General features: G+C 37.8%; 1 pseudogene; it reads right to left on the bottom strand.

The window, feature by feature from the left end:
* Nucleotides 1-20,689: 20,689 nt before the first annotated feature.
* Nucleotides 20,690-40,918, bottom strand: LOC136148740 (interleukin-1 receptor-associated kinase 4-like; annotated as a pseudogene).
* Between the last annotated feature and the right edge of the window lie 31,171 nt (nucleotides 40,919-72,089).

The following is a 72,089-nucleotide window of genomic DNA, read 5'->3' as shown; positions in this document are numbered from 1 at the left end:
AAGATGGGCTTCCTGTGTGGCACTAGTGGTAAAGAGCCCGCCTGCCAATCCAGGAGACTTGAGAGACGTGGGTTCCATCTCTGGGTCGGGAACATCTCCTGGAGTAGGAAATGGCAACCCATTCCAGTATTCTTGTCTGGGAAATCCCATGGACCGAGAAACCTGGCAGGCTATGGTTTGTAGGGTTGCAAGGAGTCACACCACGCTGAAGCAGCTTAGCTCACATGCACAATATGTTAAGATGACACATTTCAAAAATAACATGTAATGTCTAATTGAAATTTTGACAAAACCCACTGAAATGTTGTGAAGTGATTGGCCTCCAACTAATAAAATAATATTTAAAAAAAATAAAAACAAAACAAAACAAAACAAAAAGATTGTCAACTGAGTGAAATAAATCAAGATAGAGAAAGCCAAAAAAAAAAAAAAATAGAAACTAATTTATTTCTCCTTCTACCAACTAAAAGTTACACTGAAATTCTGTAACAGATTCATCAAATTTTCATAATGATATTAATATATGTGATTAAGTGAAGTGAAGTCGCTCAGTCATGTCCAGCTCTTGGCAACCCATGGATTATAGCCCACCAGGCTTCTCCGTCCATGGGATTTTCCAGGCAAGAATACTGGAGTGGGTTGCCATTTCCTTCTCCAGGGGATCTTCCCAACCCAGGGATCAAACCCAGGTCTCCTGCATTGCAGGCAGACACTTTAAGCTTCTGAGCTACCAAGGAAGCCCAATATATGTGATAGCATCTCTGTACACCATGAATCAATTGCATTTTCATTTATGGACAATATCACTTCTATTGATATGTCTTCAGTGATGCTGAAAAGCCTGATGATACTTTAGTTTTTTTCTATACTAAGTCACATGCTATTTTTTCCCTTAGTGCTTCTAAAACACATCCATTCTTCTTTCTATTTTTTTTTTTTTTAAGTTCATCAAGTTTATTAGAACATGCTTTGGAGTTTATTCAGAGTCAATATTTCCAGGCACATAGTCTTTTTTTCTAAATATGTAGTTTAAAAATAGTATTGTTTTATCTGCAGAATTTTTAAAAAAATGATAGCTTTTAATATATATACTGTTTTCTTGCTTTGATTTTTTTCTTCTGGTTCTTATTATCCTATTTTCTGTATGTTTAATTTCCCTTTATTCTAAGTGTAATAGCTTGCCTATTTTCCCCTTAAACTGGTTTCTTTTCTTCCATTTTATGGTTACTTTGTATCTTATCTTTTACTATTTGTCTGAAGGCATTATTTTGTTGTTGCTGTTGTTTTGTGTTCTTTCAACAATAGCATTTGTTTCTGACATAATTTCTATCATATTATTTCTAATTCTTTCTTGACTTCTGGAACCTCAATAATCAGTCTAGTTCCACTGTGTGTTGCTTTTTCATGTTTTGTATTATTTTGTTAATATCTTTAAATATGTGCAAACACGGAGTTTGGTTTTCCAGTTCTAGGATTGGGATGTGAAGGGATCTAGTGAAGGGGACATTATTTCATCACAGTGCTACATATTTCAAAAGATTATGCTTTACCTTTGAAAATATGAATCTTAATTCCTTCTATTTCTTTGACCTTATTTAGGGGTTGGTTAATATTTTCAAAACTGCTTTTTTTTTCTTTTTAATTTATAATATTCTATATTTTTCTCTTCATTTTATTTGGTACTTTCTTTTTTATTAATCTTAGCTGTGTTATTTCTGAGAATAAAGGGAGAATCCAATGTGAGAGCATATTTTTAACAAAGGAATTCTCATTAAATATAATGTCTAATAAGTTGGGTTATGACTTATCTGTCATATTTATTTTTTCTTATATTTAACAAATCCCCTAGTATGTCAGTCATTCAAACCAGGGGCTCTGGTGTAGGACAAGTCAATCTACAGACAGTAAAGCAGAACAGTTATTATTTTTATTATCTCTTAAAGTCCCTTAACTTAATGATTTTTCAAACTTTATCTATATTGTTTCATATCCATGAATTTGAACATTCTGTTACACCTCCCTGCTTACTGTTAATTGCCTTTTTATTTTACATACTTTCACAGTTTTTCCCAACATGTGTTTTTCATCATTGATATGAGAGTTTGGAGATATTTAATTCACTTTTATTTGTCTGCCCTTTCTTACTACTACTTCCAAATACTAAATCTTTGGAAAATGTACTGACTTTCATTTTAAGACTATTTTTATTTTTCACTTTGTATTTGTTTTTTCCTGACTAGGTATTTTCCTGAGATGAATTCCACAGAGATGGTTCGTGGATGGGATGTTGTCTAATTTTACACATATTCCAATATATCTTTCTACAGTCTTCCAATATGAAGATTCACTGCCCTCATGTCTGCTTTTTAGGTCATAATCCGTCACTGCAAAGCCTACATGTCTATTCCCTTGTGATCAGTTTGTTTTTTTTTAAAGATACTCATCTGATTGCCTTTCTTTATGAAGTTATGTTTTCCCATTTTAAAACCGGTGTGATATCTTTTTATGAAAACAGCTCAAATTCAAGAAAGTATGTTGAGATTTATCTAATTTTTTTGGTGTTTTTGACTAATCTTGATTTTCCTTTAATCTCTGTATAATGTTCCGTTTGTCTAATTTTATTTTCCCCTGAAAATAGGGTCCTATTTAATCTCACAAAGTTTTCTATTTATTTTTTTCTATTTTTTCTCTCTGTTGAATATTTATCATTTGAATCATTAATATGGGCAAGTATTATACCCATTTAATCTTCTCACCTATTACACACACACACACACACACACACACACACACACACACACACACACACACACACGTCTTTGCATTTTCATAAGGACATTCCATCACATAGCCAATCAGTTGTATCTGAAGTGGAGCACATGCACTCCAGAAATTGTGTAGGACAATCTTTAGGATAATAAAACTGCTCTAAATCTGCCAAGTCAGAGATCATGTTTGTGCTAAGTGGTAGGTTGCACAGTGTAGAAGGCTGAACACTGGCACCCTCGATCGCTTACTCATTTGCAATGTATTGATGGCTATTTGGGATTTTAATTGTACTATTTTGGACTCTTATTTCCTTTCATTGATTACTTGATTTGTGTCATCCTCCGCCATAAACCTCTAACCACAGTAAACATTGTCATTTTAGCTCTTTGTGATTGAATTCAGTTTTAGGATGTGTGGTTAATGATGAAACTGTCCCAGGGTTGGGAGAAGAAAATATTAGCACTGTCCTCTGTGAGCTAGAAATGATCAAAGTAGAATTTCTGACACCTGCTTGAAAGTAGTCTCAGAACTATTCATCACTAAACTAGCTTTTTATTAGCCAGAAAATATGCATCAAATTTACCAAAAATCACACACGGGAAACAAAATAAACTTGACTCTAGAAAATGCCACATGACTGTTTCAGGAAGCAGATTCTGCTCTGCACTTCTAACTCGCTATCTGTTCACTCTGTTGTTGAAGATCTTTTAAAGAAATAATTTATTGGAGCATAGTTGCTTTACAGTGTTGTGTTAGTTTTTACTATACAGCAAAATCAAATGCTCCTATCCTCACTCTCTGTCAAATATTTGTATAGAGGAGACTTTGTGAAGAGAGAGGCAACAGGGCATCACCATGCTTTCCTGAGACAGTTTTCCTGTTAATACCATCAGCTCTGTCCCCACTGTCTTCTGGAAAGACAGTCTCTGCCCACCCGAAATCTCCCCACAACTTTCCACCAGGGGGAACAAATATCCAGAAGTTGAGACCAAAGCAAAGCCTCCTACAAGATAACTCGTTTTCTGACGTTGGTGTCCCCAAAAGAGACATCCACCATTATCAAACCCCATCTTTGGCAGAAAGAACCAGCACTCATGAGCTCACTCATTTTATGAATTTGAGCCAAGTTCCTGCAAATATCTGCTGAACACAAGAGTCCAAATCAAAACTCACCCACGTTAAGAGAAGAGAGAACAGGTCTTGAGATTCTGAGACATGGTGGCCCTCTTCCACCTGGTACCTCGACAGGGAGTGAACTGTTCCATCCCTTCCCCTGATAGGGACTCACGGGAAAGGGGACCGTGCATCCTACCTTCTGACTCCATCACCACCCTTTCCTGACCGTGGTTAATTCAGATGCTACCCTATTAGCTTTGATATAGTATGGCCAGAATGTCAAATTTCCTTGGAAATTTGCTTTCTTGAAAACTGATGTAAACAGTTGTTGGAACTGAATCATCCTATTCTTCCTCTAATCTGTCTCTATTCATACGAGAGGTTTTTTTTTTAATGTCTATGTTGAAACAAAGGAACAATATATATAAAGAAAACCATATAAAGAAATGATATGAAAAACAAACTGCGTCCTTAATACACTGTAATTAATTTATTTTTATATACTCAAAAAGTTCTTTGTTCAAAGGTTCTTTGCTCCTATATTCCCAGGTGCATATTATAATCTTTTTCATTGGTCTAATCAACAAGGCAATACTAAGCTAAACACATACGATTTTCAATACACCCCATTTGGGTTTATGTGTGCTCAGAGAGAGGAGGGTATGGCAACCCACTGACTGCACTGTTCTTGCCTGGAGAATCCCATGGACAGACGGGCCTGGCAGGTTACAGTCCATGGAGTGGCAAGGAGTCAGACACAAGTGAAGTGACCGAGCACAGCCCTCGTGCTCAGAGCTCTGAATTTACTCCACTGCTACTTATATTCTACTTGGAAAAACTTTCATATACAAAGTTTCAACGTAAATTAAAAGATGGTAAAGTATTGCTGTCATTCCTCCAACTTATACATTTTGATTCAGTATTCAGTTTTGTATGATCATTGAAATCAGTATTTTTGGTACCTTCCATCCAAATGTCTTTTTTTATTTTGAGATGACTGCAATTTTATAACTTTTCTTTCTTTCCTATGTTCTCAGTGGAAGGACTCTTTCAATCTTTCTTTATTACCATAGTAAAGCTTTTTGCTTCTGTTTTTATTGGTGACATACCACAAGGGATCGGATCAGATCATCAAAGCAGACGTATAGATCAGACATCTCTGCCACTTCCAAGCTTTACTGATGATTTCAGTGATATAACCTCAGGCATAGTCAAGGCAGGAAGACAGCCTTTCAACAAGCCCCTGGGTCTTTCTTCCTCCTAATTCTCCCATCATGTGTGTTTTATACAGACTATCAGAGGTTTCTCAGTGAGGTTTTCAGTCATTTCTATGACAGGAAGAGCAATTTGTGCGATGAGACATCTTCACATTATGTTCAGATGCTTATAAGGATGATGGAATACTTTTCAGGACTCAAAACATTTTTTGAGAACATTTTTCATGACTCAAAAACCTGCAGATTTAATTTTTTAATAGGCAACTGTAAATATCAGAGACATGGTGATGAAACGTTCTATAGATATAAACATCTGTTATGTTTTCAAATATTTTCCTGGAATGTTTACAAAGCGGATTGGACGAGTTCCCATATCTTTATTCTTTTCCAGGGATCTCTCTCCAGTAGAAAAAGTAACTGAATTGCAGACCATTTATTTCCCAAGAGATTCTGATTAAAACATTAAAGTTAAGAATGTTAACTCTGAATAATATTTAATATATTTCATGGAAGTCCTTGACACTCTGTGTCTAAGACCTCATACTTGAATTCTCATTGATTTATAATAAGCTAATGATTCAATAGGGCTTCCCAGGTGGCTCAGTGTTAAAGAATCACCTGCAATGCAGGAGACACAGGAGACCTGGGTTCCATCCCCAAGTTGGGAAGATCCCTTGGAGAAGGAAATGAGAACGCACTCCAGTAGTCTTGCCTGAGAAATCTCATGGATGGCAGAACCTGGTGGGCTGCAATCCCAGGATTGCAAAAGAGTTGGACATGACTTAGCAACTAAACAACAATGATTGACATGACTCATGAAAATACTCAGCTTTATTTTATCAGCACAGCCTCAGCATTAAGTCAGAGCATGGTACATCAGAGTTACAGTATATTTTTTTGAATCAATAAATGAATGAATAAGGGATAAGGGAATAGCTAGTTGATGTTAAATTCCACAAAAGGAACAAAATGGGGAAGGTAGCTAGAAAGTTCCACCAAGAGAAAATCTAATTGTTAAAGATAATGATCCTTGATCTGTTTAAAATAAACTGGCTGATTATTTAGAATTTGAAAGATTAGATTTAAAAGTAATAGCTCAGTTTAGTCCAGTTCAGTCACTCAGTCCTTTCCGACTCTGCAACCCCATGGACAGCAGAATGCAAGGTCTGTCTGTTCATCACCAAATCCCGGAATTTATTCAAACTCATGTCCATTGAGCCCATGATGCCATTCAACCATCTCATCTTCTGTTGTTCCCTTCTCCTGCCACCTTCACTGTTTCCCAGCATCTGGGTCTTTTCAAAGAAACAGTTCTTTGCATCAGATGGCCAAAGTATTGGAGTTTCAGCTTCAACATCAGTCTTTCCAATGAATATTCCGGACCGATTTCCTTTAGGATGGACTGGTTGGATCTCCTTGCAGTCCAAGGGACTCTCAAAAGTCTTCTCCAATACCACAGTTCAAAGGCATCAATTCTTCAGCACTCAGCTTTCTTTATAGTCCAACTCTCACATCCATACATGACTACTGGAAAAACCATAGCTTTGACTAGATGGATATTTGTCAGAAAAATAATGTCTCTGCTCTTTAATAAGCTCTCTAAGTTTGTCATACTTTTTCTTCTAACGAGAGAATGTCTTAATGCCATGGCAAAGTAATGTCTCTGCTTTTTAATATGCTGTCTAGGTTGGTCATAACTTTCCTTCCAAGGAGTAAGCGTCTTTCAATTTCATGGCTGCCATCACCATCTGCAGTGATTTTGGAGCCCAGAAAATAGTTTGTCACAGTTTCCACTGTTTCTCCATCTATTTGCCATAAAGTGATGGAACAAAATCTTAGTTTCCTGAATTTTAAGTTTTAAGCCAACTTTTTCATTCCCCTACTTCAGCTTCATCAAAAGTCTCTTTAGTTCTTCTTTGCTTTCTGCCATAAGGGTGGTGTCATATGCATATCTGAGGTTATTGATATTTCTCCCAGAAATCTTGATTGCAGCTTGTGCTTCATCCAGCCCAGCATTTCTTATGATGTACTCTGCATATAAGTTAAAAAAGCAGGGTGACAATATAAAGCCTAGACATACTCCTTTCCTGATTTGGAACCAGTCTGTTGTTCCATGTCCAGTTCTAACTGTTGCTTCTTGAACTGCATGTCAACAATTGAAGCTTTTGAACTGTGGTGTTAGATAAGACTGTTGAGAGTCCCTTGGATTGCAAGGAGATCCAAACAGTCCATCCTAAAGGAGATCAGTCCTGGATATTCATTAGAAGGACTGATGTTTAAGCTGAAACTCCAATCCTTGGGCCACTTGATGTGAAGAGCTGACTCATTTGAAAAGACCCTGATGCTGGGAACGATTGAAGGCAGCAGAAGAAGGGGATGACAGAGGATGAAATGGTTGGATGGCATAAACTATGATAACTATGAAACTATGTGGTCCATGTGATTAGATTGGTTAGTTTTCTGTGACTGTGATTGTCAGTCTGTCTGCCCCCTGATGGAGAAGTATAAGAAGCTTATGGAAATCCATGGCTGATTCATGTCAATGTATGACAAAAACCACTACAATATTGTAAAGTAATTAGCCTCCAACTAATAAAAATAAATGAAAAAAAAAAAAAAGCTTATGGAAGTTTCATGATGGGAGAGACTGACTGAGGGAGAATCTGAGTCTTGTTCTGACGGGCAGGGCAATGCTTAGTAAATTTCTAATCCAATTTTATGTTGAGGGGCTGGTCTCTGTTCCCTCCCTGTTATCTTACTATGGTGGAGGTAATGAAGACAATGGCTGTTAGGGTGGTGTCATCTGCATATCTGAGGTTATTGATATTTCTGCTGGCAATCTTGATTCCAACTTGTGCTTCATCCAGCCTGGCATTTTGCATGATGTACTCTGCATATAATTTAAATAAACAGGGTGACAATATACAGCTTTGACATACTCCTTTTCCAGTTTTGAACCAGTCTGCTCTTCCAAGTCCAGTTCTAACTGCTGCTGTTTGACCTGCATACAGATTTCTCAGGAGACATGTAAGGTATTCTGGTATTCTTATCTCTTTAATAATTTCCCACAGTTTGTAGTGATCCACACAGTTAAACGCTTTAGTGTAGTCAATGAAGAATAACCAGTGGAAATATTCAGAAAACAATATTTTCTCTGCTTAAAGTAGGTCACTCTGATATGCTGTGTAAACATAAGAGTGATAGTATAGATCAGAGAGAAGAAAATATGCTGATCAAAAGGAACAAACCATTGTAACAGCTTTAGCATCCTGTGACGGCAGGAAGAGGAAAAACAAAGGTAGGCTACTTCTGATGAAGTTTAGTTTTATATTTCAATTGAAAAGGCAATAGGAGCAATCAGAAAAGTTGATACCAATTGATTTTAGCATCTCTATTCTTTGTTTTTCTCACATGATGTGAGCCCTGCATTTCATCGTCTCTAAGTACTTGCCATTTTAAAATAGGCCTTCCTTGATAATCAAAAGTTACATATAACTGAAGTCTTCATGTTAGTTTCCTGGTACTGTAACGAATCATCACACATGTGTTGGCTTAAGCAATGTGTGTGTGCGCGAGCATGTGTATGTGTGTGTACACGTGCATGTGTGTGCATGTGCATGTGTGTGCACATGTGTGTGTGCGAATGTGTGTGCATATGTATGTGTGTGCCTGTGTATGTGTGTGTGCACTGCATGTGTGTGCACGTGTGTGTGCACGTGCATGTGTGTGTGTGTGTGTGTGTGTGTGTGTGCGCTCAGTTCCTAAGTCATGTCCAACACTTTGCCACCCCATGGACTGTAGTCCTCCAGGCACCTCTTATCGTAAGATTTCCCAGGCAAGAATACTGGAATGGGTTGCCATTTCCTCCTCTAGAGGATCTTCCTGACACAAGGATTGAATACACATGTATTAGTGTAATTTTCTGAGGTCAGGAGTCCTAAAATCATCTCATCTGCTGGGTGGTGTGTTCCTTCTAGAGGCTCTGGGGTCAAATCATTTCCTTTGTCTTTCCCAGCTTCAAGAAGATCTGAATTCCTGGTCAGTGGACTCTTTCTGCCTCATTATTAGCTATGTAGAGTCCTTTTAATATACAAAATTACTTTCTTGTCTACTTTTAAGGACCCTATGAGTACACTGGGCACACCTGAATAATCCAGGATAATTTCCCTAAATTAAGTCTAGCTGATTAGCAACCTAAATCCAATCAGTGGCATTAATTCCCTTTGCTGTGCAATGTAACACATCCACAGATCCTGGGATTAGGCTTTGGACTTCTGTGGGAGTCACTATAGCACCTACCACAAACTTGACAACAGAAATTTTTTCAAACCAGGTTTTCAATCTATTCATTTTATAAGATTAGACACATTAACTACTTTGATTTTTAGTTTCTTATAGCAATAACAAACTTAATCATAATAGTTTTGTATGGTGAAAAATAAAAGGAAGAATATTTGTAAAGTAACTTGCAAATTGCCAGGTACTCAAGACTCAGTATTCATTAAGTACACAAAGAACTGTAGATGCTGTAACAATAAGGGATAGTAGCAGAAGTGTTTTCATGTGTATATATATTCAGTGTCTTTTGTCTTCACATAATAGAAATAGACATATGAGATCTTGAAAAAATACCTACAAAAGAAGGCTATGTCCTTAATTCTTAAAAAATAAATTCATTGCATATAGTCTAGAGATAGTACATGCATTAGAGATGTCCTGTATGACCACTGCACTATCTACTCAAGGAATAACACTTATTTCTCAGTGAAGGCTGGATATACTCTCAAGATTTGGGGTAGAAGTAAATATTTTTCAAAAAGGTAGAATTTTTAGTATATATATATATGTATATATATATGTGCTCAATTAATATATATATATATATATATATATATGTGCTCAATTACTTATTTTTAGACTTTTTAAAAATTTTGCTTATTTATTTTTGTCTGTACTGGATCTTCATTGCTGCACGCAGGCTTTCTCTAGTTGCAGAGAGTGGGGACTACTCTCCAGTTGCAGCACGTGGGCTTCTCATTCTGATGACCTCTTGTTGGGGAGCATGGGCTCTGGGAGTGCAGGCGTCAGCAGTGTGGACGTCTTCTTGGGGAGCGCGGGCGTCAGCCGGGTGGCCCACAGGCTCAGTAGCTGTAGCTTGCCAGCTCCAGAGCACAGGCTCAGCTAGTTGCCCTGGAGCATGTGGAATTTTCTTGGACCAGAGATCAAACTGTGTTCCCTGCATAAGCAAGGAGAATTCTTAACCATCGGAAAACCAGGAAAGCCCAAAAGAAGATATTAAAGATTTTTTTTTCAATTAATAACCACATTTCAATCTTCCTATGATGTGGCTATGAGTTGAAAATTATAGTTTTAAACACTGAAGAGGGCTAAGAATTTTGGGAGGGAGCATGCTAATTTCAGTATTCTAGATTGAACAGAAAACGTGGGCGTTAAGAAAGTGACTTGAAAGAGTGCACTTAGCAGATGCTGATTAAGATGCCATTTTCTGCAAAGGAAGTGTAATGCGTGGGAGAGGAAGACAAAGACACCTGTCAGAATGGACCCTGATGGCATCTGCGGTCTGTGTGTGGGATGAACTTGGCTTAGGAATCTCTGCAGTTCAACACCAGCAGATTAATGCAATTTTAGAAGCTTGAGCTGTAATTTTGTAAGATATTTTCAGACTAAGGGAGAGACTTTTAAATGAGTTGACAGGATTAAGGTCCTGGAACAGTAGAAAAATTTAAGCAGCAGAGATTTCAAAGTGCCTCAAGAAGAACCAGACACATTTTGCTGAGCCAAACAATGACATTCTGGAGAGAATCAAATGAAGTCATAATTCATTCTGGGAATTTCACTGCAATAACTGTTAGCAAAAAACCTGAGAGGACTGTGCAGGAAAAAGGAAACCTGAATCCCTGTCATGGATGGAAAAAACTTTAATATAGAATAAAACAAGAGAAAGTTAGAGGAAAAATGCAGAGAGAAAATGGAAAGTTTTCAGAAGACAGTTTAAGAACTGTCAATATTCATAGAATAAAAGTTTCTAAATATTTGTTAAACAGGCAAAATAATTCATAAGTATAATAAAATTGATGTACATTGACTTCTCAATACATATGTATCAATCACTGTACTATGTACCATGTGTGTGTGTGTGTGTGTGTGTGTGTGTGTGTGTTTATGTGCTGTCTTCAGTCATGTCTGACTGTAGCCCTCCAGGATCCTCTGTCCATGGGATTTCCCAGGCAAGAATACTGGAGAGGGTTGCCATTTCCTCCTCCAGGGATCTTCCTTACAGAAGGATCAAACCCATGTCTCCTGTGGCTCCTACACTGGAAGGTGGATTCTTTACCACTGAGTCACATGGGAAGCCCACTATGTACCTTAGATATAGGAATTTATCAGAAACTGGTATTTCTGTTTTAAAACTAAGGAAATGAAGACGGAGAGTTGCAGAGTAATGTCCCCACAAAGGCACAGCTAAAGTTAGCAAAGCCAAGCTTTGAAAACTAGCAGAGTGGCTTGAAATTCATGTTTTCACCCTTCTGAAATAATTGCCTCTATTCTTAAAAACTGAATGCCTTGGCACAGGACTATTCCTCATAAATACATAAAGTTGTAGAAGGCTTGTGATATGACAGCTTTGCTAGACACTCAAACATCTCATCTAATTTTACCTCTACTCAATGAATCAAGTGTTATCATCTTCATCTCTAATATCAGAAACTTATATGTGGACCAGATTTTGGACAGAGAAACTGGTAACTGATCACCTAAGACTCAGGAAGCTTAGTAGAGGTGGGGATTGGTATGCCATAAACCCAAAATGCATGTACAAATGCAAAGCATGGCCTTTGATGAAGGAAACATCAAAATACAAACATGGAGGAAAAGAAAAAATCTAGTTAGGATTACAGGTACAGTAGTGTTTTCTCAGGGGAAAAGACATTTTGTTGAGACTTGAAAGATGAGTAAAAGACAGCTGACAGGAGAAGGGAGTAGAGAAGAGCTTGTTGATTTGGAGCAGGTCAGAGTAAAACACTTGGCTAGATCATCATGAACATGAGGAGAAAGATGAAAAGTTGTGTAGGAATTAAATAATTGTTGTTGCTGTTTAGTTGCTCAGTTGTGTCTGACTCTTTGCAACCCATGGACTGCAGCCTGCCAGGTTTCTCTGCCCGTGGGATTTTCTAGGAAATAATGCTGGAGTGGGTTGCCATTTCCTTCTCCAGGGCATCTTTCCAACCCACGGATCGAAGCCACCCCTTCTAGATTGCAGGCAGATTCTTTACAATTGAGCCAACAGGGAATCTTGTCAATTAAATAATTGGGATTTGACAAATTAAGAAATTTGGATTTTATTTTTAAAGTAGTTGTGAACAAACAGATGTGTTGCAGATTGGACTTGCAATGGAAGTTCAATCTTCCTACTAGAGGAAGAGACTTTGGCAGGAGAAAACGGAACCCAGATCTAAGGTTAAGCAAAGTTGGTAAGACAAGCATGAACACATGTGAAGGCAAGGGGGAGACAGGATTGACTGTGAGCAGATTGCAATAAAGGACCAAACTTCAAGAATGAGTTTCACCATTTTGGTTCACACAATTGCACTGAGTTAGTCTTGGACAAACACTGAACATAGAAACCTTAGGTTCACAGGAGAGGTAACAGTCAAATAAACAATTAATATACTAGCAAAAAATGAGGTCATTTACATAGACAAAGAACAGTGCAAAGTAAAGACAGACCTTGATTGAGCACTGATTCAGTCTAATGATTAGATGTCAGGTGACAAGTAAGAAGAGGCATATGGAGGGGGGAAAAAAAAAAAAAAACCAGAGATGCAGGAAGAATATGAGAATGCAATATCACCGAAGTAAGAGAAATATAATTTTATGATGGAGGCAAGAGTAAACATCTCCAATCATTAGGAAGTTCTAGGCAGGGAAAGAATCATAAATATTTATTGCATCCATTAACTGGTATCTCAGAGGTGGCCACACCGCAGTGTGCCAATCTAAAATTAATCCCAACAAGAGTGAAAGGGACATTTAGAATCTCTGCTTGAGGGATTCAGGCTTCTCCAGAAACAAGAGCTCCAGCTATGTCTCTCTCCTCTATCCTTTGAACCTCGGTGTCTTTGTAAGACCTAGGGTTTCTGTGAATATTCCTGGACATTCAGCCCTGGAGGTTAATATGCAGAGGCTAATTAGAGTTCAAAGAAGTTAATAGTGATGTTTAAGGCAGATGAACTCACTGCATGATTGAAATTGCATTGAAATCTAAGATTTCTAATGCAAAGCTTGAGATTCTAACAAATCCTCTGTAGTCTTTTCCAATAGACCAAAATAACTGATAAGTAAATAAAGAAATATTTATCTAATAACAGCACATTATTTCCACCTCTTAGAATCTATAGACAGGCTATTTCTGGATGGACTTGTGATTTTGAAAAGGTGCACTTTAAATATATGCAAAATATGAAAGATAGAGTATAGGGCCAAAATTATAAAAGAGATCAAGTTAAGTAAAATATTAATTTTTGTCAACTGAAATGCATTTTGGTTCAAGGATTTTGATCACATAACATTTTAGACATGGTTTGAAAAACAAAAATAAAACCTGAGCACTATATATCACTAAAACCCAATTTAATACCAGAAAAATAAATGACCCAATTAAAAAATGAGCCAAAGAACTAAACAGACATTTCTCCAGAGAAGACACACAGATGGCTAACAAACACATGAAAAGATGCTCAGCATCATTCATGATCAGAGAAATGCAAATCAAAACCACAATGAGGTACCATCTCACACCAGCAGAATGGCTGCTACCAAAAGTCTACAAACAATAAATGCTGCGGAAGGTGCAGAGAAAAGGGAACCATCTTACACTGATAGTGGGAATGCAAACTAGTACAGCCACTATGGAGAACAGTGTGGAGATTCCTTAAAAACTGGAAATAGAACTGCCATACGACCCAGCAATCCCACTGCTGGGCATACATGCTGAGGAAAACAGAATTGCAAGAGACGCATGTACCCCAATGTTCATCGCAGCACTGTTTGCAACAGCTAGGACATGGAAGCAACCTAGATGTCCATCGGCAGATGAATGGTTAAGAAAGCTGTGGTACATATACACAATGGAATATTACTCAGCTATTAAAAAGAATGCATTTGAATCAGTTCTAATGAGGTGGATGAAACTGGAGCCTATTATACAGAGTGAAGTAAGTCAGAAATAAAAACACCAATACAGTATATTAATACATATATATGGAATTTAGAAAGATGTTAATGATGACCCTATATGTGAGACAGCGAAAGAGACACAGAGATAAAGAACAAACTTTTGGACTCTGTGGGAGAAGGCGAGGGTGAGATGATTTGAGAGAATAGCATCAAAACATGTATGTAACCATATGTGAAACAGATTACCAGTCCAGGTTGGATGCATGAGACAGGGTGCTCAGAGCTGGTACACTGGGATGACCCTGAGGGATGGGATGGGGAGGGAGGCGGGAGGGGGGTTCAGGATGGGGAGCACATGTATACCCACGGCTGATTCATGTCAATGTAGGCAGGAGCCACTACAATAATGTGAAGTGATTAGCCTCCCATTAAAATAAATAATTAGAAAAAAACTGATTTAATACCTAGAACCAAGAGAGGTTTACCTTAAAAAAATAAAGCATATACCTTGACTTTTACTAACATTGAGATTAAAACCATACTTTAAACAAGACAAGGGGTCTAACAGTAGCCACGCTGAGGTTAGTTGCATTTCTCACACTGCTTTGGATTAGCCCTGTATTTAAACACACCTGGCACCTGCCTGTCAAGTGGAAAATTCTGAGAGCAAAGCACAGATGAGGGGTGGGATGAACTGGAGGTAGGTATAATCTTATAATCAGCAGCAGCAAATCACTGAATTGTATCTGACTCTTTGTGACCCCATGGACTGTAGTCCATCAGATTCCTCTGTTCACTGGGTTCTCTAAGCACGAATAGTGGAGTGGGTTGTCATTCCCTTCTCCAGGGGGTCTTCTGGATCCAGGGATCAAACTCAGGCTCCTGCATTGGCTGGCAGGTTCTTTACTGTCTAAGCCACCAGGGAAACCGTCTAACAAACTAAATACATTAAAATAATTATTGAATGAATATAATCATAATTATTGTGTGTTGTTAGATTGTCTCAAATCTGAGATAAGAGATGAATGAGAAAAATCTGACAAACTATTGAGGAAACATTTCTAAATTATAGAAAAATAATGTTAAATTTGATGCCAAAACACAGACAATGACAGCAATATAATTTATATATACTCAGTGACAATTACTTTTTGAAAACAGATATGTATGCTTAGTCACTCAGTCATGCCTGATTTCTTTGCAACACCATGAACTGTAGTCTGCCAGGCTTCTCTGTCTGTGGGGATTCTCCAGGCAAGAATGCTGGAGTGGGTTGCCATGCCCTCCTCCAAGGGATAGTCCTAAACCAAGGATTGAATCCAGGTCTCCTGCATTGTAGGCTGATTCTTTATCATCTGAGCCACCAGGGAAGCCCAAAATATAACTAAAAACAGGTATAAAAAATGTAAATTGACCATACCTTGCTGACTTATTAAATAGATTCTATGGTCAGAAATTCAAACTCTAATCAAATATGGAACCATTCACAAATTAAAGTGAAATAAAATAGTTTTCATCACAAATTTCTTGTTCATCTAAAGTGGGATAAATATTATTAGTGGTGATGAATTTATAATACATAATGCTAATCTTGCAAGCTTATAACAATATTTTCTTGAATTATATTTAGTACAAATTATATTTAGCACATTCAAGTGAAAAATACAGGAAAATGAAACATTTACCTAAACATGTGGAAATAGAAAATAATTATCTGCTTCTTCAATTTGTAAGAGATGACAGAATTCCTGGGGAAAAGTTTAGGAATGAGGAAGAGCCAGGATAACAAAGCTCTAGAGTAACTCTCTCCATCCAGTCTGCTTTCTGAAAGCATCTTGTTTCGAAGTTACACCAAGCGCTAATTGAGAGCTATGACAATGACACCCTCGTGTCTCTCCTGAGGAAGGGTGGTCCCCATCCAACCACCAGAAGCCCTTCTTCAGATTGTGGATTATTTTTACTTTTGTCACTAATGTTTCTCTCTGGTATCCTCAATTATATAATATAAATGAGCATCACAAAAAGTATCAAAGTAAAAAAGTAACCTTTCAACCCTATTTTAATTTGTGAGGCATAAATAGTGCAATGAAAGTAATAATTTTTCATAATTATTTTATATTACATAAAACTCATCAGTGGAGAGAGCTACTTTCCAGTCAACTTCTGGATGAGGCATGATTCTTACTGTAAGGAAGCACATCCAAGCCCATAGTTTAAAAGCCATCACAGCAAATTACTTTTGTTGAGGAAGCCACATGCTGAGAGTCAAGGTGATGGAATCCAGGGATATCATGGTAAATGCTTCCAAAAAGCTAAAGGAGAGACAGCAAACCAGAAGTCTGGGTTAAGAAACATTTCAAAAGCACAGAAGTGCCTTCAGGGGACAATGAGATGCAGTCATAGGCTTGAGAAACCTGCAAAACAACCTCGGTTTGCAAACATTTAGACAGATATGGTTCAAAGAGAGGCAAGATGTGGTCCATACAACCACAGAGCTACATGTAATGGGACAGCCCAGGAGTGGCTGAGGCAAAAACCCAAGCCATGTAATAGCACTTCCATACACACACATCCTTTCAGAAAATAGCACTATTACCTTAGCATCTGCAGTTAATAGGCTCGAAAATCACATGAAAGTACACATTTCTCAGGCAAAGATTAAAATCTTACCCACATTCTAATGATATATATTTAGCCATTGAGAAACATAGCTTCATATGTGCAATTATTTCTTACCAATTCCTATGATCCATATAAAACAATTCAGAGTTCATATTCTTGGATTGTTGTTTTACTACATTAAAAGTGCATTACACTCATATACTTTAAAAATATCTGTATGCAATCTATTAAAGTATTTTTGAGGTCATAATTTTACTTTAAAAACATGTATAGTCTATTTAACTACAGGAATAACTATAGAAATGTGAAATCAAGTGAATATATATAATATTCTCTAAGGTACTGTGTTAGTAGTCCCTCAGTTGTGTCCGACTCTTTGCGACCCCACGGATTGCAGTCTGCCAGGCTTCTCTGTCCTTGGAATTCTCCAGGCAAGAATACTGCAGTGAATTGCCATTCCCTTCTCCATCTCTAATGTAAAGATGGATAAAAATATTAACTTTGGAAAATTGACAGACCAACATGTAATATCATAGTATTAACAGAGTACAGAGCAAACCCTGGATTGTTGTTGCTATTTAGTTTGCTAACTTGTGTCGGACTCTCTGCGACCCCATGGACTGTAGCGCGCCAGGCTCCTCTGTCCATGGGATTTCCCAGGCCAGAAGACTGGGGTGAATTGCTATTTCCTCCTCCAGTGGATCTTCTCAACCTAGGGATCAAGCCCGGGTCTCCTGTGTCTCCTGTATTCGTAGGTGGATTCTTTACCACTGAGCCACCAGAGAACCCAAAACCCTGGATTAATTTGACCCAAATAAAAGGTGAGAAAAACAAACTCCAGATCTAGACCCTGTCACATAGAGCCTCAAATTCCTCTGGAGACAAAAATAAACTATTTCAATAGAATTTTATTTATCATTCAAATAACCTCAATAACCTTTTACTTAACATGCTTTCTTATATAACAACTGTGAAAATGATAGCTATCTGAGATTCAGTTTTCAGAATTAATTTTTTCAGCCTAGAGCTGCTTTAAGAAAAAAAAATGTTACAGGCACTGGAAAGCCAGATTTGAGCTTGTTGGTATATAATAGCTTGATAATCTATCATGGTTTTGGTGATTTTTAGTCATCATTCCCATTCAAGAATCATAGCCAATTTCCTTGTCTGGATAAAGGTTTTAATTGTGAAGCTTCTCGTCTTTCATCCGCCACTCCCTGGCTGGGCTCTTAGCCTCTCCTGTCTGCTGCTCTCGGGAGTGTTTAAACCACAGTTGGCATTGTCGATCACCAGCTTTGCTGCAAAGACTTTTTATAGCATGATATTTCACTTGTCTTCTACTATATTAACTGCTTTGAAGGTACTGCTGAAGATTGCTTACAAGTCTCCAAATTCTTTTGGTTTCTATTTTTGGAGTCAGGGAATTCAAAGGCAGCTAATGATGGGGTTGTCTTACCACAGGGCAAGAAGGGGAGGGTGGGATGGATAGGGGGATTGGGATTGCAAATGTACACTCCCAGGTGTAAAACAGACAGCTAGAGGGAACCTACTGTAATGCACAGAAAGCTCGGCTTGGTGTTCTCTAATGACCTAGAGGAACCGGATGGGGAACGGGATGGGGAGCGGGATGGGGGGCTCAAGGCGGTGGGGGTGGATACATGCATACATATGGCTGATTTATTTCCTGGCACAGCAGAAAGACACAACACTATAAAGCAATAAAAAACAAAACAAAAACAAAACCAAAAAAGGGCATTGGAAGATATTTTCCATTCTCATTTGAGACCACAGAGTTCCCTTCTTGCTTTGGGTCCAGAGAATACTGGCAGGTATACTTGGAATCTCCAGGCAGATCAGGAGAGAATCCCTGAAAATGCTAGCTGATAGGGTCTCCCAGCAAAATGGAGTGATCTTTTCATACTAAATCAAAACCCACCTGCCTAAATACAAACCCACCTGCCAGCTGGCATCCCCAGTGTGTATAACATGTTTAACACTCTGTCACATCCTCTCTTACATGCGAAGGAAAAGGCAAGTATCAAGGAATTAAAGAAATTGCAATGATAAAGGACTAAGACTGAGTCAAGTCAAGGAAGACGGAAACGTAATCCCTGGTAGCTGTTGCTGCTGTTTACTCCCTCAGTCGTGTCTGACTCTTTGCAGTCCCATGGACTGTAGCCCGCCAGGCTCCTCTGTCCATGGGTTTCTCCAGGCAGAAATACTGGAGTGGGCTGCTAATTCCTCCTCCAGGGGATCTTCCTGACCCAAAGTTCTAACCCACATCTCCTGTACTAGTAGGTGATTCTTTGCCATAGAGCCACCTGGGAGCCTAGTTTAGATGCATGAGGCCTCCTCATATCCAAATTTCAAATAAACAGCAAGTACCTTCTGAGTACAAGTCTGTCCTTTCCAATATTTGGGACGTATTTCTACTAAAAACAAGACACTCTTTTATCCAGAATTTAAACTTGACTGGACATGATGTAGTTTCATTTGTTAACTCAAGCAACCTTAATCTATGGGGGATAGAAAACACCAAGAAAATAATCAACATCTTAGAAATAGAGAAAAGAAGTGCCAACAGAGAGAGAAGTCAAGTGGGAGCACAATCCCTCAAAAGACAGCAAAATCTCCATCATGTATTTGAGTTTGTTTTTTTTTTTTTTAGCTTATAGCAACTAATTTATTATCTCACAAGTTTGTATGTCACAAGTACAGGCACAGAAATCCATGTTTGCTGCTGAGGGTCTCACAAGGCAGAAATTTAGGTGTCAGCAGGGGCTATGGTATTATCTGAAATTTGAAGTACTCTTCTAAGCTAATTCAATTTTTGGAAAATTGAGTTTCTTGGTGTTACACAACCAAGGTTCCAGATTTTTCTTGCTGACTGATAGCTGGAAGGTAGCTCTCATCTCCTGGAGGCTACCAGTAGATTATAGTCAATGTGGCCTTCCTACAACATGATAGCTTACTTCAAGGTCCATAGGAGGATTGCTTAGACTTCTTGTAAGAGCTTACCTTATTAGCTCAGGCCCCCAAAACAGTATGTTCTTATTGATACTCAAAGTCAGCAGATGAGGGGCCTTAACTGCATCTCAAAACACCTTCAAGTTTGCTACACAACATAATCTAATAATGGCCACATCATAATGGGAGTATCATCAGGGCATAATTGGCTTATGGTGAATGATTGCTAATAGCACACTGTGAACATGACCCTATAAACAAATGAAAACTATAATAGGATTTTATAATTATTTATATAAACATTAAATTTTATATCCCTTTACAAGTTACAAAGTGCTGTACATACTCTGCATCATGACTACCTGTCAGAGAGGCATAGTAGATATTAATTCAGCAGTACGGGTGAACAAAATAAGGTTCAAAGCAGCTAAGACATTTCCCAAATCTTTACAGAAAATTAGTAGTAGAGTCAGCCTTCAGCCCAGGGTCTTTTCACCCTATGGTCCCATCCTCTATTTAGCTAATTCTGAGTTTTCAAACTGTGTTTGCTGAGATTCCGAGGAGATATCTCAGGGATTACTGTAAGAACTCAGAGTGACTCTAAGAAAGTTGGGTTAAGTGTTGCAACAGTGGTTCTGCTATTGTTTGTCCTCTATATGTGAGTTCTACATAAGCTCTAATAACCACTGCATTTCACCATGTTGCCTTATAAAAGATAAGAATACTTACAAAAAAAAACACTTTAGTTGAAAAAATGATTTAGATAGCTGTATATAAAAATCCAAGAGTCTATTCCAGTAAAGTTTTAGGAAACTGTCATTTCTTCTAGCAGTTGTTGAATCTTCTTAATGTCTGGTCTCTTATTTTTCTTTTCATGTAGACATTGACTGGCAACAGAGTACATAGTTTCAATGGAAGTGGAATCAACGTCATTCATCTTCTTATCAATATAATCTTCAATTGTCTTTTCTTCATCTTCAATTTCTTCTTTAATATTTACTTATACTAATACATCTATACATATCTCCTTCCTAGAAACGTTCAGCCATCTGCCTCCTGACTTTTGTGTTTCGGTGTATTCCTCTCACATGCTCATTAGCAGCCCTTACTAGGCTTCTGGCACAGTGAGGTCTGCTCCTCTGCTGCACTCCCAATGACGCACTTCCAACTCTGAATGTAGATCCTTCTCTCTGCACAAGCACACAGCTCTATGGGTATTCACATTGCAGTAACTGAGGTTCATGGTGTTCATCCACAGCTGGAAGTCCAGTTATTATTTCTAGTAAAACCACCCCAAAGCTGTAGATGTCAGATTTGGGTGTAATTTCTCCTCGCAAAGCTTCAGGTGCCATATAAACTGTTGTTCCCACAATTCTGCTAGTCATGACTGACTGTGCAAACTTCTCAGAAGCCCATGCAAGCCCAAAGTCAGATATTTTGGCTGTAAAGTCTTCATCTAGTAAGATATTTGCACTTTTAATATCTCTATGATTATGATGGTTTTCATGTAAATAAGTGAGGCCATTAGTTTCACCCTGGGCAATCTTGCATCTCATGTACCAAGAGAGTTGGGGAGTACCATCCAAGCAAGACAATCTGTCCAGCAATGAACCACTGGGCATGTAAACATATACTAAGCAGAGGTCATCTCCATCACTTGAGAAACCAAGTAGTTCTACTAAGTTTTCATGTTGACACTGCTGCAAACTTCTTCACTGCTACAGTCCTGTTGTTCACGTAGCCTTTATACACAACTCCAAATCCTCCTCCCATTTTGTTACCACCGACAGAAATGGGCCATTCATCAAAGTTATTTGTGACATCCTTCAACTCAAAAAATGAAAAACTGTGAAAACGTGTATCACTAAATTCTAAACTTGTATTTTCTGGACTTGAGGAGTCAGGTAGCACATAGTTTTGTTCAAGAATCTCATCAGATATCACAGATGTCTTGTCTTTGCCACAGAGGGGCTTCGGTTTCTGTTGAACTGTTACAGTGACTTTAGAAGGCAGTGTATTAACATTTTTGGGTACAGCATCTGGTAGCAAAATACTTGCAGGGGCAAAAAACTCATTTTGGACCAAAATATCCACAAGATCACCAACTGTGCAATTTGTGGTGCCCCAGTCAAACAATAATTCACACGGGGGCTTTTTCCAGTTTGCAGTGATGCTTCAACTCTTCTGTCCGGGCACGGGGCGCAGGGGCGCACAGGGCCTTGAGGGTTTTTTTAAAAATCTCCATTTGTGGTGGGGGATGGGAAGAAGCCTGTGCTCCCCAATACCCTTATTACTGTTGTTTTGTCCCGTTAATGTAACACTTTAACTCAAAAATCTCAAATGAAATAATATTCTTCAATTTAGGTGGATCTAAAATCAGACACACCAAAATTGTATTGCCTAATGGGACTCACAGTGTTTCATAAACTATAACACATAGCAAAATAACCAGATTTCCTATTAAGTAATAATAACAGTGCCCCATGCCAATATATTCTGGTTGAGTATATATGGATTGGGCCGTAAGAATTTTCCTTTCAGCAAAAAACACAGGCAAAACTGTGATAATATTAAACCTGCTATGTCATTATACACATACACATACCCACACACACATATTCGAATAGGAGTTGACATTGTCTTGTTTTGTTTTTGTTTTATTTTTTCCCCACATAACATTTAATCCTTATTAAAAATTGCAAAGGGTTTCCCTGGTGGCACAATAGCTAAGAATCTATCTACAATGCCAGGGACCCAGGTTCGATCTCTGGGCTGGAGAGATCCCCTGGAGAAGTGAATGGCTACCCACTCCAGTACTCTTAGCTAGCGAATCCCATGGAGAGAGGAGCCTGGTAACTACAGTCCATGGGGTTGCAAAATGTGGGACATGATAGAACAGCTAAGCACACAGCACACACAAGCGAACTGGCCATACACCTAGTAAGGCTTTTAATTTAGGCTGGCTGATTAGCAATATTAGGAGAATTTAAGCACTATTAAAAGATTATCAAGTAAATACTATCTCTAAGATAATATATATCTTTAGCCAATTCAGTTCCTGGTTCCTGGAAATTTCAGTTTAAAGCAAATACATGACCAAATGTTTTACTTTAATGTTATCCTTTCTATTCAGCATGAGGTTCCTTGAGGTTCTTGCTACAAAGATAAAATTTTCCCGTCCCCCCAACTCCAGGTCCTAGTCAGTGTGAATCTGAACACTGGAAGCATAGTATCTGCACAATTTCTCTCTAAACTTAGCTCAAATCAAGATTTTTAGAAACTTTTTCAGTGTTCAGTTTTGTTTTGCTTTGTCTTGTTTTTAATCATCATGTTTTCTGTGGGTCAGATTCTGATTTAAATTTGTCTCTTTTTCTGAAAGAAACACGGTTTAGTCTTATGGAAGCCTAGTATATCAGATACATCTTTTCATCATGTCTATAAATTTCCTCTCCTAGTATGTAAAATGCTGTGAAATTCCAATAAGTCCCCATTTGTGAACCAAATGAGCACTGCAAGTGATATATCCTAATTATTCTGGGATAGCAGGAAAGAGTACCATCAATTCAGTTCAGTCACTCAGTCAGTGTCTGACTCTTTGTGACCCCATGGATGGCAGCTCACCAGGCTTTCCTGTCCATCCCCAACTTCTGGAGCTTGCTCAAACTAACGTCCATTGAGTCAGTGATGCTATACAACCATCTTGTCCTCTGTCATCCCCTTCTTCCCCTGCCTTCAATCTTTCCCAGCATCAGTGTCTTCTCAAATGAGTCAGCTCTTTGCATCAGGTAGCCAAAGTATTAGAGCATCAGCTTCAGCATCAGTCCTTCCAATGAATATTCAGGAATGATTTCCTTAAGGATTGACTGGTTGGATCTCCTTGCAGTCCAAGGGGCTCTCAAGAGTCTTCTCCAACACCACAGTTCAAAGCATCAATACTTTGGCACTCAGCTTTCTTTATGGTCCAACTCTAACATACATACATGACTACTGGGAAAAAAACCATAGCTTTGACTAGATGGACCTTTGTTAACAAAGTAAAGTCTCTGCTTTTTAATATGCTGTCTAGGTTAGTCATAGCTTTTCTCCCAAGGAGCAAATATCTTTTAATTTCATGGCTGCAGTCACCAGATGGTACAGATGCAGTGATTTTGGAGCCCAAGAAAATAAAGTATGTCACTGCTTTCAATGTTTCCCTATCTATTTGCCATGAAGTGATGGGACTAGATGCCATGATATTAGTTTTCTGAATGTTGAGTATTAAGCTAGCTTTTTCACTCTCTCTATTGAAGAGTACCATACTCCAATATAGATGACAGCTTTTGTATGCCCTTCATAAAACTCTGGGCTGCAACTCATTCCCCATTTGTATAGCTTTAAAGGTGAAGGGAGGTTCATTTGTAATAAAATAATCATAATCTGGGTAAAGTGGAATTCACATCAGGGTGTCTGTGTACCACGAGGTCCTACTCACACACTTCTTAGAAGCACAAAGCAAAGTTCCTCCTCTCCACCCTGGCAGGTACCTTGGGGGGGGATGCCTTACAGTTGTTATCATTGCACTCCTAGCCATAAGATCAACTGAGAAAAAATGAGGAAGAACATGGATATACCACCAAACCAATGCACATGTTACCCAGAATAAAGAGAAAGGCCATGACACAGTTGGACAGTGCAGACTGGAGAAATAGGCTAAACCAAACAAGATGATATTTTACATGGATGAAAGTAAATGCCTGTGTGAACTGAAATCCAAAGCTCCCAGTGTACAAATAAACATGGGGAGAAAAAGGACAAAGAAACAGAACACTGAAAAAGAAAATCCCAAAGATTCAGTCTATAGTAAGCTCGATGTTAGAACAATTTGGTATGGTTGCCAAAGTTAGCATAAGAGCCAAGGTGGTCTAGAAATAAGCATTTTGAGAAGAAGTCTGTTCCTTTCATATATCCTGCCTTGACTAATGAAATAATTGTTTATCTTCTTAGCCAATAAAGAAACCCAAGGCTATCTCCTTGCCATACATCTTTGTGATTCTAATAATTATACTAATGCTCTTCAATCCCAAATGTGCTTCTAAATCACCTGTGAGCGTCATAAAAATTCAGACATTTGAACCAGGAGCACTGGGATTTTGTAGGGCAAGCATTTTTATAATTTGTGATAGGATCATATGTCTATACCTCAAGAAAATTAATATAAAAGTATAAAAAAGTACACAAAGCCATCATATATTTATATATAAGTGAAAATTTAATATGACAAAATTAATCACAATGATAAATATTAAGAAACTGCCAAGTATACAAATATCAAAAATCATAAAATAATAAAATGCCAAAATCTGTAATTATGTTTGGTTATATATGATCTTCCCTGGTGGCTCAGACTGTACAGCGTCTGCCTATAATACGGGAGGCCCAGGTTCAATCCCTGGGTCTGGAAGATCTCCTGGAGAAGGAAATGGTAACCCACTCCAGCGTTCTTGCCTGGAAAATCCCATGGATGGAGGAGCCTGGTTGCAGTCTACAGACTACAGTCCATGGGGTCACAAAGAGTCGGACACGACTGAGTGACTTCACTTTCACTATATATGATCTTCAGGGCTTCCCATGTGGCTCAGCAGTAAAGAATCATCTGCCTGTCAATCAGGAGACCCGGGTTAGATTCTTGGGTTGGGAAGATCCCCTGGAGGAGGAAATGGTGACCCACTCCAGGACTCTTATTGGGAAATCCCATGGACAGAGGATCCTGACCACCTACAGTCCATGGGGTCACAAAGGGTCAGATGTGACTGAGCTCACATGTATATATGATCTTATTATCTATAATAATGATTTTGCACAATATTGTTTCTAGAGGAAATAAAAATATAACTCAGTATTTTCCATAGCATGGTTATGTGAAATCAGTTTATATCAATTTTAGGATAGGAAAAAATTTCTGTTTTACATACATCATTTGTAATGCTATGTACATTTTTAGTACAGTTGACAAATTTGGTGGGAAAAAATCAAGTTTATTTTACTTTCCACCTGTAAAATGTTGAGCATGTTATATTCTTGAATTTTGAATAAATTTAAAAACTCTCTGCGCTTTACAGCAGCTTATCACTAGCTATCTATTTTACACATGGCAGTGTTCAGATCAGTTCAGTCGCAAAGTCGTGTCCAACTCTTTGTGACACCAAGGACTGCAGCACACCAGGTTTCCCTGTCCATCACCAACTCCCAGAGCTTGTTCAAACTCATGTCCATCGAGTCGGTGATGCCATTCAACCATCTCATCCACTATCATCCCCTTCTCCTGCCTTCAATCTTTCCTAGCATCAGGGTCTTCTCCAATGAGTCAGTTCTTTGCATCAGATGGCCAAAGTATTGGTTTGCATCAGGTGGCCAAAGTATTGGAGCGTCAGCTTCAGCATCAGTCCTTCCAATGAATACTCAGGACTAATTTTCTTTACAATTGACTGGTTGGATCTCCAAGGGACTCTCAACAGTCTTCTCCAACACCACAGTTCAAAAGTATCAGTTCTTTGGTGCTCAGCTTTCCTTATGGTCCAGCCCTCATTTCCATACATGACTACTAGAAAAACTATAGCTTTGACTAGATGTACCTTTGTTGGGGAAGTCACATCTCTGCTTTTTAATATGCTGTCTATGTTGGCCATAGCTTTTCTTCCAAGGAGCAAGCATCTTTTAATTTCATGGCTGTAGTCACCATCTACAGTGATTTGGGGGCCCAAGAAATAAAGTCTGTCACTGTTGCCACTGTTTCCCCATCTATTTTCTATGAAGTGATGGGACTGGGTGCCATGATCTTCATTTTTTGAATGTTGAGTTTAAGCCAGCGTTTTCACTCTCCTCTTTCACTTTCATCAAGAGGCTTTTCAGATCCTCTTTGCTTTCTGCCATAAGGGTGGTGTCATCTGCCTTTCTGAGGTTATTGATATTTCTCCCAGCAAACTTAATTCCAGTTTGTGCTTCATCCAGCCCAACATTTCACATAATGTACTCTGCATGTAAGTTAAAAGGGTGACAATATACAGCCTTGATTTACTCCTTTCTCCATTATAGGTCAATATAAAGCATAGAAAGCTCAGCTAGTGCATTGTGGTGACTCAGAGTGGTTGGATGGGGAGGGAGTTGGGATGGAGATCCACGAGGGAGGGGTCATATATAAACACACATAGCTGATTACTGTCATTGTATAGAAGAAACCAACACATTGTAAAGTGATTATATTTCATTAAAAATAATTAGTACGGAAAAGTAAAAACTCTCTGAGTGACAACATTTGTAAATCTATTGTCTAAATCTATGTTAAGTTGCATGTTATGAATTTTATACACTTTACATTCTTATGAGTATTTCACGACACATCAATAAGAAATGCTAGTCTGTTTCATGTTAAGTAATTTATTACGTTTTCTTAACTGTATTCTCAAACAGTTAAAGAGCACTTGTACTGTGTTTTTAGTCTCTCAGTCAAGTCCGACTCTTTGTAAGGAATGATCTGAAATTGGTGTAATCTTAAGTTTTATGTCATACACTATTTATCAATGTTTTAATAACTTTTGTGATTTCATATAGAAATACATAAGATAAATTCAGTCTTCCCCGGTGGCTCAGTCTGTAAAGCATCTGCCTGCAATGCAAGAGGCACGAGTTCTATCCCTGGGTCAGGAAGTCCCCCCAGAGATGGAAATGACCTACACACTCCAGTGTTCTTGTGTGGAGAATCTCGTGGACAGAGGAGCCTGGTGGGTTACAGTCCATGGGGTTGCAAGAGTTGGACACAACTTAAAGAGTAAGCATCACCAAGATAAATTCAGTTCGTGGATTCTTTTATAATGGATATGCTGCCTGGTCAAATATATTCTTGAGAGGTGAGCACTTCCATTTGGATTATGGGATATAATTCTGTGTGCACAGTTTTACAATTCTGATAACTGGAATGATTTTTCCACAGGTTAACCTCTGGCTCCAGATATTTCAAACTCTATGTTTCTTGTGTTTCTCCCTGACTACTAAGGCAGGAATCAGATTCACACAGTGGAACCTCTGCTGGCCCTGTGCTGTGCATCCAGACACCAGGAGGTGCAGCTGGGCCAGGTAGAATTGTTCCTGAAAATTAACCTTGAAAAAGCACTGTAGAGTTGACCCACCATGCATGGAATTACTACAATCATAAATATTTCCTGCTAAACCCAAACTCAGCTAAAACCTCATAGGCAAAACTAGCCCAGATAACAGCAATCAAGGGGTGACTTAGAACTGCTGTCAAACAGAAAAAACAGACATTCAAGTGGAAAATTAAGTTTTTCATATGATTCCTTACACATCTTGCAGTGAGGTAGTTATCTCTTTTGATGTTACATTAGTTATATTATGGACTTGCTTCCATGATAGCTCAGTTGGTGAAGAATCTGTCTGCAATACAGGAGATCCCAGTTCAATCTGGGTCGGGACAATCTGCTGGGATACCTTACCCACTGCAGTATTCTTGGGTTTCCCTTGTGGCTCAGCTGGTAAAAAGTCCACTTGCAATGTGGGAGACCTGGGTTCGATCCCTGGGTTTAGAAGATGCCCTGGAGCCAGGAAAGGCTACCCAATCCAATATTCTGGCCTGGAGAATTCCATGGACTTTATAGGCCATGGGGTAACAAAGAGTCGGACATGACTGAGCAACTTTCACTTTCACTTTAAGATATGCGTAGCAGTGAACTTACAAAGGGTATATATTTGTTAGGTCAATTAAACAATAATAATCATAGTAAAACATAATGAAATCAATCATTGGTGGAGTGGTTAACAGACACTATTCTAAGCCTGCGTCATATATTCTCATTTATATGAACAAGAACCTTATCTACTATATCACACTTGTAATAAAAGTGAGGCACGTGGAGGCTAACCTTTGTCTGAAGGAACACGGCCAGTGAACATCAGGGTCAAGGTCTGGCCACAGACAACTATGCATCACAGTCTCTGATGCTTGTGTCTCAAAATCCATCTCACAACAATTTAATGAGACGGACACTGCATCACATATGCTGAAGATGTTGGCTTGGTGCCTTCTTGCTTGTGGTCATCATCTATCATCTGTCAAATCCTTGAAGGACGCAAGTTACTTTTGTTGATTTGTGTCATCAATATCTGGACACTTTTCATTTTTTGCGCTCACTAGAGCCATGCTTTTCATCACTGGAAGACATTCTTTCCCATTCATGGATATCATTCAGGAATGAATGTTACTAGATAGTTACAGAACTATCATTTGCAGTTTCACATACCCTGAAGAGCACTGTCACACTACTCAGCTACACAAACATATCTACTCATGTGTGTGTAAGTATGAGTGTGTGCCTACACAGGCAGCCATGGACATGCGTGTTTGTGTGTGTCCCTGTCCATGTATAGACACATGTATGCTCAGTTCGATTCAGTCCCTCAGTCATGTCCGACTCTTTGCAACCACATGGACTGTAGCTCGCCGGGCTCCTCTGTCCATGGAATTTTCCAGGCAAGGATACTGGACTGGTTGCCATCCCCTTCTCCAGGGATCTTCCTGACCCAGGGCTCAAACCTCTCATCACGGGCAGATTCTTTACCTTCTGAACCACCAGGGAAGTCTACGTATATATGTAGGTATACATATGTGTGTATATATGTGTGTGTGAATGTTAGTCTGTATGATGGTGGTGGTTTAGTCGCTAAGTCATGTCCAAGTCTTGAGACCCCATGGGCCGTAGCCTGCCAGGTTCCTCTGACCATTGGATTCTCCAGGCAAGAATACTAGAGTGGGTTGCCATTTCCTTTTCCAGGGGATCTTTCTGACCCAGGAATTGAACTGGGATCTCCTGCATTGCAGGCAGTTTCTTTACCAACTGAGCTACAAGGGAAGCCTCCAATATAGAATAACACAAAACCAGATTTCAGAATTTGTTTTATTTAGAGTGGCTATTATATACATATACATATAGATGTGTGTGTGTGTGTGTGTGTGTGTATATAATATTATATACACATATACCTAGAGAGAGAGAGCTGTAAGTTGGTTTAAAACTCAACATTCAGAAAACTAAGATCATGGCATCCATCCCATCACTTTATGGGAAATAGATGGGGAAACAATGGAAACAGTGACGCACTTTACTTTCTTGGATCCCAAAATCACTGCAGATGGTGACTGCAGCTGTGAAATTAAGACACCTGCTCCTTAGAAGAAAATTTATGACCAACCTAGACAGATTATTAAAAGGCAGAGACAGTACTTTACCACCAAGGTCCATCTAGTAAAAGCTATGGTTTTTCCAGTAGTCATGTATGGGTGTGAGATTTGGACCATAAGGAAAGCTGAGCACCAAAGAACTGATACTTTTGAACTGTGGTGTTGGAGAAGACTGTTGAGAATCCCTTGGAGATCCAACCAGTCAATTGTAAAGGAAATTAGTCCTGAGTATTCATTGGAAGGACTGATGCTGAAGCTGAAGCTCCAATACTTTTGTCACCTGATGCAAAGAACTGACTCATTGGAAAAGACCCTGATGCTAGGGAAGATTAAAGGCAGGAGGAGAAGGGGACGACAGAAGATGAGAGGGTTGGATGGCATCACTGATCGATGTTCATGAGTTTGAGTAAGCTCCGGGATTTGGTGATGGACAGGGAGGCCTGGCGAGCTGCAGTCCATGGGATGACAAAGACTGTGACATGACTGAGTGGCTGAACTGACTGACTAACAGTAGTAACCTAATCAAAGGAGCTGTATAAGAACCCATTAAGAGAACAGACTTTTGGACTCTGTGGGAGAAGGCGAGGGTGGGATGTTTCGAGAGAACAGCATCGAAACATGTATATTATCTATGGTGAAACAGATCACCAGCCCAGGTGGGATGCATGAGACAAGTGCTCGGGCCTGGTGCACTGGGAGGACCCAGAGGGATCGGGTGGAGAGGGAGGTGGGAGGGGGGATCGGGATGGGGAATACATGTAACTCCACGGCTGATTCATGTCAATGTATGGCAAAACCCACTGCAATGTTGTGAAGTAATTAGCCTCCAACTAATAAAAATAAATGGTAAAAAAAAAAAACCCATTAAGATAATCCATAAAGAAGTATACTTCATGGACTCTAAAACTTCACTGAAGGTTAACTAATATAAACAGTATACATGTGCTGGGCATGGCAGCATAATATGAATGGAATACACATGTATTCCTCGTATGTTTGCAAAGTGATAATATTCATAAATTTTATGAAATAACAGATCTAATAAATGATAAAGCCATTTCATCTGGCTTCAGTGTCTACCACTCTATATATTGTTACTTTAAGGAAAGAGCCAAATTCTGAAAACTGATTTTCACCTTTTGCATTATTCTTAATTTATTAAATAGACACATTGAAGATGAAGTTAGTAACATTCACAAATATTTTCTTTTGTATTTATCTGTATTTTGAAATGGGTACATAAAATACACATGCATATTTTAAAATATTATATTTCTTCTGTTAGAAATATGCATCCAACGTCTTACATAAGCTACTGTGACTTCAGTGATGACACTGGGCAAATTTTATATATAACATACATTATACACATACATACACATGATATCGGAGAAGGCAACGGCACCCCACTCCAGTACTCTTGCCTGGAAAATCCCATGTACGGAGGAGCCTGGTAGGCTGCAGTCTGTGGGGTCTCTAAGAGTCGGACATGACTGAGCTCCTTCACTTTGACTTTTCACTTTTCACTTTCATGCATTGGAGAAGGCCATGGCAACCCACTCCACTGTTCTTGCCTGGAGAATCCCAGGGACGGGGGAGCCTGGTGGGCTGCCGTCTATGGGGTTGCTGAGTCGGACACAACTGAAGCGACTTAGCAGCAGCACACATGATATACTAATACAAGATTTTTTATCATAAATAAAACTCTTCTATATTAGCACAATTGACTTTGAATTTTGAAGCTCCTTCTATTATAAAAATATATAGAGGTGTTAGTGAAGTATCTAACAGTCAAATAACCATAATAAGTTATGCACACTTAAGGCATCTTTTGTTGTTGATAATAGAAAACTATATTTTGGGGAATAGAACATGAGAGAGGAGTAGAGAGATCACAAAATCCATCTTATTTGTGTTTCTTAGTTATAATTACAGATACATTAAAATATCTGGCTTTCCTGGAGACTCAGATGGAGAAGGAAATGGTAACCCACTCCAATATCCTTGCCTGAAAAATTCCATGGACAGAGAAGCCTGGCAGGCTACAGTCCATGGGGTTGCAAAGAGTTGGTCACTACTGAGGAACTATTCATTTTTTCCCCATTTTTCTATTAAAATATTAACCTTTAACAATGAATAAACCAATAATTTCATGTACTTGAGAATATATCAATATTATTTTTGAAGCAAAATTTTCCATAGTGATTTGTTACAAGATTCACTATGTTCTCATCAACTAAAATTATCATTTATTAATTTTTAATCTAGAAATATAAACCAAGTAGTTATTTGACTATATTCATATTATAATACTTTTTATTAAAACCCTGAAATGTCTAGGAATACTCTGCTGTCCTGCCTATGTGTTGACAACATCACTACCTGTGCCAATTCTAGGTATATAAAATGAATGGAAAATAAATGGAAAAAACACAAGAATAAAAAGCAGGTTTCTAATATAACACTGTAAATGAACCATATTTCAGTAAAAAACTAAAAAAACAAATTAGAAAAGAATTAAAAGGAAGTTTAATTTACTGCTTTTATGGAATGCTGATTTACTTGTAATTGACAAAAAAGCCTATTTTATATTTACACATGGTTAATTTAAAATGCAAGATGAATAATCCATCTTCCATCAAAAAATCAATAAGCAGATTGCAGTATAAACTTATAATGGGATAATATTCAGAAATAGTTGAAAATATATTATTGATTCACCCAACCACATGGATGAATTGTAAATGCATTTTGTTAAATAAAAGAAGGAAAGCCCAAAACACTGCATCGTTTATCATTCTGTTCGTATGAAAATTTGGAAATCAAAACTATAGTGTCAGAATACATTTCAGCAGTTGCCCAAGGGTTGGGAAAGAAGGGGTGGGTGATTTCAAAGGGGTACGAATCGGACATTTTAAGGTGATGGACTGTTATGTACATTAAGGATGTAGTGCGTGCATGATTCTATGTGTTTTATTAAAATCAAGAAAATTGTGCAATACAAATGGTTTAATGTACAAATACAAAACAACGGTTAAGCAGAATTTCAGAGATCTAAGTGTCACAGAGAATAGACCTGACTCTATACCAGTTCTAACCCTTGTGCTCTGTGGCTTGTGCTTAGCGATGCTAACTCTGCACCTTCATCTCAAACATCGACAGAATGCTGCTTACTGTCCGAAATATACATAATAGTCTAGTCTCAATGCTACGCCTCCCAGGCTTTACTTTTAAAAGTATAGTACTTCTCATTCATATAGAAATAAAACGTTGCAGAACAGAAAAGAACATTTATCTTGTTGGAAGTTCACAGGAATAGTGTGACCAGACCTACATGGGCAGTTGTAAGAGCCAAAGATCTGAAACCAAGGAGCTTGAAATTAACAGCCACTCTCTTCCCTTTTAATATAAAAGAAACCTGAATTCTAACTGGGGGAATGCGGTTCTTTAGGACGCTAGTCCACCATCTCCTCTCTCTCCTGGCTTTTTGAAAAAGTCCCTCTCCTTTGCCCAACGTCTCATCTCTCAATTTATTGTCCTGTGTCCTATAGCAAGCAGCACAAGCTTGTTCTTGGTAACAACACATACAAGGAAATGCACTCTTCTTAAGCATAGTGACTGAGGTATATGGATTTACTAATCACATGGGGTGACTGTTATCCAACATTAATGTTTTAAATGAATAACAGTGGGTAACAGTCACCCCATGTGATTAGTAAATCCATATACCTCACTCACCTGGAAATGACTAATTTGCTAATAGTTATGTCTTTTCTTGAGTTTCATAAATAGAATCATAAAGTACATACTGATTCACGTGTCTTGTTTTTGTCACGAAACAAATTGCTTTTGTGTTTCATCCGTGCTATTTTATTTATCAGTATTTTCCTTTTTTCTTTTTTTGATGAAAAGCCGTCAGTTGTATACATTTTTACCACGTTTTTTAAAGAGTAGATGGACATCAAGTTGTTTTCATTTTGGTAGGAATATGAATAGACTGGTTTAAAAATTGATTATAAGTATGCACACATTTATGTTTTAATTAATTTTGTGTAAATATCAAAAAGAGTGACTGTTGAGTCATGTAGTGACCATACATTCACCTGTGGAATGCACTACAAAGATAGTGTCTGAGCTGGCTGCATCGCTTATTTTCATCCCCACCAACGATATAGGAGAGTGCGTATTATTTGTTGCAGCCATGATTTTTAATTTGAGTCATTCTAATGGGTGTATAGTGACATTTAATTGTCATTGTAATTTGCATTTGACTTGTTTTTAATGACTAAGGAAGGATGTTGAGCATGTTTCCATATGTTTATTAGCCATTCATTTACCTACTTTAGTGAAGTATTTGTTCAGACCATTTACCCATTTAATATTGAGTCATTTGTCTTAATATTGAGTGGGAAGAATAAGTTGTGTAATCTGGATATACAATAGGTAAGTGTATAAGTTGTTTATCAGATATAATTTTTGCCAATAATTTATCTAAGACTGCAGTTTGCTTTTGTGTTTCTTAACTGTCTTTTGAGGAGCAATACTCACTAGTTTTTATTAGACTTCCTTTATCACTGTTTTTCTTTACTAGTTTCTGATTTTAGACCTTAAAGAAATATATATTGTAAGGAAGATTTTCTCCTAAATTTTTTTCTAAATATTGTAAGGAAACTTTTCACCTAAAAGTTTTATAGTTTTAGGGCTTACATTTAAGTCTATGATCAGCTCAACCATCCTGAATCATAAGCTTAAATCCCCAGTGTTTGGTTTGAGGAACACAATCAATATCCAAATGTGTATTCAAGCAAAAGTCAGGATCAATTTGGAAAGTGTGTAGATGAATGTGCCTCAGGAAGAGAAATATGAAATGTGTTTCTTGAATCCCAAGTGTCTTGCATTTTGAGAAATGACTTATGTGACTCTGTGTGTACTATATTAATCATTAACCATGGCTGATAAGCCTAGGTAATAAATTTTTTAAAATTTTACATTGGACAGATTTTCCAGTGTGAGAAAATTTATTGATTCCCCAATACTATGGTGGTGGTGGTGGTGCTCAGCTGTTTCCGATTCCTTGCCACACCGTGGACTGCAGCCCGCCAGGCGCCTCTGTCCATGGGATTTTCCAGGCAAGAGTACTGGAGTGGGTTGCCATTTCCTTCTCCAGGCAGTCTTCCTGACCCCAGGATTGAACCCGCCTCTCCTGTGTCTCCTGAGCTGCAGGAGGATTCTTTACCGGTGAGACCCCAGGGAAGCACTCTAGTACAATAGCTCCATAAAAGGTTAGAAACATTCCAAAATAAAGTCTGGCTATCACCCGTGAAAGCCAAAGTAATTGAGAGGTAGTAGTTGAGAGGGAGATTCAATGTCTTAAGATTTTACATACACAGCAAATTGATTTTACACAAAAGCACAATGCTTACTCCAGACCCTCAGTGAGAATATATCATTGTCAGTCTTTATAATTTCCCAGATAGTAATAAGAAGTTATGCAGAATCATTAAAAACATACAAACTACAAAAGCAAAAATAAAATTTCCTCTTCCTCTTCTTTCCCATCAAATTATCATCATACTTATCTCCTGCTTTCACTCCAAGCTGCTAACAATGTATTGTCACTCACAGATTACACATCCTCAGTGAAACTCCGTGACTTCTAAGCCCACTTCAGTACAGTTAAGTTAGTCATTTTATATCAGGATGAAAGCCAGATTGGAAAATCAATTTATTTTACTATGGTTAATCTCATGCTGGAAATTAACACAGTCTTCTACTCAGTTGATCTGGAAATTGTTTATCTTTTGTTTCCATTCTGACCTCAACAGATATGTTAACAATATTATGGCAGAATTTGTTTTTAAACAAAATCGTCATAGCCACAGGGAACAGATTTATGAACAAAACATGGGCCCTACAATTCAGAAAGTGATAATGAGTAAGAGAGTGAGAAAGGTAAGCACAGCATGATAAGGTTTACACCCAGATGCTTGGATGCCCACGATGGTTCGCAGATACAGGGATACAGCGGTGGTTGAGACATGCCGCCCTAGACCTTCTCTGTGTTGGGAGTAAAGTGCCCAGGATTGTAGAAGCCTCAAGAGGTGAAGAGCAACACACCTGGAAAGTGATGAGCATGAAAAATGCAGCACATTTTGAAGGAAAGAATTATCTTAGATTGTTTGTTTTAGACAAATATATAGTGATAATGACATTAATCTTAATGATTGCTAAAGCAGTGCTCGCTTCGGTAGCACATATACTAAAATGATTGCTAAAGCAGAAGCAGACACACCTACATATAAATTTTACCATAAAATATTATAGTATAAAATTCAGAACATTTAATATTTAAGAACTTTATATAAAATATTCCCTTTAAGTTTGGAATACTTTAGAGAGCCACCATATGATTTAGCAATCCCACTTTGGGGTATATATCCAGAGAAAAACATTTTTTAAAACATGTTCATTGCAGTACTGTTTACAATAGCCAAGACATGGAAGTGACCTAAAGTCCATCAACAGGGGAATGGATAAAGAAGATATGGTATACTGACACAATAGAGTACTAGCAAGCCATCAAAAAGGAAGAAATAATGTTATTTGCAACAACATTGATCAACCTGGAGATTGTCAGGTTATCATAGTAAAGTGAAGTAATCAGACAAAGACAAGCATCATGTGATATCACTTATACATGGAATCTTTTTTTAAAAAAATGATACAAATGAATTTATTTACAAAACAGAAACATAAAGACTTAGAATGACTTTATGATTACCAGGGGAGAAGTTTTGGGGCCAGAGGGATAGATTGGTAGTTATAGTATAGTATAGTATACTATAGTATAGTATGTACACACTGCTACAGTTTTATAAAGTTCCTTTTCATGAAAAATAAAGAAATAAATTAAAACAGAAGTTTGGGATACTTTTATAGCCTTTGCTTTTTGATTATTCTATAAAATTATCTCATGTTTTATTTTTAGCTTTTCTAATTCATAACTATTTCAGTGATTTAAGTGGCAATCCATGTCATTTTAACTTCTAAAATGTTATATCTTTTTTGCAAGATTTTTTAATTTGATGCTAGCTTGCTATGAATTTTTGTATGACCACCACTTCTATTAACTAAAGAACAATTACAAGAGTAAAATGCACAAGGGTATTTTAGAGGGAATGATTTCATGTGTCGTAGTGAATATTATTTTTTAATTATGAGCATTCAAGGTCTTAGGCTACCTTATTGTGGCAGGAACTGAAAGTGTACATAGATAATTACTGTCTTATGATTAAAGGTTGAAGGAAGGGGCCTCCCAGGTGCTACAGGGTAAATAATCCATCTGTCATTGCAGGAGATGCAGGTTTGAATCCAGGGTCTGGAAGATCCCTTGAATTGGAAATGACAACCAACTCCAGTATTCTTGCCTGGAAAATTCCATGGACAGAGGAGCCTGGTGGACGACAGTCCACGGGGTCTCAATGAGTCAGATACAATTGAGCATGGACACACACTATGGTTCAAGGAAGGGCTACAGTGACTCTGAACCACTGCCGTCTAGTGTAAGGGAAATACCACCTTCATGTGGAGAAAAACAAAAAAAAAGCCTGCACTGCTAGTTTCTATTGAAGAGGGCCTTGCTTAGGAGGCAGATGAAAAACTCATCCACAAAAAGAATATGACCTTAAAGATACACATTGGAAAAGAAAAGATCCAAAATAAATAAATTCCCACCCACCTTAGTGAAAACTACTATTCACAGAACAAATAAGAGTAAGCCCTAAGGAAGAAATGTGAATAACAGGGTAGGGTGAGGATAGGGCACACAAACACTGAAGAATAAGGACTCTTTGAAAGTGCATACTGGACATGAACACTCATAAATTATTCGAGAGGAGTTTCTCCACCTGGTGCCAAAGGAGTTTAGCCGTGATCAGTAGTGAATTAACACTGTTTAAAGCTAATCTGGTTGTCATGTAGAACACTGACCTAAGAATCCAAGCCTTACAATTCATCAGGAAAGACATTTGCATAAGAAAGCCTACGTATAGGTTATAGAGACTTCACTTTTTTTCTTCTTCTTTCTTTTTCTTTTTTTTAAATTTATTTTTATTAGTTGGAGGCTAATTACTTTACAATATTGTAGTGGTTTTTGCCATACATTGACATGAATCAACCATGGATTTACATGTGTTCCCCATCCCGATCCCCCCTCCCACCTCCCTCTCTACCCGATCCCTCTGGGTCTTCCCAGTGCACCAGGCCCGAGCACTTGTCCCATGCATCCAACCTGGGCTGGTGATCTGTTTCACCCCAGATAATATGCATGTTTCAATGCTGTTCTCTCGAAACATCCCACCCTCACCTTCTCCCACAGAGTCCAAAAGTCTGTTCTGTACATCTGTGTCTCTTTTTCTGTTTTACATATAGGCTTGTCATTACCATCTTTCTAAATTCCATATATATGTGTTAGTATACTGTCTTAGTCTTTATCTTTCTGGCTTACTTCACTCTGTATAATGGGCTCCAGTTTCATCCATCTCATTAGAACTGATTCAAACGAATCCTTTTTAATGGCTGAGTAATATTCCATGGTGTATATGTACCACAGCTTCTTTATCCATTTGTCTGCTGATGGGCATCTAGGTTGCTTCCATGTCCTGGCTATTATAAACAGTGCTGCGATGAACATTGGGGTGCACGTGTCTCTTTCAGATCTGGATTCCTTGGTGTGGATGCCCAGGAGTGGGATTGCTGGGTCATATGGCAGTTCTATTTCCAGTTTTTTAAGAAATCTCCACACTGTTCTCCAAAGCGACTGTACTTGTTTGCATTCCCACCAACAGTGTAAGAGACACTTCACTTTTTTAATAGCTCCAACGCTATTTTAAATACACTGGGGTGGGGGTGGGGGGTTTTTCCTGGTAGCTCTGCGGTTAAGAATCTGCCTGCCAATGCAGGAGACACGGGTTTGATCCTTGGTCCAGGAAGATCCCACATGCTGAGGAGCAGCTAAGCTTGTGTGCCATAACTACTGAGCCAGCGCCATAGACCCTGGGGCCTGCAACTACTGAGAACCTCATGCTGCAAGTACTGAAGCCTGGAAAACCCAGAGTCTGTGCTCCCCAGGAAGAGAAACCTCCTCGAGGAGAAGCCGGAGCACTGCAGCAAAGAGGAGTCCCTGCTAACTGCAAGTTGAGAAAAGCCTGCATAGCAGGGAAGGTTCAGCACAGCCAAAAAGGAATAAATAAAATTTAAAAAATAATAAAAAGAAATAAAGATAAATATAAATGCACTAGGGGGAACAAGATTTATAGATTTGGTCAGTTTAAACACTTCAACCTTTGCTTTGCTTAAAATTAAATTTTAACATGTTGCATTTATTGAATGTATTATGCAGGAATATTCTTAATTCTTGTTCTGAATTCTTGCTTCCAATGTTGTATTAAAAAATAGGAGAAATTTATTTTAAATAATGCAACTGGAAAAATGACCACAACAGTGTATGCATCACTAAGTAAATACAGCAAATTTGTAGCTTATTTCTGCATATTTTTTGATTCTGTATTTAATTACCAAATTCAACAAATGGTGATCTAGCCTGCTTTTGAGACCAAAAAAAATAGAAATTATAAGTCAGTCAAAATTTCAAAGAGATGTCTCTGGCTTCTTTGCACATAGTGATAACATTACTTGTTAAGCAAAATGTTGTTGTTCACTCACTAAGTCATATCTGATTCTTTGTGACCCCATGAACTGCAGCATGCCATACTTCCTTGTCCTTCACTATCTTCTGGAGTTTGCTCAAACTCATGCTCATTGAGTTCGTGATCCCATCCAACCATCTCATTCTCTGTCACCCCCTTCTCCTCTTGCCCTCAACCTTTCCCAGCATTAGGGTTTTTCCAATGAGTCACCTCTTCAAATCAGATGGCTAAGGTATTGGAGCTTCAGCTTCAACTTCAGCATCAGTCCCTCCAATGAATATTCAGGGTTGATTTCCTTTAGGATTGCCTGTCCAAGGGACTCTCAAGAGTCTTCTCAACATCAGATTGAAAGCATCAATTCTTCGGCACCCAGTCTTCTTTATGATCCAACTCTCATCTCTATACATGGCCACTGGAAAAAAGCATAGCTTTGACTATATGGAGCTTTGTCAGCGAACTGATGCTTCTGCTTTTTAATACACTTTCTAGGTGTGTCATTGCTGTTCTTCCAAGGAGAAAGTATCTTTTAATTTTATGGCTGCAGTCACCATCTGCATTGATTTTGGAGCCCAAGAAAATAAAATCTGTCACTGTTTCCACATTTTTCCCATCTATTTGCCATGAAATGATGGGACCGGATGCCATGATCTTCATTTTTTGAACATCGAGTTTTAAACCAGCTTTTCCATTTTCCTCTTTCACCCTCATCAAGAGGCTGTTTTGTTCTTCACTTTTTGCCATTAGAGTGGTGTCATCTGCATATCTGAGGCTGATAATATTTCTACTGGCAATCTTGATTCCAGCTTGTGATTCATCCAGTCCAGGATTTCACATGATGTACACTGCATGTAAGTTAAAACAAGCAGGGTGATAATATTTAGCCTTGGCATACTCCTTTCCAAATTTTGAACCAGTTTGTTGTTCCATGCCCAGTTCTAACTGTTGCTTCTTTTCCTGCATACAGGTTTCTCAAGAGGCAGGTAATGTGGTCTGGTATTGTATCCTTAGGTAATTCATCTCTATTTTAACATACCTCCCAAAGACAGGATGTGCTTTTCGTAAATAGCTTTGCCCCAAATATCAGCATAATTCATTTTATATAAGCATTTGCCCACGTTTCAATCTTTTTCCTTGTTAAGAGAAAAGTAAGTTGACCTGAGGTCTTTCCAGGTTGTGAAATGGTAAATAATCAACCTGCCAATGCAGGAGATCCGAGAGACATAGGTTTGATCCATGGGTTGGGAAGATCCCCTGGTGAAGGAAATGGCAACTCACTCCAGTATTTTTGCCTGGAAAACTCCATGGACAGAGGAGACTGGAGGGTACAGTGCAAGGTATTGCCAGGTGTCAAACACGACTGAGTGAGTAAGTAATAATCTGACCATAATCTGACCTGATGGAGTCAGAATTGCCAGGCAGTGCATGACGTGAACAGCAGCTCAATCACTAGGGCATGTTAGAAGCCTAGTTTAGTGGGAGCAGGTACCAGAAAAATGATTTTCACAGATCCCCCTGGTCACAGAGAGCACCCAGAATGCCCCTCCCCACTCCTCTGTTCTATCTATGGTTAGTGGGCTCATTCAAGAACTGATGGGCGTTCTTCCTTGAAGTCTTCATGAAAAACATGTTTTCCGTTTTCCTTTCCATTTCCCAGAATATGTTTCACCTCTTCCCTCTTCCAAGATCCCTTCCTGACACCCCATCCAATGCCCTTCCCCTCCCCCATGTGACTAGACTTTCAAAAATCAGGACATTTTTTTTTCTCTGTAACATAAGACATTCCTATATTTTTAATCTCCTCTCCAACTTCAGTCTATGTCCCAGTTTTCAGAGAGTGAAATCTTGTGTTTTAATATGTGAGTGATATTTTCATTTTCAACTGAAGCAATTTGCTTCACTGAGTCACTGTTACTACTTAACCTGGGAAATGGCAAAGGGGCAGAGGGGTAGAGAGATACACACACAGTTAACAGAAGTAAATAAAGTGTGTAACCTTGAGTATTCACCCGAGAGGCCCTTGGCAAAAAGTGGAAACAAATCCCTACAGCGTGCCATAGAGAATATCTTAATATTTGCTCTTTGGCAATGGAACCCCCAGTTCTCTCTGTACAAGAGATAAGTTCTGAGCAATTGCAAAGACTCACCATGACTCATTCTGCCCTCCTTCTAGTGGCCCAGGAGCACTGCTTGCCTATTCCTGCTAAAGCTGCTTTATCTCTGATGCTGTCTTTGGTTCTTATCAGCATTATTTCCTTTCATGAAAAGGAAGATAAATGTTGCAAGAGGAACAGATGTTATTTTGAATCTCAAACTAGAAACATAGTATATAAAGCAGGTTAAAGGCAGTGCAGAATAGCAAGTGTAGGACTGGGGTAATGTACCGGCAGATATGCAATTACACACATCTTTGGTATCAATATTTTACATCTTCAGAATTGGTCTAGAGTCCAGGGAGAGAAGGGGTTGCAGTCACAGTTAAGGTAGCTGACAAATTATTTATTTCAGAGCATGCTATAACTCTTGAAACCGTGGACAAGGTCGAATGTCCTTGTCTTTGGAAGTAAAATGCTGACTCAAGAGTTAACGATTGGGAAAGGTGAAGATGTGGAAACAAAGAATTGCCACTGGGCTAAGAAACTGGTAACAAGTTAGACTATAATTCTGCCATATAACAAAATCACCTAACTCCCAGTTTCCTGAAAGATATAGATAAGAAAAAATCCTGACACAGATTCCTAAGCTGCTTTTACAGAAAGATGAAAACTGTTGACCACAAGAACACAGACCCTAGACTAGTTGCAACCAGAAGGTTGATGATGCTTGTAACTTCACCTTGATGCCAACCAATCCCAGAACTGTCTAATGCGCTAATCACACCCTGCTCTTGAACAGTATAAAACTCCTCACTGCCCTCTCCAGGGTGGGTCACATGGTCTTCAGGGCATTAGCCCACTCTTTGCCTGCCAAAAGAATTAAGGCTATTCTTTTCTGCTTCACCCCAAACTTTGTCTCCACGTTTCTGTTTGGCACTGGTGAACAGAGGCAGAGTTTCAGCAACATGCCGGACTTCTGCGTCCACTGAGAAACACCAGGGTGATCCATCATAAAGCCATAAAACAGTCCTTGCACAGTAATACCCTTTTCTCTTGAACTGTACCCTTCTGTTTTCATTAAGTCTCTTCCCTCCGGGAAAGAAGTTTAGAATTATTATCCTCATTTTCTTGTATTGTTAGAGATCTATCCACAAATCTTTGTGTAAAAGAGAAGTAAATTACCAATGCCTGCCTTGAATTAAGTTCATACAGCAGTTCAACATGTAAAACACTTTGGCTATTCGTGGTTTTCTGTATTTCCATACAAATTGTGAAATTATTTGTTCTAGTTCTGTGAAAAATACCGTTGGTAGCTTGATAGGGATTGCATTGAATCTATAGATTGCTTTGGGTAGAATAGCCATTTTGACAATATTGATTCTTCCAATCCATGAACACGGTATGTTTCTCCATCTGTTTGTGTCCTCTTTGATTTCTTTCATCAGTGTTTTATAGTTTTCTATGTACAGGTCTTTTGTTTCTTTAGGTAGATATATTCCTAAGTATTTTATTCTTTTCGTTGCAATGGTGAATGGTATTGTTTCCTTAATTTCTCTTTCTGTTTTCTCATTGTTAGTGTATAGAAATGCAAGGGATTTCTGTGTATTAATTTTATATCCTGCAACTTTACTATATTCGTTGATTAGCTCTAGTAATTTTCTGGTAGAGTCTTTAGGGTTTGCTATGTAGAGGATCATGTCATCTGCAAACACCGAGAGTTTCACTTCTTCTTTTCCTATCTGGATTCCTTTTACTTCTTTTTCTGCTCTGATTGCTGTGGCCAAAACTTCCAAGACTATGTTGAATAGTAGTGGTGAGAGTGGGCACCCCTGTCTTGTTCCTGATTTCAGGGGAAATGCTTTCAATTTTTCACCATTGAGGGTGATGCTTGCTGTGGGTTTGTCATATATAGCTTTTATTATGTTGAGGTATGTTCCCTCTATTCCTGCTTTCTGGAGAGTTTTAATCATAAATGGGTGTTGAATTTTGTCAAAGGCTTTCTCTGCATCTATTGAGATAATCATATGGTTTTTATCTTTCAATTTGTTAATGTGGTATATTACATTGATTAACTTGCGGATATTAAAGAATCCTTGCATTCCTGGGATAAAGCCCACTTGGTCATGGTGTATGATTTTTTTAATATGTTGTTGGATTCTGTTGAGAAAGAAGAATGGAACTGGAGGAATCACCCTCCCTGACTTCAGACTCTACTACAAAGCCACAGTCATCAAGACAGTATGGTACTGGCACAAAGACAGAAATATAGATCAATGGAACAGAATAGAAAGCCCAGAGATAAATCCACGAACCTATGGACACCTTATCTTTGACAAAGGAGGCAAGGATATACAATGGAAAAAAGACAACCTCTTTAACAAGTGGTGCTGGGAAAACTGGTCAACCACTTGTAAAAGAATGAAACTAGAACACTTTCTAACACCATACACAAAAATAAACTCAAAATGGATTAAAGATCTAAATGTAAGACCAGAAACCATAAAACTCCTAGAGGAGAACATAGGCAAAACACTCTCTGACATAAATCTCAGCAGGATCCTCTATGACCCACCTCCCAGAATATTGGAAATAAAAGCAAAACTAAACAAATGGGACCTAATGAAACTTAAAAGCTTTTGCACTACAAAGGAAACTATAAGTAAGGTGAAAAGACAGCCCTCAGATTGGGAGAAAATAATAGCAAATGAAGAAACAGACAAAGGATTAATCTCAAAAATATACAAGCAACTCCTGAAGCTCAATTCCAGAAAAATAAATGATCCAATCAAAAAATGGGCCAAAGAACTAAACAGACATTTCTCCAAAGAAGACATACAGATGGCTAACAAACACACAAAAAGATGCTCAACATCACTCATTATTAGAGAAATGCAAATCAAAACCACAATGAGATACCATTACACGCCAGTCAGGATGGCTGCTATCCAAAAGTCTACAAGCAATAAATGCTGGAGAGGGTGTGGAGAAAAGGGAACCCTCTTACACTGTCGGTGGGAACGCAAACTAGTACAGCCACTATGGAAAACAGTGTGGAGATTTCTTAAAAAACTGGAAATAGAACTGCCATATGACCCAGCAATACCACTTCTGGGCATACACACCGAGGAAACCAGATCTGAAAGAGACACGTGCACCCCAATGTTCATCGCAGCACTGTTTATAATAGCCAGGACATGGAAGCAGCCTAGATGCCCATCCGCAGATGAATGGATAAGGAAGCTGTGGTACATATACACCATGGAATATTACTCAGCCGTTAAAAAGAACTCATTTGAATCAGTTCTAATGAGATGGACGAAACTGGAGCCCATTATACAGAGTGAAGTAAGCCAGAAAGAGAAAGAACATTACAGCATACTAACACATATATACGGAATTTAGAAAGATGGTAACGATAACCCTATATGCAAAACAGAAAAAGAAACACAGAAGTACAGAACAGACTTTTGAACTCCGTGGGAGAAGGTGAGGGTGGGATGTTTCAAAAGAACAGCATGTATATTATCTATGGCGAATCAGATCACTAGCCCAGGTGGGATGCATGAGACGAGTGCTCGGGCCTGGTGCACTGGGAGGACCCAGAGGAGTCGGGTGGCGAGGGAGGTGGGAGGGGGGATCGGGATGGGGAATACGTGTAACTCAATGGCTGATTCGTGTCAATGTATGACAAAACCCACTGAAATGTTGTGAAGTAATTGGCCTCCAACTAATAAAATAAAATTAAAAAACAAAACAAAACAAAACAAAAAAAACATGTAAAACACATAAAAGCAAATCCAAAAAAAAAAAAAAAAAAAAGAAAAAAAGAAGTTGAAAAACTATAATCATGCTATCCAACCTTCTACATGGGCTTCCCTGTTGGCTCAGCAGTCAAGAATCTGCTGGCAATGCAGGAGACACAGGTTTGATCCCTGAGTTGGGAAGAGTCCATGAAGGAGGAAATGGCAACCCACTCCAGGATTCTTGCCTGGGATATTCCACAGACAGAGGAGATTGGCGGGCTACAGTTCATAGGGTCACAAAGAGTTGGACACAACTTAGTGATTAAACCACCACCTCCTACTCTGTAACTTCCTACTCCCACCATAGTTCTTCAGAGAACTCATCAGACATGCATTTAAAATTCATGGAACTCAAACTAGAAACCAGGACTCTGTACCAACCTAGAGGGGTGGAATGGAGAGAGAGGTGGGTGAGAGGTTCAAGAGGGCGGGGACATAGGTATACCTATGGCTGATTCATGTTGGTGTTTGTCAGAAACCAACACAATACTTTAAAGCAATTATCCTTCCATTAAAAAGAAACAAATTTAATTATTAAAAAAACTATTTAGTACAACTTCATTTCTCATATGAAAAGTGAATGCGTTAGTAACTCAATTGTGTCTGAATCTTTGCAATCTCATGGACTATAGTCTGGCAGGCTCCTCTGTTCATGGAATTCTCCAAACAAGAATACTGGAGTGGTTTGCCATTTCCTTCTCTAGGGGATTTTTCCAACCCAGGGGTTGAATCCAGGTCCCCCGCACTGAAGGCAGATTCTTTACCATCTGAGCCACCAGGGAAGCCCATTTCTCACATAAGGCACTGCACATCTCACAATAAGTAAAATCATTGACAGACCTAACAATCTTGAAAGGAAAACCCAGTTCTTAAGTGGTTGTTTAGAGTCTTTCCACTAAGCTATGAAACAGTTTATATTTTAAATTGTTCAGTTGATGAAAGAAAATATTCAAAATGGAAATTATTAAAAGGGAAAAAGAAACTTGAATTGGAGAAATAATTGTCTCCATTTTTTAATCCCTGTATTTTGCTCTTTGTCACTACTTCAAAACACTGCAAAGTTAAAAGTTATACATCATTGGGTTCTGTGTGCCTCTTTGAGGATCACTTCCCATTGTGGAGGGTTTGTCTTCACTGTGTGCTTCTCAATTGCATCTTCTGACAGGAAGCTGATCTAGGGACTACCGATGAAAATGACTGCAGCTTGAATGTGAGATGCTCAGCATTTTCCTGATGGAAGCTGAGAAGTGACATTGGCAAGGGGATTTTATTCAGTGATTCCTACCCCACTGACATGAAAACATTACTGATAAATGCCACATTTATTTCTTCTGACTTTGAGGCTGTGGATCTTGTGCTTTTGAATTAAAGCTGATAAATAATTCTTGTTGCATTCTCTGGTTCCTCTAGCTCTCTTCAGTGATCCATTGATTGTGTTAGAATGCAAAGACTCATTTCCAGATTAATTCAGAAGCCAAAGGAAAGTTCTACTTCTCTCAAAGACCAAACATACTGATGAAGAGGAGTTAGTATAAGACTGTGAAAAATGTTTTGTAAAGTATAGGAGCAACTCAGATTTTACCAAGTCAAAATTTAATAGAAAAATACAAATGACAACTTTGTTAAAAGAGATACAAAACTCTAGGAAACAAACAATAAATGAAAGGATGAGAAAATATTAACATTAAAAATCTAAATAAAACTGTTTTAAAAAACTAACATATCCTTCTGTTATGACTTAAGTATATTTTATGAGCTGTCAAGCAAATTTGTCCTTCATGTCAAAAAGTACAGAAAGAAATATGCACTTTATAAATATATTTTAGTAAACTTGACTCTATCACAGTCTAATTTTTATGATTTTGGAGAATAATAATCTTTGAGGAATTCTAAAATAAAAAAAGAAAACTCTAAAGTTATTTGAGATTAATTGCTTTGGAAGTTGCAAATATAGACGCTTTGATCATAAGCTTAAATAAATGCAAAATAAGAAAGAATAGTAAGTTGCTTTATCAGTCCCTAAGGTTTTGTCTAGAGCTTACTGACTTGGAAGAGTAGAAATGTGAGATCAAAAGTAACTAAGATAAAAATAGGTCTATAAACTAGACCAATATTTAACAACAAAATGCTAGAGTTATTAAGTGGAAAAAAAAAACCCACAATATTTGGTTCTCAAAATACCATCAGTCTTCTAAGTCTTGGAGGCCAGAATGCAGACACTTACATAAAAAAGCTACTCTCTGGATCTGCAATGCTGACTTATATACTGGGAACTCATATGACTTGTTCAAGGTCACACTTACCTCCTTCTATTCATTGCCTGTCCTACAAATAGGAAAAATAAACCATCCTATTGTCCTGCAAATAGGTTATTGATACTTATAGAAAAAAATGGGCACTTTGAGGTGTTTTTATCGCACACGTCTATTTTCACAGAGGATGTCAGTGGAGGAGGTACTTCCACCTGTGAGCATATTCTGTAAACCCTGGTAGCATTTTGGTTTACAACTTCAGTAGGTGTGGGGCTGGATGGGGTCAGGCAAGTGAAGACCAGTGGGGATAAGCTGGCCCTTGTCCTGCCCTGTGAAGCCTCAACAGTCTCTGTACACTATACAGCTGTTGACTGCTCTTCTTTAAATGTGTGGAGGTAACTTTTTTATCATTAATTACCTGAGACTTACTCTAACTGTACTGCATATAAATGAGAAGCGTCTAAGAACCAACACAGCGTGCTTATTGAGAGCATGTCCTGGATTATCAGGGATTGAATTCTGGACCTGTAGTTTGAATTTGCTAGCTGTGTGACCCTAGATGAGTTACTTCATCCTCTGTGCTCTGGTTTCTCACCTTGTCAAACAGGGAGGGTGACACCAGAAGGCGCTGAGTGAAACACAGCAGCTGCCACAGTGCCCCACGAACCGTAAACACTATATCTTAGCTATTTCCAATATTTCTAATAGAGGAGGAATAGGTTAATCAGGAGAAGCCTGTACTTTTTGTTCAATCTCTATTAAACCTTATGCAACATTTTGCAAAAATCTATACCCACAATGGTCAAATAGCAGCTTTTTGTATTTAAATAACCAGCAGTGCACAACTGCTGGCGAAGGAAATGGCAACCCACTCCAGTATTCGTGCCTGGGAAATCCCGTGGGCAGAGGAACCTGGCGGGCTACAGTCCATGAGGTTGCAAAGAGTCTGACAGAACCTAGTGGCTAAACCATCACCAGCAGACAACTACACATTTTAGCATGTCCCGTGGCGGCAGCAAATGCCTTCTCCCCACCCCCAGACTTTTGAACATCGGGTCTAGTGACGCACTGGTGCTCCTGGATGGGAAGTCAGTTTCTGACTCACGTGGCGCCCAGGAATGGATTCCTTCAAGGAGACAGGCTCAAGTCATGTGTGGAGAGAAACAGCAAGAGGGAGAGACGGGTGGCTTGGAGTTTGTGACATGCTCGCGGGGTGGAGAGGATGGGACGCTCTACTGGGACATGGATTTCCACCCATGACCTGAGACACCAGGTGTGTGGCAGCACCGGGAGTGGGTGGCCAGTTTCTGATCCCATCACTCAGACACAGAGCAAGGGAGAGCGATAACCTGAAAACCGTCATCTTGCTAACATCAAAAATGGAATCTTTTTTTATTATGGCTTCATTCACAGATTCCACGTTAAATTGTAAAAATCTCAGTACTTCAATCTGACTTCTAATGTAATTATGTCTCATAGGTTTACACTGAGCACTATCATTTATTATTATTATTTTAATATCTTCCTTACATTGATGATATCCTCTTTGTTTATGTTCCTTATATAAGTAAGCTATAGAATATATCAATTTCACTTTAATATAGGAAACTATGTTATAAAGTTTTTGCTTCTAAAACATTTCATTGGGTCCTATAGGTTTGAGAATATCTGAATTAAAATATGGACTTTTCTGAGACCTAGAAAAATGAATAAAGAGCGATAGGGAAAAGTTAAGGGGACATTCATAAAATGATATTTTTTCTAAGTGTTATAACATGCAATATTATCCCCCAAGTGAGTTCATTATTTTAACTTTTTATGCATATATTTACTAGCCTACATACGAATGATTTTTGGAACAAGATGCTTTGTCCCGAATCTTTCAAGGAAAGACCTTTATTGAATGATCTATGCTGCAAATTTTAAACAGAAAAAAAGAAAAATCGGTATATGCCAGATGGATTTCATAAACCCAGCTGGTGATCCATGAGTCTGGAGGCCTTAGGCTGGATTAGCTTCCTTGAATTTTTTAATTAATTGCTTTAAGGAATTGATTTATAACCACTGAGACTGCTGTGTAGCAACCAAAAAGTTATTTCACAAATAACTACAGAAAATACACCCTTGGAATCAACAAACTGCAGGACTCAGGTAAGGGAAAAGCATTGATAAAGACAGTCTATTTACTGAGGGGTTTAGAGTTATAGAATTAAATGGTCTCCACAGAGAAAGAAAAACTATATAATGAAGTTCTACAAAATAAAACTTCTGAGGTTCTGTGGGCATCCTTAATTGGTAAGTACACTTTATTTTTTGAGTGGTGGGCAGAGATGAAGACATATTTTGCATCTTGCCACTGTATGCTTTGGGGTGGATTCTAATAAAGTATTTATTATGCATAGCACACTGTTCAGATGTGTTTGCATAGTGATGCTTAACAAGCTGAAGAGAGGCAGGGTTATTTTTCACTGACCCTATTGTTCATATTTCTGTTCAACTTCATTTCCCCAAGAAAGGGAGATTATTTACCCCTGAATGTGACCAAGCCCAGGATGTTCTTCACCTGCTGGTGTAGATAAAAGTGAGGGCAGGGGTGCTCTGTAGTCTGGCATTCATTTGTCATTTTTTAGAATCATACAATAGTTCATCAGGGCTTCCCTGATAGCTCAGCTGGTAAAAAATCCACCTGTAATGTGGGAGACCTGGGTTCGATCCCTGGGTTGGGAAGATCCTCTGGAGAAGGGAAAGGCTATCCACTCCAGTATTCTGGCCTGGAGAATTCCATTGACTATATAAATGGCCTCAAAGAGTCAGGCACCGCTGATCAACTTTCACTCTCACTTTCAATAGTTCATCAAAAGATATGGGTGTTTCATGGCCTCTCAGTATTATAAACAAATATGATACTCATTTCTTGAAAACTCCGTCCCTATTGCTCATTTATAGTCTTCTTTTCAAAAACAATTATATTTTTATCAGTATTTTGTTAAATCTATTTATCTAGTATTCATCTGGCTGTATCAGGTCTTAGCTGTGGCATGCAGGATCGTTGCATCAAGTGGAATCCTTCATTGTTTAATCTCACAACTTGCTAATGATAAGCACTGAGTTATTAAAACAACTGTAAGACTCCTCATTCATGGGTGTGTGTCCATGTGGATTTTCTGACTCTAAAGATTATTATCCCCTCAACTTTCAGAGAGAAAATAGTTGGTCTTTTACAGTAAAAATGTCATATTTGTTTGAAGCTGACTTCTCATTTTATTTTCATTTTTATTCCTTTCTCTTTTCCCCTCTCTGTCTGTAAACTTTAAGGATTAATTAATCAGGAAAAAGCATAAATAAAACATGTCATTAAGTGAAGACTCTAGGGATATTTAAGTTCAGGTAAGATTAATAATACCTAAATAAAACAAAGAAAATATATTCAAAGTTTTGTGCTTTTTGGGGGATAGTGAAAATATTAATACATTATATATGTATATATGTAATAGTCATGGTTACTATAGCTATAAGTCTGCTGTTTTTATTCTGACAAATATAGTAGTCATATAACATGTTATTTCATGTCCTGCTGAACTTTAAAATTTAAGTTTTTAAAGTTAATAAAGCTCATTACTGAACATTATGACCATAGATTCAATCTTGGCTCCTTTAGGAGGATGAATTATCTTGCTTTATTTTTTCTTCATGATTTTATTCTCTTTCTCAATGTGTAAGCAACACAAACTAAAATTTGTTTTAGTTACATTTCTTATTTTTATTCTGATATATATTTAATAATTAACCATGTAATGCATAATTATACCTGGAAAATAAACTGCCAGTTTTAAATTAGTCCAGTATTAAATATTTAAAAATCTTTTGGGTTATTTTATGTATCCCATATATTGTTCAATAAAGTAAGACTGAAGTATATATTCTTATATGATCCCCTATATGTATGATGTTGAGAAATTAAGCTACAAACTCTTCTTAATGGCTGAATATTAGAATCATAGAAACTTCTATCATATTGTTTGTGTAGATAATTGTGTTATTTAATAATTGTGGATATTTATATGACCTAAGGAAGATAATATATTCATTTAGGTTGATTCATACTTTTCTAGTGGGCAACCTTGGTGATCTACTAAACAAGTGTTGCAGCTATTGATAATGCTAGTTTACAATCATGCCTGCAGGAAATATTACTCAATAGAATATTTTTGCTTAAATAACATTAAAATAATTTTTCATCTCCAATATAAATGGATATTGGCTCTATGCTTCATGCATCTTACTGATCAAAGCAAAATAGGAAAAAGAAGCATGCAAGAAGCATAGTTAAGAGATTAAAGAAAATGTTTACATTATTTTACACAAAAGATCACTTAATAGATTATCTGTTTTTAGGAACTGGAATACTTAAAAGATTTTATATTAGTTTGCTGGGCTGCCTGTAACAAAACTCCACAGATGAAGGAGTGCAATCAATATGCGTTTATTTTCTTTTTCTTTCATTATTTATTCATTTTTTTGGCTGTGTAGGGTCGCAGTTGCGCCATGTGGAATCGCTAGTTGGGGTGCCAGAGCTTCTAACTGTGGTACACCGGCTTAGTTGCCGTGGTACACCGGCTTAGTTGCCGTGCATCACCAGGGGTCAGACCCAAGTTCCCTGCATTGGAAGGTGGATTCATAACCACTGGGCCACCAGGAAATCCCTGGGCGTTTGCTTTCTGACACTCTGGAAGCTGGCGGTCCCTGACCAAATGTCAGAGGGCAGGTTTCTTTGGCGGCATCTCCCGCCCGCTGGCATGCAGCATCTTCCAGCTGTGCCCGCGTGGTCTTCTCCCCGCACACAGGTGTCCCTGGGCTCTCTCCCTCTGCATGCTGGCCCCCTCTTCTAAAGACACGGTGCAGACTGGGCGAGGCCACCCTAATTGCTCCCTTCAAGGCCCTGTCTGAAGAACAGTCAGTCTGAGGTACTCAGGAACACGGATTTAATTTAGGTGCATAATTTAGCCCAGTGTGTGATTATTACTTTCTAATTTTTTTTTCTAAGCCAATTTTTCAAATTGATGATTTAAAGATGCTGATTTCATTTAGCTTGCTTACCATTTAAAACAAAACCTGGAATTTGCTGCTTAATGGTATTTAACATGTGGAGATTTCATTTAAATATTGACACAGACTTTTCTAGAGAAATGGAAAGTGAGGTCTGAAACAGGCTCGTCTGGCAAGGAGCTTAGCACTGAGTGGTCCCTACACCCTACCAGTCTGCCTCTCCACTGGCCCCTCTTCCACCTGACCTGTCTCACGGGCTAGTGGTTCTCTTCGGTGCTTGAACAGTGGACACCTCGTCTAAACCACTGAAACCAGTTAAACTCTAGAGGCTTGAGTCCGTGTTCCATGCATGCATAACTGCCACGTTACTTTATCTTTTCTAATATTTGTTTGTTATTTATTTTTATAGTAATGCTGACTTACAATATCAGTTTAACATCAGGTTAGGTATAGAATATCGTGACTTAGTATTTTTATAAATTCATCACCATACAACATTTTTATAATATTATTGACTGTTATATTCCCTGTGCTGTGATATTACATTATATTCCTGTGACTTATTTAATTTGCAACTGAAATATGTACCTCTTAATCTTCTTCACCTAGTTTGCCCAATTCCTTACTCCCAGTCCCTTTGACAACCACCAGTTTGTTCTCTGTATCTGAGTCTGTATCTGTTGTTGTTGTTGTTTTTTATATTTGTGAGTTTTTTCTTTTTTTAGTATTTTTCTCTGTATGACTTTTTCTTTTAGTATAATACCCTCTCAGTCCATCTACATTGTTGCAAATGGCAAAATTTCTCATTGCTCATTGCAGTACTATTTACTGAAGTCAAGACATGGAAGCATGTCTATCATTCTTCAAGACATGGAAAATGTCTATCAACAGATGAACGGATAAAGAAGGTGTGAGATATATATGTATGTATATATATATTTACATATATATATATATATATATATCACAATGGACATATGCACAATGGAATGATATTCAGCCATTAAAAGAAGGAACTTTCTACTTTTCCCAAGCACCAAAATGTTTAATAAAAATCTACATAAATTATGTTTTATTTTTCCCTAAGTGCTTTCATGCCTTTGATATTACAAAGTGAATATTTGCTTCAAAATTTCTGTATTGTGTGATGTCCTATATATCCATCATAATATCATTATGATTTTTTAAACTGTCTGTTTTGTATTGGGGTATAGTTGATTAACACTGAATAATACATGGGACACTGCTCAGTGTTATGTGGCAGGAGGGAGCTTTGGGAAAGAATTTTCTTTCTTTGGGAAAGAAAAGTATATGTGTGGCTGAGTCCCTGTGCTGTTCTCCTAAATCTATGTCACCTTTTAATGGTTAAGTTTATAATGGAAAACACATATCTGTATTATAAATATATATAATAAAATATAGACAAGATAATTTCCATTACAAAAATCTACCACATTAAAAAAGGGGTTTTGAACAGAGATGTTAAGCTAAAATTCTTCTTAAAAAAACCATGGACGGGCATTACTTAATGAAAGCAATTTAGTCCTTTTAAGTTATCCTGCCATACTTATTGTGAGTGTAGTTTTATATTCAATAAAATTCAATATGCTACTCTAAATAATTATTTCCTTTTTAAATCAATTAAAAAGATTAAGATTTTTGTCATATTATTCATTTTAAAGGCTATTTTTGTCTCAATTTTATGTCCACCATGACAAAAATTTATTTCATATTTATAAATTGACAGAAATAGATTTATTTCTTTTATACCTGACTTATTAATCTTGGTTAAAATCCAATTTGGGCTTGATTTTGTTTTGTTTAGCCCTTTTCATCTTTTATTTTTCTGAATTACATGAACAAAATATCACTTTAGTTTTGCTCTAAATTATGTCACACAACAAATGCTTTTCCAGATTTTTCTTTAGACACATTCCAAGTGATATATTTTTTTAATCTACTCTTTAAGTTTTTATACTTGTGGCTAAAATCAGCATATAAGAGTCACAACTAACATCATTTCTTCTTATAAAAAAGTTCAATTCAGTTCAGTCGCTCAGTCTTGTCCAACTCTTTGCGACCCCATGAATCGCAGCATGCCAGGCCTTCCTGTCCATCACCAACTCCTGGAGCTTACTCAAACTCATGTTCATCGAGTTGGTGATGCCATCCAGCCATCTCATCCTCTGTCGTCCCCTTCACGTCCTGCCCCCAATCCCTCCCAGCATCACGGTCTTTCCCAATGAGTCAACTCTTCGCATGAGGTGGCCAAAGTATTGGAGTTTCAGCTTCAGCATCAATCCTTCCAATGAACACAAAGGCCTGATCTCCTTTAGGATGGACTAGTTGGATCTCCTTGCAGTCCAAGGGACTCTCAAGAGTCTTCTCCAACACCACAGGTCAAAAGCATCAATTCTTCGGCACTCAGCTTTCTTCACAGTCCAACTCTCACATCCATACATGACCACTGGAAAAACCATAGCCTTGACTAGACGGACCTTTGTTGGCAAAGTAATGTCTCTGCTTTTTAATATGCTATCTAGGTTGGTCATAACTTTCTTTCCGAGGAATAAGCGTCTTTTAATTTCATGGCTGCAATCACCATCTGCAGTGATTTTGGAGCCCCCCAAAATAGTCTGACACTGTTTCCACTGTTTCCCCATCTATTTCACATGAAGTGATGGGACCAGGTGCCATGATCTTAGTTTTCTGAATGTTGAGCTTTAAGCCAACTTTTTCACTCTCCTCTTTCACTTTCATCAAGAGGCTTTTTAGTTCCTCTTCACTTTCTGCCATAAGGATGGTGTTATCTGCATTACTGAGGTTATTGATATTTCTCCCGGCAATCTTGATTCCACCTTGTGATTCATCCAGCACAGCGTTTCTCATGATGTACTCTGCATATAAGTTAAATAAGCAGGGTAACAATATACAGCCTTGACATACTTCTTTTCTTATCTGGATCCAGTCTGTTGTTCCATGTCCAGTTCTAACTGTTGCTTCCTTACCTGCATATAGGTTTCTCTATAAAAAAGTTAGTGATAAGTAAATACATCATTTACATATGAAAAGCCCAATAATAACTACTACTTTATAAGTTTTCAATTCTGCTTTTCCTATCCAGACCTTGGGAGGTAAGAATATATGCTGCAATTTTCAGCAGTAATTGGAGCCACTTTTTAATTTGAAGTATTTCTGTATTTCTGTTAATACTAGTAAATTCAAAATTTCCTAGTTAAAAGGGTGACTGCATGATAACTAAGCTCCCAGGAACCTTCTCATTTGCACCTGTCCCCATGCACATGCCTGGCCAAATGATGACTTGGGAATTCTGCTGTAACTTTGCCCTGTCGCCTGGTATGCCTTCAGCCAGTGAGAAGCTGGAGTAAGAAGAAAGGGTATGCATCATAACTGAGATTATGACATGAAGTCATCTCACATCTGTGGCCAGCACCTCCTGTCATGTCCACCCAATCTGCAAGCTCAGTGAGTTATTCTGTTGTTGATTCTTCATTATTTAACAGAGAAGAACAGACCTGACTCCATATTGAATCCTTTTAGCTATAACCCTGTGTTCTATTGTCTGTGCTTAGTCATGACCCCATGGATTGCAGCACACCAGGCTTCCCTGTTCTTCACTATCTCCCAGAGTTTGCCCAAGCTCATGTCCATTGAGTCTGTGATGCCATCCAACCATATCATTCTCTGCCACCCCAATCTCCTCCTGCCCACAATCTTTCCCAACATTAGGGTCTTTTCCAATGAGTTGGCTCTTTACATCAGATGGACAAAGTTTCAACCTCAATATCAATCCTTCCAATGAGAATTCAGCATTGATTTCCTTTAGGATTGACTGGTTTGATCTCCTTGCTGTCCAAGGGACTTGCAAGGGTCTTCTCCAGCACCACAGTTCAAAAGCATTATTTCTTTGGCACTCAATCTTCTTTATGATCCAACTTTCACATCTGTACATGACTACTGATAAAACTATAGCTTTGATTATACAGCCCTTTGTTGGCAAAGTGATGTCTTTGGTTTTTAATACACTGTCTAGTTTTGTCACAGCTTTCCTTCCAAGAAGCAAGCATCTTGAAATATATGTAATAGTCCATTCTCAATGCTCTACCTCCCAGGCTTGACTTCTAAAGGTGTAACACTTTTGTATTTATATAGAGATAAAAAACTTGCAAAACAGAAAAGAACAATTGTATTGTTGGTTTACAGGAACAGTGTGACCAGACCTACTTGGATTCTAACCTCAAGATATTTGTAACTACTGGCCACACCCTCACCTCTTTTGGTATGAGAGAAGCCTGAAATCTGATTCAGGTAAGACAATTCTTTAGGACACTAGTTCACCATCATTTGGGCCTGCTGGCTTTCCAAATACACTCACTATTCTTTGCTCCAGCACCTCATTCTCTTGACTTATTGACCTGTCAGGAAGCGTTCAGTAAGAACTTAGACTCAGTAACAAGTACATGATAATAAAAGTTCTTAAAACTTCATTGGCCAGTTCAAGAATCCAGATTACTTTGTAAGATTGAGGATGTTTTTCTTTGCTTTAATCACTTCCTATACATGTTGAAATTAACAAGGAATTCTTAGGTTAGTTATTTGCCTAGTTATAGTGCATTGATTTGCTCTGTGAAGCTTAACACTTCCCACAATGATTGGACACCTTTCTCAAAATACAACACAGAGCTAAAGGTCAGAGGTGGAATTATAAAGCAAATGTGATTAATTCTTATTTGCAACCTATGATGTGAAAAAATTATAAACAAAACTGTATATTAATGTTCCTGTGTCCAAGCTCACTCTGCTTGCCACATGAGAGGCCAACAAATCTGAGGGTTGAGGTATTGAGACAAGAAATATGACTTTATTCAGAGAGCTGGCTGACCAAGAAGATGGCAGCTAATGTCTCAAAATAATCATCTCCTTGGGGTCTGGATGTCAGGTATTTTATGGATTGGAAACCGGGGAAGGTGAGAAAACAAAGTAAAAAGGCCATTCAGTCTTGCAAGTATCTCCAGGAATGGCAAGCCTCAGGTAGGAGGATGTGTTAAATTTCTTCCTGCCATCTAGATGTGGACAGGGCTCTGAACAAAGAAACTAACTTAGCCTTCAGGCAAAGGGGCAGGATTCTCTGAGGCAGGCCATTTTGTGTGATTATAATAACAAAAGTGGCCAACAAAACAGATCTAGCATGGAAGAGTCAGTTTTAACTCTTTTGTTACAATAATAGTTCAGAAGACAAAGCACGGTGTATTTTATTTCAGCAAAGATGAGTTTCCTTTTAATGGATGACATTTTGACCTAGTAAATAGATATGTAATGTAATCTATAGAAATGTTTGCAATATCCAAATCTCTAAGTGATATATATCAGGGATATACAAAAGTCAACAAATAATTTCAACTGGGGAGCTTAAAAAAACTAGCAACACAGGTGTTAGATGTGGTGACTAAAAATGTTTTATGTGCTCTGGTGAGGGAGGCAGGTCTTTCCTACCTTTTAAGGACAATATGCCATTGTGCAGTCAAATTGCTTAGCCCTCATCTATGTCCCAGGCCTTCCCTGGCAGCTCATATTGTACAAAATCAGCCTGCAATGCAGGAAACCAGGGTTTGATCTCTGGGTCAGGAAGATCTGTGGAAAAGGGAATGGCTATCCCCTCCAGTATTCTTGCCTGGATAATTCCATGGCCAGGAACCTAGCAGGGCTACAGTCCATGGGGTCTCAAAGAGTCAGACACATCTGAGTGACCAGCACTTGGATCACCAGCTAGTTCCTATCACAGGGAAAACAGCTGACACAGAGGGAGAAAAATAGCTGGTGAGGTCAGCTCCACTCTAGTACTGCTCCCAACTCCCTTTAACACACCAAGGACCTACTCATGGGCATGAACAGGCTCTAATCTACAGCAGAAATTTTCAGGGAAAATGTTCATGTGTGAAAGGAGTTTTTCTGCAGTAAGACCTTGGGCTCAGTAACAGCTACATGATCATAAGAGTTCCTAAAACGCCACTGGCTGCATGCCTGTTGTGTTGCTGTTTTGGTAAATATTCAAAAACATGGATGTTGTAAGTCAGAAGTGAACTGCATTGTGATAATTCTGTATTTCAACAATTTTCTCATTCAACTTTTGTTTCTCTATTTGCTTTGTGCTTCATTAGAATTTGTAGTTTACCATAGATAATATACATGCTGTTCTTTTGAAACATCCCACCCTCACCTTCTCCCACAGAGTTCAAAAGTCTGTTCTGTACTTCTGTGTCTCTTTTTCTGTTTTGCATATAGGGTTATCATTAACATCTTTCTAAATTCCATATATATGTGTTAGTATGCTGTAATGTTCTTTATCTTTCTGGCTTACTTCACTCTGTATAATGGGCTCCAGTTTCGTCCATCTCATTAGAACTGATTCAAATGCATTCTTTTTAATGGCTGAGTAATATTCCATGGTGTATATGTACCACAGCTTCCTTATCCATTCATCTGCTGATGGGCATCTAGGCTGCTTCCATGTCCTGGCTATTATAAAGGTGAGATGCATGAGACGAGTGCTCAGGCCTGGTGCACTGGGAGGACCCAGAGGAGTCGGGTGGAGAGGGAGGTGGGAGGGGGATCGGGATGGGGAATACGTGTAACTCTATGGCTGATTCGTGTCAATGTATGACAAAACCCACTGAAATGTTGTGAAGTAATTGGCCTCCAACTAATAAAATAAAATTTATACTTAAAAAAAAAAAAAGAAAGAAAAAAGAAAAGAATTTGTAGTTTACAATACATGTGACTAAGCAGAGGTGTCAGATAGAAGAATAAAATTCTAGATGTAGGAGTAAAGGTTATTGTGACAAAGATGAGGAATTAACATCCTCTAAGTCATTCATTCCAGCACTGCAACAAACATAACAAATGAGCTGGGCATTACAATAGAAGCAAATTCACTTTTTGGTCTGCTATTCTCCTGTGGGTCATCTCCAGCTCAATATCTACAGCAATGTCACCAACAAAACTGAATAGAAAGTGCAGGTGAATGTCGCTCAGTCGTGTCTGACTCTTTGTGACTCTGTCATGGGTATAGTCCATGAAATTCTCTAGGTCAGAATACTGAAGTGGGTAGCCTTTCTCTTCTACAGGGGATCTTCCAACCCAGGGATCAAACCCAGGTCTCCTGCACTGCAGATGCATTCTTTACCAACTGAGCTATCAGACAGGTACAAATGACTGCTACTTGACAAAGTGCTGGTGATTTTAGGTGGAAATGGGAATCTAAAGGCAAAAAAATCTATAGTTTTGTTTCTTCTTTAATTCGTAGCCAGTGAAGACTCTCTGGGTTCTGGAAGCAAATTATTAATTTATTAGATGATACTTCAATGTTAATTTTATGTAACAGGTTACATAAAAGGTTAATTTTATGTAACAAATACTTGTTTAACCAAGAGTATTTAGAACACTTTGGAAACCAAGCCTAAATACACAAACATCTACTATATACAGCAACATAGTAGTTTTACAGGAGAAGAATCCTTGGCAAATTGTTTGATCTGAAAGGTGAATTGCAGTACTTAAAACAAACAAACAAAAACAGTAGGCAAGATTTTACTTAGTGGTTTGAAAAGGAAGCATGTCTGCAGAAATTCAACAGATATTTTTAAATTAGTTGAACACATCTCGGCAGTGGAAAGGGGAAAATGTTTTGATTTTAAGTGACAAAAATCTTGGATTTAAAAGAAACTGAATTCTTGGGAAAATGTTGCAAAATAAAATACTTAATATTTCCACTAGTCCTTTGGCTTGGAAGTAACAAAGGAAATGAGAAAGTCTCTCCTATGAAAACCATGAAGGAAAAATGTAGAACACAGCAGAGCAGCATTTCATGTACTTATAACATCTACGTATTTCTGTGAATCTTCTTTTCAGCTTCTGACATATAGAGAAAAGAAAGACCCTTGTAGAAGGTGGCCTAGTAAAGCAGTGAAAGTGAGATTACCTGATTGTACCAGTCAGGTTTCAGAATCTATAAAAGATGAGTATACTGTCGCTTACAAGAAAGAAATGAGCATTTTGATACCATGTTCAACATCTTCAATGGTTGAGAAAATTTCCTTATTAAAAAAAAAAGAATCAAGAGCAAAGGTTGAAATTCTCTCAGTTTACTTAAAGTTCCTCTGTGCTTATTTACCTAGTTAGCAAAGTTAGGCATTTGTGCCGCCAAAAAAAAAAAAAAAAAATTAAAGAGATAAATACATTCATTTTTAGGGCAGAAGAAAAAAAGTAGACTTACATAAAGCTATAAATGATCAGGAAACTTACACACATATAAAATAAACTTGTAAATTCTACCCCTGTATTTGGATATATAAGGATATCACTCAGGGAGAAATGTTTTTATATCAGTATTGAATAAAATTATTTAAGCCATATATTATTCATATTTTATTTAAAGGATAATTGTATTAGTATACTTAATCTTAAACACTGTCATAAATTTTCGCATTATAAATGATCTTAACTAAAACCAAGTCACATTCACTAAATTAATTCTATCAAGGTTACTTCTAGAAAATTGAATGCTATTTGGATTACAGCAGTTATTTATCAGAAAATGTCTACACAATGTTTTAAAATTTTATAAAAAGGGAAGAAAGAGATTGATTTCAAGAAAGATACACTCTGCTTCATCTGTTGTTTTTTTTTTTTTCTTGCTTTAGTTAGTAACTTTTAGTTAAAAATCATTTTTGTTTAATTAGGAAAAACCAAAACTCAGAGACTATATTTCACATATCACACCTCATTAACTCATTTGTCTACTGCACAGTAAAAATCTATAATTAGTATATTAGGCCAATTCAGCAAGTTAAAAAATAAAATAGAAACTTTAAAAAAACAAATTTCCTTTACCTAAAATATTGATTTGATTAGAATTAATATCCTTACAAGGGAGGAGAAATCAAACGAAAAGGGAATAAGCTGGCCCCAAATAAGCAAATCTACAAAAATTTATCTTTCACCTCTCAAAATATCATGGCCTTTTTCCTTTTAGATTGTGGTAGAGAACTCAGGAAGCATGTTAGCTAACCTTGACATATAGTTATTATAATTTTTACTTGGGGTTCCCTGAGACCTGAACTGAGGCAAGAGTGCACCCATGTAAAATGCTTGGGAAGGCCACCACAAAGGCATGAGAGTGACGGAACCTTAGGATCACAAAGCAACACAGATAAATTTGCTAAGAATAACGCTGTGCATAAGAAGTCAAAACCAAAAGAGTACATAGTGTATGATTCATTTATACAAAGCATAAATGATGTCTCTTTTCTTTCATGAGACGTCATAAGTCTTTCATGGTGAGGATTGCCATGGAAGGAAGCAGAGACCAGAAGGGACACAGGGCATCTCCTAAAATCCTGCAGTGTTCTGTGTTTTTACCTTGTACAGATTAATCAGACATGTTCATGTGATGAAAGTTCACTCAGCTGTACACTTACAATGTGTGAAGTTGTCAGTGTATAATAACCACCAACAAAATTTATGAACCTCAATGTAACAAAAACAAACAGATTTTGCAAGATCGCATTAAATCAAAGTAAGTTATTAAACATACTGAGATATTTGTCATTCTGTAGTGAGTCATGGAAGTTGAATGAAGATAAAAAAAATAAAAATAAAGCAAAATTATGGAATGACCGATAACTCTACTGTATTATGAACTGTGAGTATGATAAACTAAGCTCTCTGATTTAAAAAGATCAAAACAAGATGAAATAAAATCTCTATAAGACTCAGCAATGATGCATGAGACGAGTGCTCGGGCCTGGTGCACTGGGAGGACCCAGAGGAGTCGGGTGGGGAGGGAGGTGGGAGGGGGGATCGGGATGGGGAATACGTGTAACTCTATGGCTGATTCATGTCAGTGTATGACAAAACCCACTGAAATGTTGTGAAGTAATTAGCCTCCAACTAATAAAATAAAATTAAAAAAAAAAAAAAGTAGAAATTAAAGGCAAAAAAAAAAAAAAAAAGACTCAGCAATGAAATCAGAAGTGACAAAATTTCATTTAAAAATGCACATGTTTATTCCTTGGTATCCCAAGAGTAGATTATATACATTTCCATTCTTTGGCTCATGTATAGAAAAACCGAGAACCCTAGAAATGCTCTATAGATGGCCTGCAGAGGTTTTAAAGGATAGAACCTAGAAATCATCTTTAGAAATCATTTTTATAATTCACTCTTTCACAGCTAAAACCACCAGATGTCAATAAATATTTTCATACTCTTAACAAGCTTGTAATAATTTCACACTCATGACTAATTTATTTCTCAAACACGAGAATATTCATGAAGTCTGTGTGTGCCCACACATGTATGTGTGCATGTTCTAGTTGGAAAAATTCAGTTAATCAAAGTCTAAAGGAAACCTGTATCCTAAATGTCTCATTTTTCAACTGCACTCTGCCTCTGTGGTTGGAAATCCCTCAGGAAACTAGAGCTATTACTTTATACTGTAGTGTGTAGAATGACTCTTGACTTACGTATTATTGATTAACTATGTTGCTGTACATACAAATGAGAGAAGCCATACGAAGTCACGGTTTGCCCAGCTTTGGTAGTCAAACAACGTGCGCTATATTATGCAGAGGCAGCGTCCAAGCTGAGAGTGTAAAAATTCCCTAGGAATAATTTATGAGCAAACACTCTTTTATTACTGCTTCACATTATCAGATCCTAAAACAATAGGAAATAGATATAAGCAAATCATTCATTTTGTCCCCTGATAATACACAGAAATATCACAAAATTATAGACACTGGTTCTAGGAATAACTTGTAAAGGTCAGCTCATCATTTGATATTGTTTATAGGAAGTGGGCACCTAGATAACCTGGCAAGGCTCTCATATTTCTGGGAAAAAACAGTGAGATTCAGAGAGTTTAACTGAGTTCCCAGAGATAGTTTTAAAGGTAAGTCTAGGACTCGTGTACCCTTATTCTGGCCACACATTTTATGCTATTATAAACCAACTCTATTACCATGCTTTTGGAAAATCTTCTCTCAAACTAGGAAAACTGATCCCTTACATTCATTTTTAGACTTCAAGGAAAAACATCTGTGAATAATACTCTGAAGACTTTAATGCTTAAAAAAGTGGTCTTGTATCTTAATGAATTTCCAAAGCATATTCTCAAAACCATGTATATATAAGGATATATTGCATAACACAGGAAATATAGCCGATATTTTATAATACCTGTAAATGGAGTATAATCTTTAAAAATTGTGAATCACCAAGTTGTACATCTGTACATTTACTATATATATATATATATATATATATATATATATATATATATATGGGCTTCCCTGGTGGCTCAGATGGTAAACAATCTGCCTGTAATGCAGGAAACCCTGGGATTGATATCTGGATTGGGAAGAGCCCCTGGAGAAGGGGCTACCCTCTCCAGTATTCTGGCCTGTAGAATCCCATGCACAGAGAAAGCTGGCAGGCTTCCGTCCATGGGGTCCCAAAGAGTCAGATACAGCTGAGTGACTAATACTTTCACTCTCAACCTAGTTATGAAAGTATCAGGGGAGAATGATACATGTGTATGTACGGCTGAGTCCCTCCACTGTTCACCTGAGACTACCATAGCATCCTTAACTGGCTATACCCCAATACAAAATAAAAAGTTTCAAGCTTGAAAAAAATAGTGTTATCAAACCTTTTCGTGATTTTTCAAATTGATGTAAAGAATGATATCTCAAAGTAGTTTTGATTTGAATTTTTCTCACCAGGACTGTGATTGCTCATTTTGAAATATATATTTAAGAGTGATTTGCATTTGCTTTCATTGATTCATACTGTCTTTTTTTTATTTTTTATTTTACTGAACTTTGATTTTTAGGAGCTCTTTAGAAATTAATGGAATCAATTTTGTGTCTGTCATATGAATTTCATTTGTTAAACCAAATGGTCATTTGTTTTTGACATTATTTTACTATATATATGATAATGTGTGACTTTTGTGTCACAGTAAAAATCCTTCCAATATTTCTTTCTGAACTTTAATTACTTCATTCTACTTTTAAATATCCTATGGGCCCAGAAAAATTTAAGAAGAGACAAATACTCATTGTCTATTTCCTAGCGGCTACTCAGTATTTACAGCTACATCTATTCAATATTGCACATTTCTGATACTGATTTGAAAAGGCAGCTCTATTTTGCACTAAATTCTTACATGCAATCAGGTTTATTGTTATTCTTTGTATTTATTTCACTGAAATTACTATTTATTGTGGCATTTTAATGTTTTTAGCTTTTATTTGGCTTGTTCTACATCATTGCATTCTTCTCTTGGATATTACAATTCCTTATTTTCTTTTATAAATATGAAATTCAGTCTTTCTAATTCCAAAATAATTTATTTTAGTATTGTACAAGTATATATGTTGGTATTCTTTCACCTGGCGTGGGATGAGCATAGTTTATTTTCTTTTGCATATGTATCTTACATGCATTGTTTGCTGTCATATTATTACTTTATATGTTTTTAATATTTTAGTAATTTTCTTAATACTTGTACTCATTCATGAAATATTTTTCAGAATTTAATAGTTTTAACATTCTTTTACATTTTTGTACCTCATCTTTGTTTGAAATATTCATTCCGAAATAATATCACATTGATTTTCTTAGACTAAACATTTCTACTCTTTGATCATAAAAGCACATTTAGGGGGACTTTCTGGTAGTTAAGGCTTTGAGCTTCCACTGTGGATATCTTCTTTGCAGTTTATAGCATCTTGCCTATGTGCTTTCCATTGAGTCAATTTCCACTAAATTGATATTATTGGTACTGATGCTCTTCATCACTATTTTTAAATTTATTTTGTAATTTGTACAGTTTTACAGAAAATTAAAAGGAATAACAAAATCTAATATCCTGACACTAGGTTCATCAATGTTTGAACTTCAGTTAGGGCATGGTGGGGATATACAAGAGAAAACAAAATATTCATATTTCTCTACTGCTTTGTTACCACATGACCATACTCATCAATTTCTGGCTTAATTATTTGCCATTTGTAATGTCCTATTTGTAGGTATAAATGTCTGTGCCAGCCATACACTGAGTTATAAGGCACACACACAAATCTGTCTAAATTAGACCATCTTAGTTACAAAGAGAAAGAACGCCTTGGCTTGCTTGACCTCACTATTCGGGAGAGGGTTGGCTTTTGGAGTTACTCAATCCAGGGATTCCAATAATAACATCACTATGACTTTTCTCTTGCTTCTCACAACGTGGGGAGGCTTCTAGTCACAGATTAATCATCACTGCCTCTGATATCAAATCAACTGAGAAAAATCTCTGAAAATAGAGTCTTTTCTCTGGAACTTCCCTGATGGTCCAGTGGCTAAGATTCCGTGCTCCCAATACAAGGGGCCCAGGTTCATTCCTTGGTCAGGGAAGGTAGATCCCACTAGCCAAAACTAAATATCCTGTGTGCTGTAACCAAGACCCAGTGCAGCCAAATAAATTAATACATATTTGGGAAAATAGAAAACAGAGACTTATCTTTAAAAGTGATGACTAAAAAGACTGGAAAACTCACATGCTTATGTGCACACTCTGAGAACATCCATTTAGCCAGAGACTGAGACAGAACAGTTGGCCAGATCTTGATCATGTTGAACCTGTCTGCCTTGGAGGTGACGAGGTAAGAGAGTTAATCCTATTTCACTTGCATGGAACACAAATTCCTAAGAAGAGAGGATTTGGCAACAGGAATGTGGACGTGCTGTTCAGCTCCTACCTGTGCTTATATTTAAAATTGCAAGGTGTGTGAGCATGTGGGATCAGTCATGTCAAACACTGTGATCCCATAGATCCCCTCCAGACTCCTCTGTCTGGAATTCTCCAAGCAAGAATACTGGAATGGTTTGCCATTTCCTTCTCTAGGGCATCTTCCTGACCCAGCGATCAAACCCATGTTTCCTGCATTGCCTGCATTGGCAGGTGGATTCCTTAACAGCTAAGGCACTGGGGAACCCCTAAATCAAAGAATTATTCAGTATTGGAGGAAACTATGTGGAATACATTGAGAATCATGTTCACAAGATGAATGACAAATGGATGAAATTTCTTTATCTTCCTCTTTCCTTTTAACAGGTGCAACTTAAATTCAGTAGATTATGAGTCTACTTAGAAAAAATATAAAAGATGTGAGCATAGAAAGTGAGATTTAGAGGAAGACCATTACCTTCCTTGTTGGCGAGATATGCCACTTCTCTAAGAACAGGTGGGAGTCATGACAAGGCCTTGTTAGAACTTACTCCTAGTCCAGTGGGATAACAGAAGAATTTGTCTCTGGAGTTAAGGAGATTCTCATATACCCAAAGTGCATAACTAGTTAAAATTTTAAACTGTCATCTGAAATATTTATTTTCCCTAGTGCTAACAGTAGTTCAATCTCAGAGAAGAAATTTTTTGACACATGCAGCTTTAAAAAAAAGTTAAAAAATAAAGTAATTCTCTTGTTTGAAAAAGTTAGAGTAATGCATGTGCTTTCTTTTAATGGCAGAAACTTTTTATTATTATCATTGACCATGCCATGTGGTATGTGGGATCTTAGTTCCCCAATCAAGGATCCAACCTGAACGTTTTTTCTGTAAAACGATACGGCATAAATTTATAGGATTGTTTTCTTTGTGAGATTCCACAATTCAAAGCTATTTACATAAACTTAACATGGAACCCACTACAGTATTCTTGCTTAGAGAATTCCCTGGACAGAGGAGCCTGACAGGTTACAGTCCATGGGGTCTCAAAAAGTTGGACACCACTGAAGCAAGTGGGCATGCACACATAGTTGGTTCATTGGGGCAGTTTAAATGATAGCAAATGATTTCAAGGTACTAGTTCCCTTTCAGATGATTTTGGTTTGTTTTATTCTAATAAAAATATAATAAAGAGAATCAAGTATTCTTTTTTTATTTTTAAATGAGATTTAAAAATTTTCATCAATCTGGAACTCATTTGAAGTTTATTTCCTAGTCAATATATAGGAATCTGCTGGTGGTGATGAAACAGAAACACATGCTGTTTGAATTCAAGGCGGAAAAATAGAAGTTAAAATGTGTGACCAAAGTTATATGCCACTTTTTAAGTTTTTTTGGAATGCACCTGTAATCAATAATCTTGAAGCTCTAGATTTATCTATCAAACTGAGAAAATCTGTCTTAGGGTAGCTAGATCCTTTAATCAAATATTGACAGATGTGATCTTCTGGGTGATAAAAATGGATTTAAAACTCAGAGTGACATTATTTAATGAGATTCATAGAATCAGAGCGTGCTTATTCAAGTCAAGATGAAACATATATTATATAATATGTGCCTACTTCTCAAGTCATTGAAAGCGAAACTGTTAGAAGTTCAGTCATATCTGACTCTGCAACCACCTGGACTGTAGCCCACCAGATTCCTCTGTCCACAGAACTCTCAAGGCAAGAAACCAGAGTGGGTAACCATGAACTTCTCCAGGGAATTTTCTCAACCTAGGATTGAACTCACATCTCCTGCATTGCAGGCAGATTCTTTACCGTCTGAGCCACAGTGAAGTCCTCTCAAGTCATTACTATTCTTAAATAACATGACTACAATTTATCATTCTTGATTTCGTTAGCATATATTTAAAAGCTAAGGTCAAACATTTTCCTATTTATGTAACTGAAAGACTTAATCTATTCCTGTGTCATGTCCCACTCTTTGTGACTCCATGGACTATAGCCCACCAGACTCCTCTTTCCATGGGATTCTCCCAGAAAGAATACTGGAGTTGACTGCCATGCCCTCTTCAAGGGGATCTTTCCGACCCAGGGATCAAAGGATCTTTTATGTCTCCTGCCTTGGCAGGTAGGTTCTTTACCACTGGTGCCACCGGGGAAGCCCGCTTAATCTATAACTTAAATCCAAGATTTATAAGTAGAAATGTTTAGCTTATGGGAGCAATGTTGAATCAGAGTTTAATAGATGAAAACAATTATTAAAACATTTTATACATCTTATTATACCAAATCTTATGAAATTACTCCTCAGAAACCTAAATCACTATAAAATTAGGTAGCATAAAATTAAGTAGCTAAATGCACACTATCTTATAATAGAGATTTCAGGGGAACAAAGGAACTTTGCTCATTTTAGAAATATTTAGTGTTAATATGCTATTTATAGTGCTGCATAGCACCTTGGGAGGTTTTTAAAGTGTCCTTGTGTTATTTTGAATTAACGAACAGATATTAGAAGGTGGAGGAACCACTGTGGATAGGAATTAGAATAGAAAAGTGATTTTTAAACCCAAGGGTATAAATCTGTATAGGATTTGAGTGCAGTCATTTTCCTCAAAAATATAGCCTGCAGCCTGGCATGGCAGAGGAAAATTGCTATATTCATGGTTTAACAATGAAAAATTAATAACTTATTTAAATGTATAACACACTGCATGAAGTGATGCAATAAAGCATCTGTCTATTAATCATGCTTGATGAGAAGTCAGATCCTTGGAGGATGAAAACTTGGAGTCAGGCCTAGTTTTCAATCAAAGTTTTGTAATACAGAAGAAACCCAAATCAAATCTTGACCTTTCATCAGATTGTTAGGATTGTCAGTAGATACCAGCACCATTTACTATTATCTTGTTCTTAGCATTCCAATAACTCTAACATTTCCTACTCATTTTCCATCACCTCACCTGGTTTTCCTACACTAAGAGGAGTTTGAGCACAGTTATTCTGTGGTAAAGAGCTGCACTCAATATTCCAGCAAATTTGGAAAACTCAGCAGTGGTCATAGGACTGGAAAAGGTCAGTTTTCATTCCAATCCCAAAGAGAGGCAATGCCAAAAAATGTTCAAACTTCTGCACAATTGCACTCATCTCACATGCTAGCAAAGTAATGCTGAAAATTCTCCAAGCCAGGCTTCAACAGTACATGAACCATGAACTTCCAGATGTTCAAACTGGATTTAGAAAAGGCAGAGGAACCAGGGATCAAATTGCCAATATTCCTTGGATCATAGATAAAGCAAGAGAGTTCCAGTAAAACATCTACTTTTTCTTTATCTACTATGCCAAAGCCTTTGACTATGTGGATCACAGCAAAGTGGAAAATTCTGAAAGAGATGGGAATACCAGACCACCTGACCTGCCTCCTAAGAATCTGTATGCAGGTCAAGAAGAAACGGTTAGAACTGGACATGGAACAATAGACTTGTTCCAAATAGGAAAAGGAGTACATTAAGGCTGCATATTGTCACCCTGCTTATTTAACTTATATGCGGAGTACATCTATGAAACACCAGGTTGGATGAAGCATAAGCTAGAATCAAGATTGCTGGGAGAAGCATCAATAACCTCAGATACACAGAAGATACCACCCTTATGGCATAAAGTGAAGAGGAACTAAAGAGCTTCATGATGAAAGTAAAAGAGAAGAGTGAAAAAGCTGGTTAAAAGCTCAACGTCCAAAAAAATGAAGATCATGGCATCCAGTCACATCGCTTCATGGCAAATAGATGGGGAAATTATGGAAACAGTGACAAACTTAATTTTCTTGGGCTCCAGAATCACTGCAGATGGTGACTGCAGTCATGAAATTAATAGAAAATTGCTCCTTGGAAGAAAAGCTATGACAAACCTAGACAGTATATGAAAAAGGATTGAAATTAGTTTGCTGACAAAGGTCTGTCTAGGCAAAGCTATGGTTTTACCGATAGTCATGTATGGATGTGAGAGTTGGACCATAAAGAAAGCTTAGCACTGAAGTATGCTTTGGACTGTGGTGTTGGAGAAGACTCTTGAGAGTCCCATGGACTGCAAGGAGATCAAACCAGTCCATCCTAAAGGAAATCAGTCCTGAATATTCACTGGAAGGACTGATCCTGAAACTGCAACTCCAATACTTTGGCCACCTGATGCAAAGAACCGACTCACTGGAAAAGACCCTGATGCTGGGAAAGATTGAGGGCAGGAGGAGAAGGCAACAGCAGAGGTTGAGATGGTTGGAAGGCATCACCAACTCAATGAACAGGAGTTTGAGCAAGCTCCAGGAGTTGGTGATGGACAGGGAAGCCTGGTCTGCTGCAGTCCATGGGGTCGTAAATAGTTGACACAACTGAGTGACTGAACGGAACTGAACTGAAGTGATGCTGGGGCTGCAACAGATGGGTTATTTAAGCAAAGTTTCAAAAAGTTTCCTCCCTGGAAATAAGATTCTCCCCTTGTGATCCCCCTAAAGTAGTGCACTTAGGACTCCAAAAAGCAAAAGAAATGAAAATACTACCAGTAAAGATCAGCACTTTCTTGAATGACTAATACTCTCGGTCATCCCAAATTAATAGGAAGTGCTGTGCTGTTCTTAGCCACTCAGTCGTGTCCCACTCTCCATTACCGCTTGGACTGTAGCTCACCAGGCTCCTCTATCCAAGGGGATTCTCCAGGCAAGAACACTAGAGTGGTTTTCCATGCCCTCCTCAGGGGATCTCCCTAACCCAGGGACTGAATCCAGATCTCCCACTTTGCAGGCAGATTCTTTACTATCTGAGCCATGAGGGAAGCCTAATTAATAGGAAGAATAGGGGGCTAATTTGCAAAATACAAGTGAGAGGAGAAATACAGAGATTTTAGTTCAGCAGTTGTGGAATGCAGAAAACGAACAGTATTTCCTTTCCTTGGTGGTATTGATGGATTATGCTCAAGTAGGTAATATGAGCAGTCTCACTAAATACTTCTAAATGTTTATAACTATTAAAAATTCTAATTACCAAATGATATAAGTCCACAAATGGCCCTCTATTACAATCCATGCAAATGTTGCTATATACTAATCACGTTGTTATTGTTTTTTAGTCACTAAGTTTTGTTTAATTCTTTGTGATCCCATGGACTGTCGTTCTCCAGGCTTCTCTGTCCATGGAATTCTCCAGGCAAGAATGCTGGAGTGTGTTGCCATTTCCTCCTCCAGGAGATCTTCCCAACTCAGAGATCAAGCCTGGGTCTC

The sequence above is a fragment of the Muntiacus reevesi genome, chromosome 17 (genome assembly GCF_963930625.1).
Source record: "Muntiacus reevesi chromosome 17, mMunRee1.1, whole genome shotgun sequence".
NCBI classification, from domain to species: domain Eukaryota; kingdom Metazoa; phylum Chordata; class Mammalia; order Artiodactyla; family Cervidae; genus Muntiacus; species Muntiacus reevesi.
Note: the sequence above shows the minus strand (reverse complement) of the source record. Positions and strands in the feature narration are given on the sequence as shown.